The following is a 60,948-nucleotide window of genomic DNA, read 5'->3' as shown; positions in this document are numbered from 1 at the left end:
TATGCGTATTAATAAAGATCATATTTATCATTTCCATGTTGTTGTTTTTTTGCCAACAAGCACTTGTTAAAGTATCTACATTTACATAATAACACCTTAAGATACTAACACCTTAAGATCTTTTTTCCTTTTTTTTTTTTTTTTTTTTTTTGTTCCTTGTTTTTCCTTCACAGTTAGAAAAGCAAGGAATGCTTTCAGCTTTGCTAAGCAACCTTTCCAGACGCCGAGGCTCGCTGTTTCTCTAGCAGAGATGCAGTATCTGGATACACTTCATAACAGACCGTTTTTCGTCTTTTTTTCTAGACTTTTTAAAAGGGGGGTTGGTTTTTGGTTTTTTAAAGAGAAAAAAAAAACAACACCCCTGCATTGAAATAAAGGTGAATGATAATTTCATTATCAGGATAAGACTTTGGATGGGGAAAATGCTGAACAGATTTTGCATCGCTGGAGGGTTTCTGTGCTCTCTCCCAACCGGAGATACTGCAGTCTTTTGGAAAGGATGAAGAGGTAGGAACCTTGAGCTGCTTAGTATCAGGAATGACTGGATTATAGCTTCCAACTAAAGAAAAAACATCAAGAATCATGCATTTTAAAAACAGTTTATTCAACGGCCAAGGACAATGACCCGGCACAATGCAACGGTAGATATAAATATAACCTTATATAAGTGGTTGACCCTCGTCATTATTATTTTTAATAGTTTCATACCTAATATTTTAACCATTTTTTCCCGCAGAATCTACTCTGCGAATTATATTTTTTTTTCTTCCCCCCTCTTCTTTTTTTTTTTTTTCTTTTTCGAGTGTGATTCTGTTTCTCAGTGGTAAACATTAACCAAACTCTTCCCGTGCGACAAGCGGCCAAGAACCGTCCCACCAGCTCTTACCACCGAGGCGTCTCCCTCCCTCGCCGCCCTCCCCGCGGGGAAGCGGCTGCCTCACCAACTCCTGTGCAAGTTCAAGTAAACACATACAACCCGCATAATCCAGAGAAAAATTGCAACTCATCCATGTACCAGATTTCGATGTCTCTTGCAAAAGTTTTCTGGTCCGTTTACGGTTTTTCGATGGTTTATTTTATTTTTTTGTTTGTTTTTAAGCGCTGATTTGTCGGTTGCGTCGTTGGTTTGCATTAATAGCTTCTTTTCTAGACAGTTGAAGTACGCGGAGCTTTTGGTTTTGTTTTGGTTTTTTTGGGTTTGGAATTTCTTTTTTGGTGGTGTTTTGGTTTGGTTTGGGTTTGTTGTTCTCTTTTTTTTTTCCTCTCTCACTTGCTCGGGTTTTGCTTTTAATCATCATCGGGTTTAAATTTATTTTTTTTTCTTTTCCGTTAAACGTCGCTTTGCTTCTGCTTTGCTTTGTCGGCGATGTTTTGTCGGAGGTGGTTTGTGTCAAGTCCGTCAACTGTTGTACTGACAGGCGTTTAGACTAGAGCCGGGGCTTTGCAAACTGCTGTAGCCGAAGCCGGAGTGCTGCTTTGATTTCAGTCTGAGGCTGGCTAAGCTGGAGTTGCAAGTGTCCCGGTAGACGCTGTAGGGCGAGCCCGGTGGCCCGTAGGGACAGGCGGGCGAGGACATGGCCGAGTTGAGCGAGGAGCCGCTGATGTTGTTGATGTTGTTGAGGCCGGAGTTGGCCATGCCCGGCACGGCCGAGTGGCCCATACTGGAGGGCATGTTCATGGAGGAGATGCTGCTGGGCGCCGAGAACATGGACTGCGAGGAGAGGGGGCTCATGGAGTTGAAGAAGGTGAAGCTCTTGGTGGAAAGCGGCGCCGGGGTGAGGCTTTTGGTGGCCCAGTTGTTGTAGGGGTACCCGGCGTACATGTCGTCGTAGGGCTGCATCAGCCCGCTGAACTGCGGCACGTAGCCGTTCTTGCACAGGTCCATCTGCTGGTTCCGCTCCCGCTTTCTCCACTTGGCTCGGCGGTTCTTGAACCAGACCTGCGGAAGGGGACGGGGACGGGGGACGGGACCGACACAGCACGGTCAGTGAGGGACCACCGCCGCCCCTCGCCCCGCCGCCGGCGCGCAGGGGGAGCGCAGGCAGCGTGCAGCCAAGCGCCGGCACCCCCGCGCCCCCCGCCCCGGCCAGCAGCACCGGGGCTGCGAGAGGAGGTGGAGGCCGCCCCCCCCCCCGCCTCCCCAACACCTCTGCGAGCTGCGGGCACGGTTCCGCGGCCGCGCACCGCCTCTCCCCGCAGCCCCCAGCCCGCCCGTCTCGCTCCGCGGGGTGCCTGCGCGCACTGCGGCTCTGCGCGCATCCTGCCGCTGTTCAGCGGGATGTGCGAACCGGGATGCGCGCAGCCACCTCTCCGCGAAAGGTGCTTACGCGGAGGTCCGCGCCATGGCCCTTAGCCCCCCGGTCCCCCCGGCGCCCTCTCCCCGGAGCAAGGCATGGGGCGAAGGCACGGCCCGCTCTGATTGGGGCCGGGTCGCCCCGGCTCCGCCGCGTTTCCGAACGCTAATGCTGTGTAATAAAAGTCCCCTGTTACAGATCATAAAAAAGGGGATTGGATTAGTATGTTTAGGTTTAAAAAAAAAAAATCAATCCTCGCATCGCCCTCGGATAGATGCAGCCTCTGCCTTTATATCTAATGAGAATTTACAGCCCTGACTGGGGAACAGAGAAGCGGGGGCCGCTCCTGGTGTTTGATGGAAAAACCTGACCCAGGGTCTCTATTATTATTATTATTATTTTTAGCCCTCGGAAGGCGTTTGAGCCCCCCGTGATGGAAGCCGGGCAACCCCCAAATTCTTTTTCCGGGTTAAAAAACAGCATCATGCTGGCTACCGGCTGCCCCCGGCCTGCGAGCCTCTCCTGCTGCATCCCCCCCCGCAGCTCGGCCGCTTTTCCCGACCGAGCCGTAGCCCTCGGGCTCCGTGCGGCCCCGGGGCGCTGGCCGGACTGCGCGGTTCCGTGCTCCCGGTACGCGGAGGCTGCGCTCCCCTCCGCACGCACGCCGGAGCCGGGGCGGGGGGTGGGGGTGGGGGGTGGGGGCAGCTCTTCAGGTTTCCCCTACCGGCGCAGAAATGGCGCAACTACATTGAACCCCGGTCTCAAGGATGGAAACTTCGGGGGGTGAATGGATGGCAGGGTCTATTTAAAAAAATAGCAATAATAAAAAGAATCTCGTATAAATAGGAAACGAAAGCCAACATGTTCAAAACCTGTAATATACTCCTCAGAAGGTGCTTCCAGACAGGAATTTCCTGAAAATGAGGGTAATAGTTTTAATTATGGCTCCTAGACATTTTAAAGGAAGGCCCTCATAGCAAATTAAGGTTAGATTTGCAATCTGCAATCTCAGAACATCAAACCAAAACATCTCCACACAGAGGGAGAACGAAATGATGTTAATCGCAACTCATATATTAGTTTTATTTGCTTCCTGAAATATTTCACCAATATCAATGCTCCGGCTTTGTTTTGTTTTAAACTCAATTAAGACAATGCTTTCAGATGCATTTACCCCATTGCAGATGGGTGTTTACTCTTGAAAGGTTTAAAGCAGAACCTCTGTAATCCGCTTTGGTCACTCGCCGTTTAATTGCCAAGAAAAAAAAAAAAAGAAAAAAAAAAAAGAAAAGTGGCTTTTTGGGACGGCGGGGCCGCCTTCCGCCGTTCCCTTTTTCTCCCGGGTTTCTCGCCTCCCCGGCAGCGTGCTCAGCCCGGGGTCCCGGGGGACGGCGGGCTCGGCTGGGGGCCACGCCGGACCCACGCGGGGAGATGTCCCGGGGGAAAACGCAAAGGGGGGGTGGAGAAACCCTGACAGCCCCCGCACAGCGGGTCCATACGGCCCGAGCCGCTTCCGTCCGGCCGTTCATCGCCAGCATCTTTCACTTAAAAATCTCTCCAAGGAGCTGCCGAGACTATATATGTAAATGTATATATATGTGGTGGTATCGGCTCCGAGGCGTGTGAAGACCATGCGCCCTCGCCGCACAAGTATGTGTCTGCGGCGCTTACTGACTTGGGAGGCAACCGCTTCCCAGCCCTCGTCCTCCACTGCCCGTCGGCGGCCTCCGCAAACAGCCGGAGCGCTCCGCCCGCCCGCGGCCGCGGGAGATGCGCGGCCGGGAGGGGCTGGCTCCGAGAGTCCGCACGGGCGGGGGGGTAGGGGGAGGGGGGGGGGGCCTGATCCGCAACCCCGCCGCCGCAAGTGCATCAAGCAGTGGTTTGTCGGGAGATGATCACGGTTGCTGGGATTATCGGGAATAAGCAGAGCAAGGGGAAGGGCCGCTGTTGCTCGGATCGGGGGGTTGCTCTAGCCCCGTACTGGGTTTAGGACGACCCCGGGGGGGTTCTTTCCCCCATCCCCGGGCCTTCCCCAAGCCCCAAACTCTCCGCTGCTCACCCCGCACTTTTGGGGCCCGTCCCCACGCGCGGGGCCGGCGCTCGCACCCGCTGCGGGCCGCATCTTCCCACGGCCGGGAGCTGCATTTCTCCTCTCCGGCCTGCATCCCAAATTTAGTAATTAAAATCAAGCCCGCAGCAGCCGGGCGCTGCTCGCAAACCACCGCAGCGGCTCCCTAAAGGGGCACTTTCCCCGAGCCCTTCCCGCTCCGGAGCAGAGCCCTGCGCCCCCAGCGGGGCTGCGCGCCCCCTTACCCGGACTCGGGGCTCGGTGAGGTTGGTCCAGACGGCGATCTCCTCCCGCATGCTCATGTCGGGGTAGCGGTTCCGCTGGAACGTGGCCTCCAGCTCCTGCAGCTGCTGGCTGGTGAAGTGGGTCCGCTGCCGCCGCTGCTTCTTCTTCTTTGCCGGGTCGTCGGCGGCCCCGTCCTCGTTCTTCTGCTCGCCGCTGCGCTCCTTTTCTGGAGGGTTGGGGGGTTGTTTGGTTTGGTTTTATGTTTGTTTGTTTGGCTGTATTTTCCCCCCCAAACACAGCTACAGGCACACAAAGGCAGGCACGCCGCCCCCGCACCAGCCCTGCCCACCCCGCCGCAGGGACGCGTGGGGGCACCCACGCGGGTCCTGCCGGGTCCTGCACCCGCAACAAGCCTGGCCTTTCCCGGGGGGCTGGGGAAGGAGCACGGAGCCCTGCCCGGGCCCAGGACCCCCGGGGAAGCAGTGGGACCCCCAGGGCAGCCCGGCTGGAAGCGGGCCCGAGGGGCAAGAGCAGTGGTGGGAGTGGGTTCCCCGCAGCACCGCCCGCGCTCCCTTCCCACCGCACCTTTGCGCTCCCTCCGAGCTCAGGCGCGATCTTTGCTCCATTGTCTTTGTTGTGCTGGGCCGCGGCAGGAAACCTTGGAAGGGCAGTGGTGTAAAACCCGGCCGTAATTAATTGCAAAAGGCACCCTCTCTTTTCCTCGCCGCTCCCCTACTTTTTTTTTTTTTTTAAGACTTTTTTTTTCTTTGGGCGTTTTTAGTATTTTAGTGTTTATTTTAACCCGAGGCTGAGCGAAGCCCTCTGCAAAAATCATATCGAAAGAAGCAAAGGAAAAAACCTGGGAGCGTTTTCGCAGCCTGGGTTTGCGCGGACTGGGAGCAGGAATACAGCCCCGGCGGGACGAACCCGGCTCCCTTTTCGTGCCGGCCACCCCGGCCCGGGTTTGGGCAGGATTTGGCCCGGGTTTGGGCAGGATTTGGCCCGGGTGAAGCGCTCGGAAAGGGACTCCAGGCCTGAACGAGCCGTGCTGCCGGCCTGGGCCCGGCGGGAGCGGGAAGGTGCGGCGGGTGCGGGAGGCGGCAGGGCCGGGGGCCGCGACCATCCCCCCGGCCTCTGTCCAGCCGCTGCCGAAAGGGAGCTCCGCGGGGCGTTCTCCCTTGGAGAGGGTCCCCCCTTTTCACTTCTCAGGGTTCTATCCCGGCGGCGGCAGGCCCGGGGGCACGGCTGCAGCCCCGACCTCTGCGAGGTAAGCGGGAGGCTAAAAATAATCGCGGGCTGCACCCGGAGCCCGGCAGGACTCGTCCTTGCAAAGTCACCCCCGAATCGCTCCAAGACGGGGCACCCTCCTAGGAAAAAGCGGAGGGGCGGGCAACTCCAGCGGCTCAGTGTGACCCCCAGAAGGGGCCGATCGCAGCCCGGCCGGGCTCTCTCCTCTGGAAGCGCTTTGCAGAGCAAACAAGGCCTCTGCAGCGCAGACCCCATCGCCACCGCCCCCCCCCCCTCGACCCGGCCGAGTGCGGCCCGGCGCCGGCGGGGAAACAGAAACCAAAATAACCCCTCGCAAGGGCAAATCCCCTCGCTTTCGGTGGGGCAGAGCCCGGGTGGACCGGGCCGGGGGGGAGCCGGGGAGCGATAGCGAAGCAGCCGAAGCGTCCCGGCGGCCCCTCGCTCCGCTCCGGGTTTCACCCCGCCAGGATTTTGTTAAAAATCCGGCCTCCGCGCAGGGATGTGACACCATTTCAAATCATAAGGCACAATTGCTTTAATCGGTTTTTGCATTTTTTTTTCCATTAAAAAAAAAAAAAAAAGTGAAAGGTATTTTTGCAGCTTCTCGGAGGAGAAAAGCAGGCAGATCCTCAGCCTTCCTCCAGCACCGAGGGGTCACACACAGGGGTAGGGCAAAACGGAGCAAATCTGCCTCTCTAATCTCAAATAATCCCCCTCTAATCTCGGAGTCTCTTCCAGACGCCGGTCCCTAACTTTGTTTGCGAATTAGGCTGGGAGGCACAACCCAAACCCTGTTTACCACAGGGTGCCACTTCGGAACTGACTCTTGCCACAGCCACTCTCCAGGTTATAGGACCTGCTAAAACTTCGAAAAGCAACAACATCTATTTAAAAATTTGAAATTAAATAAGAGAGAAACTCCCCCTGCAAGGGTCTCAGCGGAGAACGGGCATCACGCTCCTTCCTGCAGCTTTTGTTCCTTTCTCCCAGCTTCCCTTGTCATTCTAGACATTTTGCTATTTTAATTAAATACAAACTGGGAAACCACAGCTTTCCCTGAAGCCCTGCACACGGTGCTCAGGGTGCGGGGACCCCTTTTTCCAGCGGGGAAAGCGCGTAGCCCCCGCACGAACCCCCTCCACGGCCACGCACATCCCCCCGCGCTCGGCCCCACGCCGCCTCTCCTGCTCCGCGGGGCTTTTCTTTATTTTTTAATTTTTTTTCCTTCCCCCCCCCCGCTCCTTTGACAGAGAGATCTTTTTCCATCTCTGTACCACCCGAGCTGGAAAATAAACCCGGGCAAAAGCTGACATTATTTCAGAAACATCCGGCAAAACCGCACTCCCCGAAGAGTCCCCCTTCCCTTCGACCCCATCAATTAATAACTGTGTATTTTATTAAAAAAATATAGAAAAAAAAAAAAAAAAAAGCGCAGCTCCAGGGCTGGGGCTGGGGAGTCATTGGGGAGCCATGCGTGCCCTCCCGGCGGGCTGTCAGCGCCGGGCACCGGGGGGGCAGCAGCTCCGGGTGGGCCCCTGCCCCCTGATTTTGTTCCCGAGGCTCGCTAGGGATAGAGCCGCCGGGATCACCGGCAGCTCTTGCTCCCCCCCGGCCTCTGTTTGTGGGGGGGGTGCGGGCCAAGCACCACGGAACGCTTCGCGAAGGGAAGGCACGGTGGGGAGGGGGAAGCGGCGCTGGGGGGAGCGGGCCGGGGCCGCGGGGCTGGGGGGGGAGGGTTACCTGGCACCTCCGTGTCGGAGGATTCACTGGCTGAGTTGTCGATCGGGTCTCTGGGTTCCGAGGATCTTTGCAAATGGAAGCTGGAAGCCATGTCATGGGAGGGTTGGGGTCTCAAGCTCTCGGGCAGTCTCTCCAAATTCATTCCACCTTTAAAGGAATCCATGGCAGGGGCGCCGGGCTGCCTGGGGGAGTTTGCAGGTGTTTATTCCACACAGAAAGGAACAAGGAGCTGGTTTTTTTTTTGGTTGTTTTTTTTTTTTTAAAGGAAAAAAAACAACAAAAACAAAAGCAAATCCACTTATTACTAACAGTATTATTTTACGGGTGTCGGAAGAAGAGATCTGGGCAGTGCCTCGAAGCCGCTTGTCTCTGCTCGGGGAGAGGCACGGCAGTCCGGCCGCATAGGCAGGGAAGTGGTAAAGATCCCTTATAGAGAAACGCGAGTTGCGAGTTGGACAGTTTAAAGCTAAAGAGATTAAAGTGACCTGCCCTAGAACAAATGCCTGTAGTTAAACGGGGCTCCTCCCCCTGAAGGTTAAAACCTCCCCGTCTCGCTAATGCATCACTCCATCTAGCGCTCGCCCAGCCCGGCCGCGCGGGCGGACCTGCCTCCGCGCTCCCCGCCGATATGCGCGCCTTGCGCGGCCGCGGCCAGGCCCGCGACCCCCCGGCGGACCCCTGCCCGGCCCCCGCCGCCCGGCTGCGCGTCCTCCGAGGGTGCCCCCCCCGCCTCCTTTCCCTCCCCAGCAGCCTCCCCCTAACTCAGTGAGGTATTAAAAATATTTCAACAACGAATGGAAAGGTGGAAAATCACTCCCAGACGCGCAGGGGGCGGCTCGGAATCCCCTGCCTGCCCCCCAGCACCCCGCCAGTCCGCCCTCCGCCACAGCGTCCTGCTAGCCGGCAGCGCGCAGGTTGCGCCCCCGCGCAGCACGGCATCTCCGCTGGTATCCCCGTACCCAGCCCGGCTGGGCCTCTCGGTCCATGCAGCCTCCGCCCCCATGCCCTGCAGTGGATGCGCAACCTGCGCACCCCTCAGCATCCCTCAGCATCCCTGCGGGGGGCTACGTGGCCCGCCCCGACGTGAAGAGAGTTTCGGTCCCGCAGGGACCACGCTCCCCCCAGCCGGAGGGGATTTCTTTTGGGGACGACGGCCCTGCGGGTTGTGTCTGAACTGGTTTATCGTTTTTTAATATTTTTTTCGTTCCTGGCTGCGCGGTTTGTAGAAAGGCGGCTCGGACCCTGCTCGGCGGCCGGGGTACCGCAGCCAGGGGAACGGCGGCAGTGCGAACGCCCCCATCACATCATCTTTCAGCACACGATTAATAACAAATAATTTTCCTGCCGCAGCCGAACTCGCGGTGACCCTCCGAAAGGGTGTCTGCGGCTCCCTGCCAGCCCAGGGGCCGGAGCAGCCGGCGAGGAGGGGGCAGGAGACATCACTCCCCCACCACCACCTTTCCTGCAGCGGGCACCCGTGCGCCCCGTCCCGGTGCAGTGCCGAAGGCGGGTGGAGCGGGGCCGGTCCCCGGTGATGCCCGTGCAGGCCGGGACACGGCCTTGAGCCTTCCCGGATAACATCTTGGTGTTTGGGGGGTGTGGAGTGTGGAAAAAAAACAAGAGAAGCCTTCAGCTTCGGGGGGCAGGTGGGAACCGGGGGTACCGGTGGGGCAGGAGCGGGGTGCTTGCTGCACCGGAGAAGGGTGTGAGAGGAGAAGGACCCTGGCTGTAACTCTGCCTGCGGAAAGGACCTTCTTTTCTCTTTATTTTCTCGGCTCACTTTAACTGATCCATCCTGACACTCTATTTTGCTTTCAAATCAAGTAAAGATGTGGGAGAGAACTTTTGAACTGGTTTATGGAAAAGTAGAGGGAAGCAATGTTCCAGCCGCACAGGCTTTTTCCTACACCGCTGGGGTGATGCAGCCGGGCCCGCCCCGCGCCCCTCGGAGCGTCCCGCAGGGCCAGGGACTCCCCCTCCCCACCTCCCATGGGCCCAGAAGGGGACATCAGGAGGGGAGAGAGCCAGAGCTCCCAGCCCCAACCCCTGCAGCTCTGATGCCCAGCGCCTTTTTCAGTTTAGGGAATGCACAGGTGGGTGCTGTCAGGGTCAGGTCTCCCTAGCTCTCTCTTTTTCTTTCTTTTCTTTTCTTTTTTTTTTTTCTTATTTCCCCGTTTTGGAGTGGCATGCTGATGTCCATCTGTCTGTCCGCAGCTCCCGGCTGAACTTCGCTCAAGAGTCTACAAATGACAGGGAATTTCGAGCACCCGAGGTGAACCAGGCGGTCTCGGGGCTGCTAAAGATGGACGTGGTTTAAAATGCAAATATTTACCAGGGCCAGGGCCTCTGGGCTTCGAGGGGCTCAGCTGATGCAGAAGACCACGACACGGGAAGGATGGAGACCTCCTCCCGGGGGAGAGGTGGAGGTGGCCTTCCTCCCGAGGAGGAGGAAGGTGACCGGATTGCAAACGTGCACCGTGCCTGAGACCCTTCACAGTCCGTTCATCCGTGTGTCCCCTCCCCCCTTTTTTTCCCCTGTATTTCCGTGGGCCGGGAGCGCGGCAGCCGCGGGGCAGGTCTCCGGGGGACCCCCGCTCGCAGCGGGAGCAGGATGGAGCCCGTGGGCCGTGCTGGAGGGGGCTGCCAGCAGTCCGGCTGCACAGCTCCGGCTATTTAAAACCTACTGCTCACAGCAGCCTCAAACCCGGAGGCGGGATTCTTTTTTCTTTTTCTTGGTTGTTGTTGTTGGTTTGGCTTTTTTTAATGCGCCTAATTTACATGTTTTGTTCTGCTCTATAAAATCTATTTTTTAAGAATTCGTTCTAGGCTCAATTCCTCCCAACCGGGCGCGAGGAAAGGCTCAGCTCCGGGAACCAGCGTGATTCTGCTGCGATAACGCCGGGTCCGGTTGCCTCCCAGGGCAACGGCCCCCCCCGGCTCCTTCTGGGGGGTCCCCGGGGCAGGCACTCCGTGATCCCGGCGTTAAATCGAGAGTAACAGGCCGGCTCTGCCGCCCCCGGGCCCTCGGGGAGGGGAGCAGCGCCCGGCCCCCTCCTGACCTCCCCACGAGTGTCCGTGGCCGGGCCAGGCACTGGCCGCACACCCGCGCTCGGGAGGGCAGCCCCGGCCGGGAGGACAGGTACATATGTCTTCTGTACGTCGCGTCTGTGTCTTACGTGGATTTAAGGGCATCCTCTCGCTTCACGCTTTGGGCAGCGGGTGCAGTCCTATCGCACAGAACCAAATCCACCCTGTTCGTCCCGTTGCTGGTCGCGACAGCACGTGTCGCGACAGCAGAGCACACCCGCAGGGCGGTGGACCCCGGATTTGCGCTTTCTCCTCCCTCCTTCCCACCAGGCCAGCTCCGTTTCGGGATGCCGGGGCCACCTCTCCGCCGGCAACCCCCTCCGCCAGGCGCTACGTCACGGGTCCGTCCTGCATGACGTCATGCTTCGTTTCCCTGACGTCACGGCTTGCCTTTCAGCCAGGCCACGACCCAAGGCGAGCCTTGATGCCCCGGCTCGGAGCCGGCTGCCCTTCCCACGACGTGAAGGCGGCCCGGCGGCCCCACGGGCCGGGCAGGACAGTGGCCCCGGGCCGGGGCTCTGCCCGTCCCCCACCACCTCCGCGGGCTCTGCGAGGGCCGCAGGGGGGTGCGGGATGGGGGGAGAGGCCGCCGCAGGCGAAGGCAGCCGGGACGCGGGGGACCCGGCAAGCCCGCCCCTGGGGAGCCGCGACCCGCGTGGGTGTGGGAAGGGCCTCGGAGAGGCGGAGGGGGGGTCGGGCCGGGGGCCGAGCGGGACACAGCCGATGTGCGGGGGTCACGGGAGGGCTTTGCATGGGAAACCTCCGCACAGCGCCGCCGCTCCGCACCCGCGCAGCCTCTGCATCCCGAGGCTCCCCCCCGGGCTGGGGCTGCAGCAGGGGTCTGTAAAACTCTGGAAGCCCGCAAATAAACCGCTCTGCTTCCTCCCGCTATAAATAACCCGGGAACGAGGGATGGCGCTTATAAATAAATCAGCGCTGGCCACGCCGGTGACAACCCCATGAGGCACAGAATGTGATGCGTCTGAACCAGAGCAGGACACCCACTGCCCCCGATGGGGCGGGCGGACCCCGCGGGATGGGGAGGGGGCCGCAGCCTGTCACCCCCCCGGGTGCCGGGGAAGGGGTCTCTGCTTTCTGAGAGAGGCTCCCATCTCTGACTGCCTGCAGTGGTTGCAGCCAACGCAAAACCACCTGGGCCATATATCAGGTGGTGAGGTTCAGTCTCTGCCAGCTTTTCCTCTTCAGATTTATTAGCGTTGTATAGACTCGGATTCAGTCTATAAATTATTGGGAATTGTTACAAAAACGAAGGCATCTCCTCCCAAGAGCATGTCTGCCCCTGAGGAGAGGGAAGCCCTCTGAAAATCAGAGCTGTGGTGAGGCAACCAAACCCAACCCAACCCAACCCAACTAAACCCAACCCAACCAAACCCAGGCCAAACAAATGCAAGCCCACCCAACCCAGCTCAACCAAGACAAACCAAACCAAACCAAACCAAACCAAACCAAACCAAACCAAGCCAAGCCAAATGAAACCGCAACCAACGCAACCGAACCAAGCCAAGCCAAACCCAAACAAAGCAATCCCAGCCAAACCCAGCCCAAGCCAAGCCAGCCAACCTCCACGCAGCACCCTCTTTGTGGAGACCAGCAGCTGGGACCTGCTGCAGGAAAACAACTTTTAATAACAAAAACCATCCTAAAAGTGCCCAGCGGGCGGTGAAGGGGCATCGCTGGGGTGGGGAGAGCGGCTGGAAGGGTGCAGCTCCCCTCTGCGCAGGGTTGGCAGTGCTCAGGGGCATTTTTAAAGCTTCGATCTATAGAAAATGCCCCCCTGCAAGGGTGGATGAGTGATTTTCGGCCTCCAGTCCCCGCTCCCGGCCTTTGCTGGTGCGTGGCTCTGACCCACGGGGTGCCCACGCGGGTTGGGAAGAAGCGGAGGCCGGGGGTGCACGCAGCACAGCGCGTCGCCCCGGGAGCACGGACCGCCCTGTGTCTGTTGTTGCCGTGTACCGGGTGGTGGGTGGTGTCCGTCGGGGCAGTGTCCCCGGGGTGTCCTTGCCCCAAAACAGCATCGCCCCAAATGCCACCTTACGTGCAAGGTGGAGACCCGAGTGTACACCCCCGCGCAAGGCAGAGCCCAGCACTCTCCGTCCCGGCCGTGCCGGCTCTAAGGGAAAACGGAGCAAACCCCAAGACCATGAAACGAACCCCGGCACCCCCAGACCGTCTGTCGGAGCGGGAGCCGGGTCCCCCCCCTCGGGCCGGGCGGAGCGGGCAGCGGGAAGCGGAGAGGGGGAAGAAACCCAGCCCAAGAGCATGTTAAATCGCTCAGGAGAGGAAGGTGGAAAATTACGCTGGCTTCAAGCCGGCCTGTCCTCTGCGCAGCCAGGAGAGCAATTTTCCTAAGAAGTAGAGCACAACGAAATCAGCTCCTTTTGGATCCGCAGCCTTCGTCCCTCCGCGTGCCGGCCAAGCCTCTGCCTTCCGCGGGCGCGCAGGGCCCCTCCGCGCAGCGCTGCGCCGCGGATGCTCGGCAGGAGGGTTTCCAGCGGCCGCCCCCCGCCCCATCCCGCTGCCCTCGGCCCGGCGCTCCCTGCCCCGCCGCTTCGGCTCTCCCCGCCAGCGAAACCCAAAAGGAGAAAGGGAATTTTCTCGGGTTGTTTGGTCCGTGACAGCCCCCGGGGCACCTGGGGCACCCGGGGCTGCGGATCGGCCACCCCCCCACCCCCCCCGACCCCCCCCATCCCGCCCCAGGCGCCGGCAGCCAGCGGCAGCGCTTGCAAAAACTCGGGATGAAAAAGTTGAAGGCTTAATGTTTTCTGACAGATACAAATGATACCCCAAGGCTTTCTTGAAATGCAGCGACTGACGGCTGGAGAAACGGTTTTCCTATTCGGGTTTCTGCAGCTGGAAGCAGATGGGGAGGGGGCTTCCTCTCGGCCCTTCTCCCCCGACCCTCTGCCCGAAAATAAAACCACCTCCTGGGTGTCCGCCGCCGACCTGGGACAACTCTTTTTCTCCCGAATGCCACAGTCCCACCTTGGCCCAGAGCCGCTTCCTAGCCCTCTCGGCATCCTTCAGACCACAGGCACTGAACTCTGCTCTAAGAAAACACTCATTTACTGGTAGCAGCGGCTTGGGCTTATCTCGGCCGCTCGCAGCCTGATGGGCGCGGGAGGGTGTCAGCGCCCCGCAACGGCACCGCCGGTGGGTGGACAGCTCAGGAATACGGGGGGCTGTTTCCCTAGGTGGGGGGAAGAGACGGGAAAATTACAATATAGTCCCACAATTCCCTCTCTGAGCAGAGGGAACATGCTTTTCCTATTAATTGACGGAGGAAGGGGCACCGCAGTTTGCTAGGCAGCCTGCTCATGTTACTCTGTGCATCTTTAGATCCCGAAATATGTCTCTTGTGGACCAAAAAAGATGCCTCTGAAGCAGGATAATCAAAGGCCCGGGCACTCTGTTGGCATTTGCTGAAGACCCTTCTTCAGCAGAAAAAAGAGACTGCCTTTGGAACCACCGATATTATGTTTCCATGTGGGTTTCCCCCACCTTGTTTCGGGCGAGCAACCTCTTAATTGCTCCAGCGTTTGGATGGGGGAAACACATTTCCCTTAAACAGGACATTTCCTGAAAGGCTGAAGTAGTCTAATAACGCGCTGGGCTCTTTAATGTTCTCAGAACAGCAGCGAATCTCTGCAGAGCCGCATATTTCCTGCTTTAAAATGTAAAATCAGAGAAACAATGAACTTTCTGTGCATTCAGATTCTTCGATATTATTTTATTTATTTTTTCCTTTTTTAATATAAATTTTTCTCTTTTTTCCTCCTTCTTCCCTCCCCTCTTCTATTTTTTTTTTTTTTATTTCCCCCCCAAAGGGAGATTTCGCCCCGCCGCCCGACGGCACCGTGCTGCCCCCGGCGCGGCTCTGCCGCAGCCCCCGCTGGTCCCCGCCGCACCGGGAGCAAACACCGCCGAGATAAAGGCACGGGACGCTTTTCTTCCCAGTTTCATTGTGGGAACAGCCGTATCTTAACGGGCACATCTCGGGGAGGGATAGGAACATACTGCCTTCCAGAGGGCTGTGCTAATCAGCACGCCGGATTAGATATAAAAGTTCAGGGCAAATAAAACGAATTAGTTTTATTAGCACGTTTAGGAGGCGGTCTAACGAAGGAATTCGGCTTTACTAGAGAATGTTTTCTCCTCCCCTTTTGTTATTTGAAAGCAACATCTATCCAAGCTGCTCATCACGGGAGGGAAATAATGCATCGTTCAATCTGCGGTGATTTTCTCGGAGAAAGGCGCTCCTTTCCCTAAACCCCGATAAGAAGGATATATACTTTGGAAAGACACGATTTCATAATAAAACCTGCGTGAACAATAAAACCGACTGTAAAGAACAGGCTGCGGAGCCCGCCAGGTTATTGTTGGGCGGTGGGTTTCGGTGGGAAATATCTGCCGCGGTCCCAGGCGCCTCTAACTCGGCTAAAACTTTCCCAGGGAAACGTTGCCACCGTTCCAGCCGGGATTTCCAGGGACTTTGTCCCTATTTCAGGCAAATGAAGGATTTTGGGGAGGTTCTCCCAGCGAAGTAGCTCTCGGGAAATATTTGGAAATCAGTTTTTAGATCAGCGGCTGGAGTTGGTGCAGGGAATAACGCGGAGAACATGGACCTTGGTTTGTCAAGTGGAGAACATTTATTTTTTTATTGTTATAAAAAAGCAAACGGCGTCTCGGTCCTCGATTCAGGCACAACAGTGTTGGTTTATGTTCAGTTTGTGCCTCAGACTTTGTGTTTGTCTGCAGCGCGGTTGGCAAAATTTGGGGAAAAGGGTCGAAATAATAGAAAACTCGCCTAGTGACTAATTTGTTTTTTTACGTGAAAACTAAAAAAAAAAAATATCTCCGAAAGATACCATCGGTGGGGAGCCCTCACGTGCATTTAAGCGAGGTTAAGACGCAGGGGAAAAAAAAGCCTTTTTCCACCCGCTCCGAGAATTTCATTCCCGCTGCAGGACGCGTTATCCCGAGCGGTGCAGCAAGGCACGCGCAGCGTATGGAGTCCCAAAAGATGGTGCTTATTTTTTAAATCAGAAAAAAAAAAGGTGGAAAAAAATAAATAAAAACAGAGGGGCTATTATTTTTCTGAAACGAGAATTAATCGACGGCCCAGCCTCTGCTCGCCCGCCCCGCTCAGCCCCGGGAGAGGCCGCCTCTCCTCCGCGGCAGCGCAGCCCCCGGAGCTAGCACCGCGGAGGCACCGCGCACCCCCGACCGGCACCACCTGTCCCGTCCCCCCCAGCTCGTCCCGGGGACCCCCCGCCCCGCCGGGGCCGCCCGAGGCTCCGCGCATCGCCGCCGCCCACCGCGCTGCTGCCACCGGCCAGCCCCCACCGAGGGCACCGGGGACCCGGCTGCGAGCCGCGCTTTGCTCCGCGCCGCGGAGCGACCCGAGCAGAAGCGCTGGCTGCTGAAAACTGTGCGGCGCGTTAGGGAAAAAATTAAATATATATATATATATATATACACATATATAAAATTCATAAAATGAGGTAACCCCTCTGGAATTGCATTGCCCAGCGTATTTGTCAGAGCTGACGAAGCGCAGAGGCCCCGAAAGAATTTATACACGGTACAAAGATGTCAAGGACTGCGCGGAGAGCGGAGCGGGCTGCGCGCCGCGCCCCGGCCTCCGCGGGCGCGGAGCCGCCGCCGAGCAGCGGGGGCGGGCGGCGGGCGAGGCCGCGGTGAGGGGCGCTACCCCCCGTCCCGGCTTTGTTTCCCAGCCCCGAAACGCTCCGCACCCCCGCGTCCCAGCCGCTGCCGGGTGGGCCAGGGGAAGGCGAGGGGGGGGACGGGGGGGGCGGGACGGCCCTCGGGACACGCGTGGGGAGACGCGGCGGGCGCGCGTGGGGCGGGACGGCGACGGGGCGCACGCGTGGGGGGCGGGACGGGGCGCACGGGGCCGGCGGTGAGGGACAGGCGGCGACACGCGTAAGGCGGGCGGGGCGCGGCGGGGGGGACACGCGTGGCGCCGTCCCGGGGCAACTTACCGGGCGGTGCGCTCGGCGGCGGCGGGGTGCCGGGCCCGGCGGGCGCTGTGCGCGCCCCGGCCGCCGCTCCAGGGTTTTCTTGGGAGATTTCCCCGTCTCCTCCTGACGTCAGCCCCGTCCCAGGGTGCCGCAGACGGGGGAGGGCCGGGGGCAGGGCCGGCCGCCCCGGGAGCCCGGCGGCGCCGGCTGCCCCGCAGCTCCGTCGTGCCGCCGCGGGCATCCCCGGGCACGGCCCCCCCGCCCGGCCGAGCCTCCTGCCGCCGCCGGCCCTGGCTGCGCGGCCCCGGGCCGGCCCCCGGGGCGGTTTCGCGCTCCCGGTTGCACGGCCCCTGCCCTCTTCATTTCCTCCCGGCTGGTGTTCTTGTCCGAGGGGGCAGGGACAAGGAAGGGCCACTTTCCCCCCCCCCTTCCCTCCCACCCTCCCGCAATCCGCTCCCGGTTCAGGACCGCAGCGCCGAGGTGGGTGCGCAGCGCCGAGCCCCCCGGGGGAGGCAGCAAACAGCGCCCGGGGCTGCCCAGGCTGCAGTCGGGTCTGGGGGCTGCAGGGCTCCGGGGCGGGATGCTTACATGGGTGATACCACCCAGCCGGCCAAACACCCAGCCCCAGGCCCTTTGCCCCATTTCATTTTGTAGGGATGCTTCTGCAGTTTCAAACCCTTCTCATACCTACTCCCCCTTGGAAGGTCTTCTTCCTCCCAAGAGGAAAACATGCAAGTCCTGCAGTGACAGAGAGAAGGCGGCGGCGGGGACATGCCTTCTGCTTTCCTCAGTCGGGTCACACACACATAACACACACACAGAGGCTATAACTGTAGCTGAAAACCAAGGACAACGAATATGGAACGGATCAGAAAGATAAATAGCATAAAATCAGGAACAGTCCAGTCCCACACTTGCCATTTGTTATAGAGAGAAGAAGTAAATGGGATTCACATGTCGAGCATTAGCTGGTTGTTAGTCTGTAAGATAATATTAACTTTAGTGCTTGCCGGTTTACTCCAGTTTTCCAAAGGCAGTTCCAGGAGGCGCCCAGCCTGTAATTTAGGATGGCACATACTGTGTGAAAGAGGCTTTGGCACCGGGGCCTACCAGCACATCAAGGTGATATTAACATAATAAAACGTTTGGAGAGGGAGTAGGAGCTCATAAATTAATGCATTCTACTGTTTTAATGCTAGGAGCTAACAATGCGTTTCCTGTTCGGCTGATGTCCCCGCTGCAGCCTAACAGCTGTTTTAAAGGTGCTGTGAAATTGAAGAGAGGGAAGATGATTGTCTTTAAATCAATGTTTAATGATGTGTTATTAGGAGAAAAGTCTTCCTCCAGCAGATGTTTACATGCTGAGGATGGAGGGGAGCTTCCCAGGCTGCCTGCCTGTGTGAGGAGTGGGGCAGATGTCCCCATGTCCCACCAGTCTTGCAGATGTCCCTGATGTCCCCAGCACCGGGGCACAGCTCGCTCGGCATTGCGAGAGGCTTCGCTCAGGTCTTCAGGTGGGGGCTGAGGAAACTCCTCCAGGATGTAGAATTCCTGCAAGGTTTTCAAGTAATCTGAGTCGTGACTGAGAGCAGGTGGATATGGTGAATGTGAGAACATCCCGCCCGTGTTCAGTCGTAGGTCATGGTCGCCAGGATCCTTCCCCCATGAAGATCAGCTATGGATGCTGGAATATCCTCTGACCCCGTCGTTTCTTTCTGGAGGACCAAGCTCTGAGTGAGCTCCCTTTCAGTGGGGGATCAGGAGAGCTCTGGAGGGACAAACAACTGGTCAAAGACCACATGGCAAAGAGATGGGGCTGGGGCTGACCCGGGGGGCCTTTTGGGCTGTGAGGGCAGATTACTTATGGGCTCCACCCCTCCTAGCCCGGGTGGTGATCCCCGTGGGACGTGTATCATGGGCTGGAAGCCTCGCTGAGCTCTTCACTCATACAGGTCAGTTGGACCCAGACAGCTCTGGCCAGGCACTAACAGCGAGCTCCAGGTACCAGGAAAATAAATGTAACTTTGAGGCAAGATGTAGGAGGGACCTTCGAGATGTGGTGCCTAATATAAGGTGGAAATGGAAGCTGTGAATGTAAATCTTTCTGTAGGTGCCTTGGTCTTGTTGTTTCCTTTGTGCTTGATCCAAAGACGGATTCATTAGTCTTAGCGTCTGTGCTTCAGCTTCCAGTTTAGAAGACAGACATCATAAAGCTTCTCCCCTGGAGAAGATACCGGATGGATTCAGGTGCCAGCAACACCCCAGGGATTGTGCCCAGAGGCACCAAGCAGCATGCAGCATTGCAGGGGGTCAGGAGGGAAGGGCACTTCATCACCTGGTGACCCTCCTGCTGCCAACCAAACCAGCATCAAATCATCTCCAACCCAACCTGGTTTCCAAAAGTATTGTTTCCACAACCAAGCTTGTATTCTGCATGATGGTGGAACAAATCGTTCCTAAACAAACAGAAAAACCCTCTGCAATTGCTTTTTTAAATCGCCACAAACATTCATTAAAAAAAAGTCTTTATTTCCAAATATAGTGAAGAAATGAGTCTCCAAGCTCACCCATTCCTTTATTTGCAGCTTTCCCTGTTAGCACAACCTTGGAAGAGTGTCTAAGAGGCCGCACTGCTTCTTTGGGAGAAACTGGGATATTTGAAACATGACTGGATTGTAACATTTCTAAACTTCCCAGAAGAGGCAAATAGTAAAGGAATAAATGTCTTTCTGTGCACGCACATTTGTTTGGGAGCCAAACAGAAAGAAGAGCTCAGAAAAAAAAATGACAAATTGTTTGGAAAATATTGTCCTTCCCAAGACAGACCTAACCATATGGGGGGAAGGGAGTCAATATGAAATTTTCCCTTTCTAGTCAAGTCCAGCAGCCCTCCCATTCACTCCGCTGGGAGGTTTGTGTGAGTCAGACCTGCAAGTTCATCCATTCAGGGCAATATTTCCAGCACTTCAGTCCCCTCCCTGCTTCGCTCCTATTCCCCACTGGAAGAAGTCCCTCTCTCAGATTCATGGTGAGAGCAGCGGGCTGGGACCCAGAGCTGTCCCTGTCCCTCCTAACCTCACCCACAGCCTGGCATCGCTGGAGATGCACTATGGTGAAGGAAAAGGCAGAGCAGCTTCATCACTTAGAGAACATATCTGGGAGTTTATGCACATCATTGCAAAAAGCAAAAAGCATGCTGGAGCAGGAAAAATTAAGCATGAGGAATAGAGAAGTTCTCTTTCCAGCCCTGCCCAGGCTCCTGGTGTGACTCCAGCAAGTCCTATGAGGTTTATGTGCCTGCAAGCAACTACCCCAACCTTCCCCCAGGGCGTGGGCAGGTTGAGGTAGTAAAACGTGTTAGGCAAATGGAAGAAGCTGTGCAAGAGCAGAGTTTATCAGCATTGTGATCATGCTGGTGAAGGGCTGCTGTAGCTGCACTGGATCGATAATGCTAGACCCGATTTCTTTGTGGACAAAATGAGGGGTGCACTGCTGCCTTGGTGGTTAGGTGGAAGTGCGGAAAATACGTGTCATGGAAGGAAATCCCTTCACTCTTTTAAATCACTGAAATGATCATAATTGTCATCTTTAAGTAATAAACAAACATGATATTTATGCATCCCCCAACTGCTAATGATGACATTTATCCAATGACAAGGAAAGCTGCAGTGGTTATGTACATCAGCAATCAGCAGTGCGGAGTGTGCAAGATGCTTTGGAAGGAGATGTTGGGAAAGAGGTTCCTTTTGTCCGTGTGGTTGTGTTTATTCCCTGGTGACATGCTGCTAACAAGCTGCAAACCAAGGATCACCCACAAAAAACAAAAACAAACAAACAAAGTTTTGTAGAGGGTGGTAATACTTAGTTTAATTCTCTTAGGCCTTTAAAACTAATTAAAGCCCTGTTTGTGACAACCAGAAAGGCCACATTTACTCCAATAAAACTGCTTGTTATTCTTCAAGGATGACATTTGGGATGTTTCCTTATACAATTTAGACATTAATGGGAGTAGATCTCAATCAAGGAAATATTGATTTATTTCTCATCTTCACACCAGCAGGATTTTTGATTCTGCAGCTTGTGGTTAGTTGTTTACTTGCCAGTTAAATCACAACACATTTAACGACTTTCTAGAGATCTGTCTGAAGACTTACTGCCAAAGAACAGGATCTTGGGGATTTGGGCATTAGTGAAAAGTTACTTAAGGTCTAGACATCAATCCAAGTATCCCTACTGCAGTTTATTCCGCGCATTATAGATTTTGGGGGAAAGTGGTAACTGGCACATATAGCTTCAAACTAACACACATCTCGGGTGTTCTCACAAGGTGTTGTTACGTCTGGCTCCAAATACTCTGCCGTGCTGATGTTGTTCACCTGCTCTGTGTCTTAGCTCGTGCACTGCCTGAATGTCACACTGGATCTTAACATGCCATGTATTAGACCTTGGCACCTACTTACACCAGCTTCTTAGGGGGAAAACCCCATACAGATTTGTTTCTTGGTGGGAAACCCCCATATAGATATAATATAGACTCAGATAGGTGAGACTGCCTTCAGCTGAGAAGCATTTAGCTTTGGCCTTAACGAGAACCAGGCACATATTTAATGGCAAATTGGTGCTTGTTCAGGAAGAGTTGGCTGAGGGCAGAGAGGTGTGGTATTCTGGGGGCTTGTTGCTGGGTATGTACTTCGTTCCTTCCTCTTCCCCAGGGATGGGCTTTGGGCCATGGTGAGAGGCAGGAGAGGGGGCTTTGGCCCGGCCACTCATTCCTAATGTTGGACAGTGCTGTGGAGCAAAGCTTTTGTAGAGCCAGGACTGCCTCCTCTCCAGCCCTGGGAGACCTTCTCCATTCTGTATTATTATAACGGTGTCTATTACGATTAATGACTTCCAAAGTTGTTCTAAAACTACTCAAGTGCCTGATGATCCATCTGAAACTCATCTCCATTCTGTGCACAGGTCCCAAGCATTAATCTTGATAGGTGACCATGCTGGCCTGTGGGTGGAAATGAGGTAAATGCACATTATTTGGCAGGAGCTATATATCGGACAGCACTTTCTGGCAGCATGCATAGGGCCTCATACAAATGAAAACTGATGGTTTCATATTTTGTTATGTTTTTCTCACCAGGTACTACCTCCTAATTGCAGGGGCCGATTAAACCAAAGAATGAGTGCTCATCCAGGGGAGGCTGCCATGTGTTAGCTTTGAGCTGTCCCCCACTGTCTCCCAGGGAGTGGGGGCCAGGGGGGTTCCCCTCCTTCTCCCACTTTCTGCCCTGGCTGTGCTCAGCACCTGCACGTCCCACCACCGGTGGGTGAAGCTGGGGTTAAACACAGGATGGCATCGCACTTTTCCAGGGGAATTTGCACTTTCTGTGCAGTTCCAGGGGCATGGGAGGATGCTGCCAGCTCTGCGCTGATTTCTCAACATGCATCTCATTACTCCTGGACCTACCATACAAAGCTGTATTTAGATGATCTCTTTAATTGCCAAACCTATGCCCGAGGTCCACTGAGTTCAGTGAGGCAGAAAGGAGAGGTGGCTTCAGAGGGAGCCTGAGAGCAGCCAGCGGAGCTGACACGACAAAACATTGTTTTATATGCCTTTGTGTGTTTTACAGCAGAGCTAGGCACCGGGCTGAGGATGCTCAAGATGCATTTGGTAGTTGCGCATGTAAAAACCTGCTGGATCATGTTGTTCCCAAAAGCTTTGCACCTCATGAGCTTCCTTGAAGAGCTCTCCTGGGCACCTGCAGTGCTCCTCCTGCTGTCTCGCCCTGGCTTTCCTCAAGGGCCAGAATATATCGTCCTGCCAAAAATGCCCAGACCACCACACTTCTGCTCTCCCAAGACTTCTCTGTGTTTTAGGTCACTGTTTCAGAGCTGGTTGGCCAGCTTTCTGCCCCATTGCAGGTGGCTGCTGCGTGTCTCCACCTCTGGTTTCCCATGACCTGCAGCAAAAGTTCAGAGGCACATATCTCTGAAGACAAAGCAGAACAGAATAAGGATTTTCACCATCATCCCTCTGCCTGCTTTCAAAATCAGCAGGGAATTTTGGTGACATGCACATTTTTTGTGCCTATTTTAACAGTGCCGTCAAAATGGTGATAGACCCTTTGTAGAGACCGGCTTGCCCAAGCCACAGGGCACAGACAAGTTTTTATTCCCTGTTTGTGCAGGGCAAAGCCTGACGGTCCCAGGCTGGAAACCATCAGTGGCAGGAGAGGGAAGGCATTTCTGGCCACTGCGAATATGGAACATGATGTAAATACATTTTCTCTGAAGGCATGAAAGGGCTGAGCTCTCTCCTGCTGAAACATGACTGCGCTAAACTGAAGATGCTCATAGCAATGAAAGCAGGCAAATGAATGAGTTTGAGTGCAAATATTTGGTGTGTAGAAAGCAGATGAATTGTCCATGTGCGTGTATTAAAAACACCTTTAGCATTTTTGCTTTCCCAAAGGGAACATCTATAGAAGAAGACTAACCTGGAACTCTCCCAATGACTGGGCTGACCACAACGTAATCACCAAAACGAGGTATAAGGTGAAAATTAAACACCTGCATGGAAAGTGTTTGCAGAAGAGAAGTCCTCATTTGCCTGTGAGCAAGAGAATTCAAGGCATTCATCCAGCTCAATGAAATACTGTGAGATCCATGGGTGGAAGTGCTAAGTATTACAATTATTATTTACTATATATTAATATTTGTTATTCAGGAGGGTTTGTGTGTGGAGGGAACTTGGAGGATCTGGTCTGGCTCTGTGTGTGCTGGGACTCTCAAGGGATTTTTTTAGTGTCTGCCACAATTATAGATGAAGACTGAGTGAAACCTTGTGGTTTTACTCTACAAAACATTGAATTCGGCAACTGCCCATGTTAAATGAAAAAAAAATCTTTCAGAATGTATTTGAACAGTATTTCAACGGTGTGGCTAGAGTGGAACCTCTTTAAAAAGGGATCACACATGGCTGTAAGAGAAAACTGTAGGCTTACGCTCCTGGTCATAAAATCAAGCAGTGTGCACGAGGGTGTCAGGTATTTTAATCTTCTGTCTCTCCCAGCCTGCAGAGAAACTCCACCTGCACGTCCTGCTCAGAGAAGTGTTTTCGCCTCTGTGTTGTGTGTAGTGGTCAATTTTTTGTGTGAAGTTGTACCTGGCTGGGGCTTTTCTTGCTTCACCTTTTGGTATCTGCAAAGGAGAAGAGCAGATCGCTTTCCCATTGACCCGGGGAAGTTGGATTTTCATGTTTTGAAAGATGATACATCTTTCTGCGTGAACTGCAAAAATTGCCAAAAAACATTTAAGGTGTGTTTGTATAATTGCTTACTGTACGTCTCCAGATTAGCGAGTGCATTTAGATGTTTAGTTTTAAGGACTGGAGTTTATTCTGCTTCATGCTTAAGTAAACACTGGAAGTTTGGATCCTCCATACCGGATAAGACCTCTGGTTCATCAGGTCTGGTGTGCTGCCTCTGGCACTGACTCACATCTGATAGTGGGAGAGGCTGCCGGAGCGCAGCGGTGCGGCCGGGATGGGTGTATGCTGGGATGCGGGGACCGACTGGGCACCACGTGCTCCCATCCTGCCCATCCTGAGCAGCAAACCCTTTGGTTTCACGTCATTACAGCTTCATTAGTTTTAAAACCCCATGAAATGTATGTCTCTGTTTCAAAAGAGCCTCATCATCTCCCATTGATAGTGCCTGCAAAACTGCTGCTGCTGCTCGGTCTTTTCCACGACACGGCCATGCCGGCACTCTGCCATGAGAAACCTCCTGTGGTTTCTGCTCTTGCATACCAGCATGTCCCTGCAGAGCTCCTCCCTGGTGTTGCTGGGGTCCTCAGTCAGGGCTCACACATATAGAAATTGCTGGTATTAAAGCCTGAAGGTGGGAAAAGCATTCCCCAGGTTTACTTCAGCTTTTATAACCACTCCTCCCATCGCTCTAGTGTGGCTGAGCTGAATGAAGTTTGGTTTTTTTGAACTTCAACCCTTATGTGACATACAATAACTCTAAACTGTGTTACAAGCCAAGATTGCAAGGTATAACATGAGGTGAAACAGTATATGGGAAATAAGGATGCATGAAAGATTTTGTACAAAGGCAGTAACCCACTGTACATAAACTGGGTAGTTGCTCAGGGCAAACTTAGGATTTGATGGATTATTATCCTTGGGATCCGATGTTAAAGAGTGTTTATTTATTAGAGCTCCCTAGTCCTCCTCCTCCCACCATGCCCCAGCCTTGGGGCTCCAAAAGACTCAGAAATACCAGTCCTCCCTGACTCCTCCTTGCTTGGGGATCTCTATTTAAGGCTGGAACTCAGATCTGTACCGCTCTCCTGCTGCCTACTGTAAATAGATAGGAGAAACACGGTACAATTGTGAAGGTTTAGCACTTCTGCCCTCAGGAAACATGTGTGTGGTTGCTCTGTCCCCTCGTCCCCTGTGCCCACGTGTCCCAGCCCTGCCACCCCACTGGCACTGCTGCTGCCGGGGGCTCGCACCTGATGCTTTTCACAAGAGCTATGAAAGGTGATATTGTTCCGGTTCTGATACCACCTAATGCTGCTGCTGAGCATTTCCAATCCCCTAATTACAAACGCAATTGCAGCGGGTCAGATCCTATTTGATGGCTGTTCCCAGATGCCCTCCTCTTTGTTGGGTGACTCTGACTCTTCTTCATCAAGGCTGGATGGAAACTTTCCTGTGAAAATGACAGGAAATCCTGTTTTCTAGACAAGTATCGTTTTTGTGGGGTACCAAAGCTTCCTAGTTGTGACTGAAGGAGTACTTTGATGCTGAATGAGGCCAGTGCAGGCCCTCTCATGACAAAAGAAGAAGCAAAAGAACAAGGATATTAGCTGTGAGCTTGCAATGCTCCCATTCTCTTTTTTTTCCAGCATTTCTTTTGGATCAATTTATTTTACTTTTCTCCATTTCATGCTACCTAACTGCAAATTTAAAAGCAGTGCAAAGTTATACAGCTCCACTCTTTTTTTTTTCTCCCCAGTGCGGGTTGTATTTGTTTTGATTGGAATTTGGGAGAAGTGACTGTGCCCTGAAGGCAAGAGGTGGGACCTGCAGAGCAGGGAACATCCCTAATCTGCTGACTGCAGTGACACTCCTGGCAGGGCTGGGAACTGGGAGTCTCTTTTGTCTGACAGAAGAAACATCATGTTAGAAACATGTATTGCTTGATAAGATATTCCTCCTGTAGAGATGGAAAGGAAATTACCTTGGAGGCCAGAGACAGAAATTACATTATCCATTACGCCTGGCAGCACATAGCCCAGGGTTTACTCATGGGTAGTCATAACCATCTAAACTGCTGTGCTGCCATGGCTCCCCTGGAGGGATTATTTAGCAGCCTAACACATTTAATAGTTGGGAAATATTTCCTGATATTCAGCCTAAACTCTTCCTTTCTTAATCTCATCCCATTTCTCTTAGTTATGCCCATGTATAACTGTAAATAATTCCTCTCCCTCCTTGATGTTTACAGCCTCCAAATACTTGTAGGCTGTTATAATGTCCCCTTAGTTGTCTCCTAGCTGAGCGATATCTATTTGGCTCTTTTAACCTCTCCTTAGAACTCAGCCTGCAGTCTCCATCCCAGCTGCCTTACGTGGTCCTCTGCTTTCCTCCAACCCTCTTCCCAGTCCCTTCCCACCATGGTTCTGCCATGAGGGGCTCTGCCCGGGACGCAGCCTTCCCTGCAGAGCTGGGCAGGCAGGGCTGTCCCTGTGAGGTGTCCTCTGGGACACACACCGGTCCCCATGCCCTGGCGAGGCTGGCACCCTCCCCACTTCCAGTCTCCTGCAGCTTCTGAAGATGGAGCCAAGCTTGGACCAAACTGTGTTTTCAACCTGCTTTGCCTTTCTTCTTCCAGATCCTTTCTCAGCTCCTCTCCTTCATCCCAGGGAAAAGGGAGCCTGGAGCCACCTCTTTGCCCCTTCCCTGGGCAGCAGGACTTGCCGAGCTGCTACAGAGGTCCCACCTTGCCTTGGCTTTCATTGTCTCATCTTTTTCTCACCCAGAGGAGAAGTTAAACCCTGTAGGCTATTTGTAGGATTATTAGTGTCAAAGCTGGTGTTGGAGGAGTCCCGGGATTTAGAGAAGCACCTGCCCAGCAGTTCTCTCGCTGGAGCCCTCCCACAGGTCGCCCAGGGGCTTGGCGGCTGCGGGAGGATGCTGTGAGGTGCGGGGGTCCCTCTTCTCCAGCACTCGGCTCCCATCACCCAGCAGCAGCTGTGAAACCCGAAACGCCTCCTTCCAGCCCGGGAGGCCGGCTGCTAATTCCTCCAGTGTAAATTCACACCCGGAGCTGTTTTCTGACAGCGGGCGGAGGGCAGGCGGGGAGGGGGCTGCCTGGCCACTACAAATTAGAGCGTTGAGTGGCGGCTCTCGCAGGGATGCTGTTGCCTTCTCCTGACATGCTGGGCTGCCTCAGGCTGCAGGCTCTTGATACTCATTGCAGTCATCATGGTATTTTCCCCTCGGTGTGCCGCAGTTAATTATTTCTGCGCTGCGTTGCAGCTATCATTTTCCCCTGACCCGCAGCGCCTGCAGCAATGACAGGAGCAAGAGCAAGCAGGTGACTGGGAGCCCTGCACGGTGGGAGCGGGGCAGCTGGCTCCATGCAAGCCCTTTTCCTCCAGGACTGCTGTGCCAGAGCTGGGTCGTAAGTCTTGGTAGTGGGATTTTTGCTTCCTTCTTCTTTGGCACGTGAGGAAGATCCATAGGCAGCATGCTGGTGGTGGGAGGGACATGCTGGAGCAGGTAAGAGGCCCAAGGGCAAGGTTGGATCTTGTGTCACCTACGGATGATGCTGTCTGCCCTCCAGAAAGTGTCTCTGGAGGTGAGACTGTCGTGTCTTGCACGAAGCCAGTGGGGCGCTGGGCTGGGAGGGGAGGCTGAGCCCTGGCTCAGAGCAGCAGTGACCACCTCACGCTCAGCATCGTGCTGGTGATGACTGCAGGGTGATCTTCCTTCTGGAGGCAGAAACCTGCAGGATCAGGCTGTGCTGGAGTCCTCTTGTCCAACCAAACCAACCTGGGAGGACTCTCTACAAACCACCACCTGTACACTGCTAAGAGATGGCTGATGCCTGTGGTTAGCATGCCGGAGAGGATCTTCACTCCAGGAAAATCCATCCCTCCTGCCAGCACCTCCTCTTATGGTGGGTGGCTATAAATATGTAGCTCCCTTGCCAAGGTAGTGTGAGGTGGAGCGGCTGACCTTCAAGCACAGCAGCCAGCTCTCATTTTGGTGGTGGCATCATAGCTCATTGCATTTAAATGTCGGTGTGAACCCCAGAAAAGGCTGGGAAATCGGAAAGCCCCATTTCACCGCTTTCCATCGCTACCCCCTCAAGCCAGGGCAGCTCTCCCTGCAAGCCTGTTCATGCTGAAGCACCCACCGGGGGCTGAGCACAGCATCACGGGCCGGCATCGCTGCCCGCGGAGAGCGCCCTGCCAGGGGCACGAGGTGGGCACGGCTTCACGGGCTGCTACAGCTGGTGGAAGAGATGGCTCGCAGCTGGGCATGGAGCATCGCTCCCTCCCGTATTGCAGCCAGCCTGCAGCAGAAATGCTCGGCATCGTGGACACAGCTCCGCACAGACCAGCCGGTGTTGCAGGCAGGTTGGCTGTCAGGTCAGAAAGCATTTTACCCTTCAAAATACACTTTGAATAGCACAAAACTGGCAGCTCCTTGTAATTATGAAGCTGGGGAGTTATATTGACAGTGTGAGTCATGCTGCCCTGTGCTTTGTGAAGTTGGTTGCCCATGTTACGTACACATGCACTCAAACACATGCCTGGTGTGAAAGGCTGCTGTCACGCTTTCCTTTTCCTGATTTTAGCAAATTAATATTATTAGAAATGCACACAAGTTAAATGTGAGTGATTCACTGGTTTGGGAAGTTCAACTTTGTACGCTGCTGTCTAAATTTGCTGTAAGCCTGCATATTTTAACAAACAGCATGCCCTGACCTTTTTGTTTGCTTGTTTCAGGTTTATAGTTTGTAGTCAGATAATTCAACAGCTATTGACAGCTATTTATTCTCTGTTTTATGTATCTGAACCTGACTAAATTTGGGACTTAATTTGCATTTTTCTCTTTTGTGAGAAAAGTTTTCAATTTATTGTGGGCAGTTTTATTGACATCTGGCAGTTTGTCAAACAGAAAATGGTTTGATGTTGCATGTGTCCTTTTTTTCCAAATGTTTTGCTCAGCTGCATGTTTGCACAGCAGAATACTTTCTGCTGTTCTTCCTTGTACCTATTCTTTCAATAAATACCATTTCACTGTGATCTGACAAGCTCATACTGCTCCAGTCCAACAACTTGCCCATACATATTGTGGTGGTGTATTAAAGAGCTCCCTCATTATTTCAGCGCGGTGTGTATCTCCAGCATTTGTCAAGGCTTGTTCAATTCAAACGTGTTTGTCTTATCACAGGGGAAAAAACCAACCAAACCTTTAGAACTGTCACTGAGGGCAATTAATAACGTTAAAAAAACAAAAAGAAGAATAGTGTACCATAGGGACTGCCTCGCTCTTATGGCACCAATGAGGAAATAAGGTATTGGAGCCAATTGGGGAATGAGCTCTGTGTCCCAGGCTGAATGCATGCCCAAAATGGGGAGCGTCACGTAAGGAGACGGATGATGGCTGGAAGCATCAGGGATGTGGAAGCTGCCGGGTGCCCTTCCACAGGGACCGGCTCTGGTCCAGGCAGGGCTGAGGTCAGCCCTGCCCCTCATCCAGGCAAGTGAATGGCTGAGAAATGTGTGCTTCTCCTCCTTGGTGCCATTTCAGTGCAATGGAATTATTTAATGAGCTTTTAAGTCATTTGCCAGGAAAACTTAAAATCCTAGTGAAAAAACTCCAGCGGTATTCAAAAAATCCCCAAGTGCCACCAGCTCCATGACTATTTTGAAGACTACATTAATTATTTAATAGACTACTCCTTCTTCAAAATCCACACTTTAAGCCAAAAGTAGCTAAAAAGCTGAATTTCATACTTTTTGACCATTTTGTTTTTCACTTTGGCAGATGGAACGGAGACAAGATTTTCAAGTCCTTTACCTACAAACCTTAACACTTGTATCACCGATACTAATTTTATACTGACATAGGCTCATTCCCATCACTGGTGCCTTAGAAATTACACACGTGTCAGTTCTGCTCCAGAAAACTTCCACGGAGCTCTGGTAAGGTGAGGAGGATGTGTCAATCTTCTGCAGTGGTTTTACACCTGCAAAGCCCCCGGATTTTGTTGCTCTCCAGGGTGAGTGCAGACTGTCACTTCTTGCCTCTTTTGCCTCAGGATCCCATCAGTAAAATGGATGTCACTGTATCCTGTTTCAAAATGCTCTGTGGTAGCTGTTGCTGGCGTTACAAGAGTAGTCCCAGGCAGCTCTCATACTGGATTAATTTAATTTTCAGATGATGAAAGTATACAGTTTTTTATTTCTCAGGATATACTTTAATTTCTTACTGTGTTATTCAAAACCCTGCTGTGACCCAAATCTGAGCTGCCCCAGTGAACAATATCGGCTCTGACATCAGCGGATTTGAATACATGTGCAGCGCAATCTGAATAGCAGAAGGTAAGCGAGATGACTTTACCGTTGCTAGAAAAATGCAGGTCACTGGCTTTTGTTTAGCACTTGCTTTTCTCTGGCCATCATGCAGTGCAAACCCAGGAGCTCCCCTTCCATGTGGATCTGAAGCTACTCAGCGTAACTCTGTATTTTGGATCCGCTCTGAGGAACGTGAAGCCAAACTTTGCCTTTGCTTAAATCAGAAGATTGATGAAAATTATAAAGCTTGGCTAGGATGACTTGTTGAGCGTTTGGAAGTGCGGCGTGTGGTTGAACGGCTTTGACCTGCAATCTTTTTGGTGCTTTTTTGCCTGCTGACTTCTGTGGAATTACTTACTCGCACTGCTCTGTGCTGTGCGGGGCTCTCAGGGTCCCTCTGAAGACAATGGGACCCTTTGTTTTCAAGACAGAGTGATCAAGACCCCAGGGAGAGACAGAAGGTCAGCCTGTAAGGACGAGCCTAACTCATGAAGGACAGATTAAAGTGGCTTGAACCAGATATTGCCGTAACGTGGGGCTCAAGCATGTAACGGCTTCTTGTGAGCCTCTCCTTTTCCTTCCTTAGCCTGCAGAGATTCCTGGCAGTGGGATGCAGGGCTGTTTGTACTACTGATGTGGCGCTCCTCTGCTCTTACTAAATGGAGCAGAGCAATTCCCATTGCTCTCAACCTGGATTGTGTTGCCAGCGCTCAATTCTCTTGGAAAGCTTTGGGCTGATCACACACATGCAGCACAGCTCTTTTAAGTGGTTTCCAGCACTCTCCATAGAAAAAAGGGGAAAGGATAATGTTCTTGTGGAGATTTTGGAAAGAATTGAGTATAACCTTGGTGTCCAGGCTGACATTCAAGATCTTCAAGTGTATGTGCTTTGCTGGCCTTTTGTACTGCTCCAAGGCAATGAACCAAGGCAAAGATAATCTAAGGCAGTTAAAGTCCTTGTTTCCAAGTACATCTCCACATACAAGCCCATCTCGTCATCGGTATTTTGCTTATTGCCCTCAGTGTGTGCAGAGAGCTGCATAAAAGCAACACCTGCTTTTCCTCCTTCTCTACCATTTCATTCCATTAGATGCATTCTTTCCTGAGGTGCTCCATGACTGTGTGATTCCAAACCTTGACACACTTGGACTTTACTGGATTCTTTGCCGATGTCCCTGGCAGTGGTCTGCAATCCTTCGCTATGACTGTTAGCAGAGATTCAGTACAACTGAACTCAAAACTTGAGCCTTGAAACTGGTCTTCTTGCCTGAAACCGTGATTCCGTGACTCAAGCAGGCACGGCTGCTGAGGAAGCAGGTCTGGGCTTCTGTAAGGTGAGGCTGCTCCTCGCTTCCCCATGACCACCCTTTGCTGCCCTGGTGAGCCACCAAGTCCACAAGACCCAGGCTAGGTTAAACCAAATGAAGCATGAGAAAGAATGGGGAGGTCCCTGACATTTTTCTGCAGGGTCTTGGGCACAGCTTCCACCCTGCAGTGTTGGGGGACAGTGTTGGATGACTCAACCCTCCCTTTTTTTTACCAGCCGGAAGTTTTTCCACTGTGCCCCATACGTACTGCAGTCCTGGTAGGGAGCGTGGTGGTGGTGACTATTGTATCAGAGCTCACTAAATTTTTCAGGAGTTCTGGGTATCTGGGCTTATGCCCTGAGGACCATTGCTGTCCCTGTTGCTGTTGCTGCTCTTTGGTCCTGTAGTGGCTCTCCTGAATCCTTTTTCCGATTCAGGTCCTCATTTCCCAGAGAAATAAGTTGCAGTTGCTCCTTGCTTCCTCCTGAGTCTCCTGTATGAGTTTTGAACTTTACAGGAAACATGAGCAACTGCCATAAAATCTCAATCTCTTTTCTCCTTGAATAGCATCACATACACAGTAAATTGTACACACTAGATTTTTGCATCTTCAAAGCTGTAAGGTGACTCGCACCTTCTCTTCCTAGATTTTAAGACCAGCTTTACCTTCCTCAGGAGGTTTGGATGTCTGAGGCTGGCAGGCTCTCATGGAGGATGGCCCAGGTTTTGAAGGTGGTGTTCTCAAGTTCAACAGAGCCTCAGGCCAGGCTCTGCTCTGGAGACTTAATTCCCTTTCCCACTAGACCATCTGATTACAAATAACCGTGACTGGATGTTGTATGTCGAAATCCATAATCCCCTGCAAATTGTTTAAAGTCTTGTCCATTGAACTGCAGGCCATTATCAGACAACAATTTATGGGATTCCATGTCTGGAAAATGCAAATATAATGTGTTCTGTGACATGTTTTGGTGTCAGATTCTCTGTATTTCGGGATAATTTTATATAGTTCCAGGCTCATGTGAATAATAGCCCCAATTAAAATGTGATCTTTGCCAAAAAGTATAAATAAATCTATTTTCGACAGCTGAAGTATTTCCTTGTCAAGCTATTTTATTTTTAAGTCCCCATTTTTATTTTACAAGTTATTCTTCTCTACGCTGATCTGTGAGCAGCACACTGCATCACGGGCTCTGCTCTCATTTCTCTCTAAGCAGCAAATGGGGAATAACACTTCCATGTCCAAAAATCCTGACTGCGCTTGTCCTGGATGATGTCAATCAAAAATTGTACAGTTGCACCTTGTTGTGAAAGAGATCTTCAAACTGTTTTTCCTTTTTACTGAGGTTAACTTTGCTGCAGCAGGAATGATGTCTCGTCTGTGCAAAGGGTTGTGGCGCAGATATCCTGAAGCAAGACCTACACAAGCTACAAGCAAGTCAAAGGCAGCAGAGGAACAATGTGGTGTTGCTCCAAATGAGTTACCCTGGGCTCATTAGCAGGACCATTGTGCTTCTGGTACCTGAGCGACAGGCTTTGGGCAGCGTGACATATTTTAGAGAGGCATCAGCTTGCTTGGAGCAAACTCACAGATCTCAAACAAAGTACCTAATTTTTCAGTGGAGGCGTGCTAAAATGCTTAAAATAATGTCTATAGCCATTGGGCTGTACTCAAAGCGGTGTAGATCTTGGGGGTTTACTTGGCAGGGGATTGTGCTAAGTATAAGGATTTATTGCCTGCTTTGCACTTGGATGATATGTTTTATTCTACCAGTAAATAATGAGGGCAGCAGAATTGCAATTTAAATTCTCAGACAAACGTCGTTGTTAACCTCTTCCTAGACGGCTGGTTTTGGAAGAACAACTTACTCCCTTGCTTAGGCAGCTAAACAGAGTGCAATAAATGAACATTTCTAGTCATTTCTGTTTGAAGAGGTAGTGTACATGAACAGTTTCATGAACCTTATTCTCACCTGGAATAAAACACAACTAGAAGGTGAAAATAAAAAAGAAAAGTAGGGTCAAACGTGCTGCAAATGTAAACCCAAGTGGTGCTGCAGTATAATTTAGGACAGCTCTGGTTCAGTGTGATAGAAATTGGAGGGAGTTAAACGTGTGGTGTGCCGACGAAGTTGTGTATGGGGGAAGAGGTGAAGTCCTGCAGGTCGCATCTCTGCAGGGAAATCCCACCACTGCAGAGATGGGATCACTTTCCTCTCCTTGGTCTCCAAACCCATTCTGGCCTTGCTATGACTTATTTTTGCTCGCTGTGGACTCAAGTAATAATTAGCTCTCCATTTGGGTTCCTGCTGGCTGGGGAGGGTATATTTTTAAACAGCGTTAGTGGAAATTTTGATTCAGGGCTTTCTGAAATCCCTGGAACTGAAAGCTTGAAGTTCAGGCTGCTGCATGGTTTCCCTGGACACGTCCCCTTTTTCTGCCTGGAAATTTTATACCACTGGAATTAGGGAATTTTACATATTTATCCAGGATTTCTAGCATCTGGTGCCTGGCTGGAGCAGTAGCCCTGCCTGCCCATCACTGACAGGGACTCCCGGTGCCCCTGTGTGGCTGGGCAGCCCTGGGGCAGTCCAGTTCCTCCGGCATTGCTGGATGGGCTGTGTGTGTCCGGCCACCGCGGCACCCACGCGGTTGACCCAAGGCTTGCCAGGAGCATGTGCCACAAGGCACACAGTTCCCTTGGGGAGCCCCACAGAGGTATGTCAGACAAGTTGCCATCAGATCGCAGCTTGAGCTCAGCTGTCCTGGTGAAAATCAGGAGCGATGTTGCTCTGAGGGATGTAGTTTGTCCGTGGGAAAGTAAGACGAGCATCAGCCATGGGACCGCCTCATACAGCACTGTGACTGAGAGCGTTAATGACATGGCAACGGCCAGGTCTTTTATTCTTGTAACTCATTGTTTGTTGTAAAAGCAAAAAAAGTGCTTTATCCTCAGGTAAATGCTCCAGAAGAAATAATTTCCCCTTTTGCCTGTGGACAGTAGCTCAGTCTGGGGGAGCAGAACTGAATCAATCAATTAGGGATGAGAGGAAAACTGGTTTCAAGAGAACTGATGATAAATTTATGCTGGACTTGGCAGAAGCTTGTGATGCTGAATCCAACCAAAAATTGGCTCCGTGGGTGCCGAGACGTGGAGCTTCCTCAGCTCTTTGGCTCTGTCCTTATGAACTGATTTCAGGTTCATCTGAGAAAATGTGGAGGATTTCCAGTGCCTCCCCCGGCTCCACTCCTCCTGGCACCCATCCCTTTGTCCAGTGGGCATTTCATGGCATGTGACAGAGGAGGTGCTGTGAGCACTGGTGGGCTGGAAAAGGCAAAAATTCTGTTTGTGCAAAAGACAATCTGAAGTCTTCTATTACTGAAGTATTAAAAAAAAAATATATATTTCCCCTTGTTTGCCAGATTTCTTTCATGAATTTTACTCAACACATTTTCAAGTTCTTGCAGAGGCATGAGAAAAACGTTATTTAAATGGATCTAGACATTTCAGTTTATCAAAACTCTGTTCAGCCTGTGAATTTGACAACCATTTCAATAAAGTTTTCATAATATTTTGAAAATGGGAATAGAGAAAAATGAAACTTTTCATCCAACATAAATATCTCCAATAAAACAAGCAAATTTTCCTTATCTGGGTAAAAACCTATTGCTCCATAAGGAGTACTCACTTATCTCTTCTTTCTCCTAGACCTGACTGATTGTCTTTTCTGTGCAGGGTGGTGCTGGGTAAACCCAGTGGCTTTACTGGTCCATAACCAAGGAGTGAGCCAGAATCATCAAGCGATAGAAACCAATGGAAGCCCAACCACCAGCTTACCAATGTCGTGGCTTGCTGTCTGCTGCTTTAATAGCAAACTGGACCGCGCTTTCAGAACCGAATGCCTACAGTTCTTTAATAAAACTTCTTATTTGGAGCATTGTTGCACATTTGAGGCACTTCCTTGCTGAGGAGCTGCCTAAAGCAGGTGGTGAAAAGCCGAAATCTCTGTTGGGAGTCCTCCATTTTGGTTTATCTTTCCTCCAGGTCCAGCACGGGCACTCTTTGATTTGTATCTTGCGTTTTAAAATTTGAACAAACTGGAACAACTGAGATTTACCCTTTTCTCTCAAAGTAGTGTGGAAAATGATTTGAAGGGGCAGTGAAAATTTATGATTTAAGATGATTTATGCTTTGGGCTCAGGGAAAGTAAGAAAAGAGGTAGTTTTTATGTAATTTCAACCTCCAGGAGAGCTTTCTGTGTAACAAATTTATCCCATTCCCATGGTTCCATGGAGGGCCATTCATTAACCTTTTGTGGGAGATGAACAATATTCAGAGTGCTTTGCTAGATATGGGAACTGAAAACTAACACACTGTTGAAGAGTGACAATAGAAATCTATTTAATGAGGTAAATCTGACCAGAGATTAACTTTGTGCAGGATATTTTCTAATAGGAAAGAAGCAGTGGGGTCATTCAGACCCCTTTGAAAATTTATTGCTGTGCTCAGGAATTCCTCGTACATACCAGGACTGGGAATCTGAGTAGCAGGCTGTTGTGGCAAGTAAAAAAATAAATGGTGTTATCTTGATAGCCAGATAACACAGTATCTGCTCACATAAAGTCATTTGGAGAATATTGTTTGTGAAAACCTCTTTGCTTTGGATCCATTCCTTCTCCTTTCCGTTTTCTGATAAAAAATCCTAAACACCAAGCAGTTAAAGGCTGCCATAAAACTGAGAAGAAACACTGACACTGGTGCTTTATCATGCTCCATCTGGGAGGCGAGCCAGCTCTTCCTACTTCAAGTTTATTTCTCCTACTCTGCTTTACCTCAGATAATGTCTCATAAACAGTTAAGAGGGTCATTTGTAAACGTCTCGGAATGGTTATTGCTCTCTTCATAGGCTTTGGATCTTTGTGCTTTCAGCTAGCGAACATCAAGGTAAAAAACAAAACAAATTTCCAAGCCCAGGGCACTGACTATTTGGGAACGCCTCCTGCTCGCAGGGCAGGAAAGTTGCTATTTTTCTCCACCTTGGTTTTTAAATTGTAATTTTCATCCCTCAGATCAGGTGAGACTTGCTAGCTTTCCAAGCTCGGCACACGATTGAACTTCTGCTAAACCAAGGACTAGGATGGATAAACCAAGAGCTTAACTGGAGCATTTCAACAGAATTTGGCCCAAACCAAGCGGGTTACTCAGCAGCAAGGTCTCGGGGAGGGGGGAAAACCAATTTCAACCAAGCTTAGATGCATTCTACCCAAGGTTTTGTCATTCTATTAAGTGAATCAAAACCACTGGTAGGCAGCAAAAGCAGCACACGTTGGGGGGTTAAGAGGACTCCTTCTCCTCATTCGTGCCTTGCTCGTAGGTGCTCCTGGTTTTGGGAGAAGACAGACCCCTGCCTGCAGGTATTACCCGGCATCTTGCAAAATCCAGGTGCCTGTTCCCAGACCAGTAGGCACATGGTTTATCTCAGTGTCCCTATGAAATGTCATGTATTCATCCCCCGACTGCCCGCAGCCCGCAGTACCCGCAGGTGGGAACGGCAGCGGTGCCCGGCAGGCTCTGCCGTGCCTGAGCCGCGGGGAGCCGGGCAGCAGCGTGCGCAGAGGAGCTGGGACCACACAACTGCGCCCAAAGCTGTGATGAGCAGAAATAGCATCCCTGTGCCCTGTCGGGGCGGAGACAGCAGTAAGGGCTCCTTCCCCAGGCCGCTTGGTGAAAAATTGGCCATTTGGCTAATTTCTTGTGTTTGAAGAGGCATAAAAAGACATTTACAATAATCTTTCGTGTTCTCCAAAGGAAAAGAATCCACCTGTGTAATCTTTTAAGTTAAGCTTCCCTCAGGTCTTGTTTAACATTATGAAAATGGCAGCTCATATAATTTTATTACCTGAGCTAAATATGATTCTTTCTCTGTCTTCCAGCTATTTCTCCTAATCCATATCAATAAAACTACTAGGGTATAATGATTTTATAGGCTGCTGATTCTTCATCTTCTTTCTTTTATTACCCCAAATGTATTCTCTTCAAATAAACGAATTAATCTCACAATTAGAAACCCAAAGAAACATTACGCAATGCATGAAGCTACATCAGTCACAAATGTAGAAGCAGAGATGACTAGGTATTTACTCATAATGTCCCAGATCCGAAAGGCTTCCTTGGAAAGCAGCAAAGAGAAGAATCTGCTGAACTGAGGGAGGAAACTGGGGACTTCTGATATGTTTGATCTGGATTGTTTGAGGATGGGCTATTTGGAGAGGTTCTGCTCTCAGCATCGCTGCTCTTCTTTGGCCGTGGGAGAAGGGAAGATAAAATATTCCCCAGAGTTTGTGTATGGAGAGGGTTGGTGGTCTGAAGCTCTGGAGAAGGTTGCATCTGAACTAAGGCGCAAAAAATGAGAAATGTTTATTTACTGCAAATACCAAGGAAAATGTAACTGCTTAGAATAGTGAGATGCAAGTCTGGGGCTTGTAGTCTCTAACCGCATCTCTGACGCTGGCCTTGAGCAAATTTGAAATTTTCTGTGTCTTGACCCTCCCTAAGATAGGAATAATGAGAGATACCAACTTCAGACAACATTAGTGATTACAGCTGATGTTTTTAATGCACCCTGCAGCAATCACTAAGTAACTACTATGCACTGATTTTTTTTTCAGCCCAAGCCCTGCTCACTAAGGGCGAGGTTTGGACTGCTGCAGTCAGTGTGGTGTCACTGCTAAAGTTGGCATGAGTGGATATATCATGGTCTGCATTTTAGTGGGGCAAAATCCCTTCTTGTGCAATACAATATATGTGATTGTAGTCAGGGCATATTAGTTATCCTTACGTACAGGGAAAATAAATGACTGTAAAGCTTGCTAAGTCACACTGTCTGTATTGATTGTCTGTGTCTGCAGAGATTCCAATACTGGATCTCAGTGATTTAAAAACAAAATTAAATGCTCCACCTAATTATAGTTCTGTGCACGTATAGTTGCCTCTGAGTATTTGCAGCTGTCAGGTTCAAATATTTCTAATAACTGTGGCTGTGACATTTGTTCAACAGATGAGGTAAGAATAAAAGATAAAGGGGCAACAGCTTCGTTTGAGGAATGGAAAGAAGATCAGATACATAACTGGATGCCATGGAGCATTGTAACATAAGTTTGAAGGTGGACTTGGATGCACCAGATTTTGCAACTAAAATAAAATAGCAGGTGGTATGGTAGCAACACTGGAAAACAGCACGGAAAAAACACCTCGTGGAGGAAACAGTTGAGAAATATGTGTTACTCCAAGCCCAGACCTGGGAAGGCTGAATGTCAAGGTTTCTCTCAGGAAGAGTTTAAGCTCCTTGAGCAACTTGTGTCATTTCTGTCGTGTTTTCCTGTGGAAGGAGGGTAGAAGTGTACAGATTCTTGCCTTGCTGTAAAATACCTAAGTACCAAACCCTCTGTGCAGATGCATTCGCCTCCAGGCTTCCTTGCAGAACAGCCTGGTGCTTGTGCCTGCTGTACCCTGCACCGTTCCTGCGCTACCCTTCCTTTTTCTGCGCAGGAGTTCACTCTTTCCAAGGTGTGCTGAGGTTTCAGGCCTGGAACACCCTGCCTGTGTCTTGCATAGCTGTCTTTTTTTTTCCCCCTTGCAAATAATTTTTTACACATTTCTGTCCTCAGCTGCTGTAATACGCTGTGCATAAGCCATGAGATAATGACAGAAATATAGTTTTGCAAAGACTTCCACTGAGAATTCCCATCATGACATTGCTGACAGGAGATACCTTAAAAAGAAAGCACTGTAAGGAAAAACACATGTTTGGGGGTTTTTTTGGTGGGGGGAGTGGAGGGAGGAAAGATTAGTAGACTATTCTCAATGTGTACGTCTCAGATCTATGATCTTTGCTGCAGAATCCAACTGTGCAGATCTATCAAGTTCAGCCACGCTGGAGTATGCCACACAGGTGGATGGTTTAATCTTGACAGTTGAGCTTCCAACTGAAAGGAGACAGAAAAAATGAGATGAAAAAACATGCTAAAACCTGTTCGGCTCCCAGCCGGGCTTTGGAGCTGTGCTGCCGGGTAACATTGCTGCTGTAAAACAAAGGCATAGCGATGGGTGGCTCGGTCACGGGCATTGTAATGGCTTTCCTAAAGCAATTGCAAAATAGCCAGGACCCTCCCACCTCACAAAATAAAGGAGATGGGGTGCAGCTCTGCTCTGACGAGGAAGAAACAGTAACGTGGATATGCCCTTGGACAGCTTGGGATTGAATGCAGCTGTGATTCTTGAGCAGAGTTGGGGGAATGATATGATACCCAAAATCTGTGCATTTAGGCTGGCTCTTCAAAGCTGCCCACATTGTGTGTCCACGGAGCTCCCATTTCATTTAAATAAGACAAAACATCCAGTTCTGAACAGAAATAGTTCAGCCAACCCTTGCTCACCCACCGGCTTCACACCCTGCTGCCTCCAACATGCAGCAGGTTGGACGCACGTTGCATTTCTGCTGCAGGCTTCTAGCTGCATGCATAGAGTTAGCATGGCTTGGGTTAAAAAACATTAAAAAAGGGAAATGTTAATGAAATACTTAAGCACATACCTATGACACAATCTGAAACAGGTGGATGTGGAGCGATTGAAGGCCTCACGCTTCACTCAAACCATATGTGAAACTCCTGTTGCCATCCTAGGAGCAATGATCAAGGGCAGGAGATGGCTGTTAGTGAGCATGATTTAAAACTGACTTTGGAAAGAGTAATTTATGCTTTGGAGCCTCCTCAGATGTGTACCCAGTAGGAAATTCTGTAGCTACACCTGTTTCTACATCTTTCGGCTCACCGTGATGCTAATGAGAAACCCAGCTCTCATGGGCACAGTGAGAAACTCTAACAATTACTGAACTCCAGAAAGAAAATGGGTTTCAGTGACAGATTTATCAGCAGGCTTTCCTGTATGACAGATAATTCACGCCAGGAGTTTTGAGAGGCCACTGGGCTGCACTCAGATTTTGATGTGCAAGGGTAGAGACTGCATCCAGCAGCCCAGGTGCTCCAGTGCTCCAGAGCCAGGGACTGCCTGAGCCAAAGCTCCCTTCCACCTCTCTTCCTTTTTGCTTGCACCCACATTTTTTGATCTCTGTCTGCCCTTCATGTTTGTAAAGAGTTTAGACTTGTTGGGATTTCAGATGGCTTCACTCTGTCCGTTGAGGTGTATTCTTCATTCATTTATTCTTGGCACCATGTACAATTGAGGGCCTCTCACTAGGGGGTCGGCATCTATTTAACAAGCCCCTGCCCTGAGCCCTGGCCATTAGTGCTGCTTGTTAATTTAAGTAGAGACAAATCAGCATCCTTAGACTTGGGATGCATGGAAGAGGAGCTACCAGCTCATCAACTCAGTCCCTGACAGTCCCTCTCCAGCTGCAGACTGATGGAGCAGCCTGCAACTGTGTGTCAGCTCTCCGGGGACATCTCTGCCCACCACCTGCAGAGAGAGCCCTAGGAAGTGGCCTTCCTTTGGCACAAGTGAGCCATGGTGCATCCTCTTGGAAACCATGGAATGGTGGCAACTGCTTCTCCAAAGGACAGAAATAAGGCTCAACATTAGAGGACCTACGTCCTCTTCCTAAAATCCCCATGAACTTCCTCCTCCCAGACCTCACCGCCTCCCCAACAAGCTTCCCCAGGCAAGTGCTGGGGCTAACAACAGAGACCCACTTTGAAGGCTGGTGAAGACCTAAGACGTGCATTAGAGATGCCAAAACTGGGGTGGGATCACGGGGCAGTGCCAGCACCCCTGAGCACAGCAATGGGTGCCTGCGCCTATCCGTGCACTGGGAGTTTGGGCTGGGAGTGGTGGGAGCGAGGAAAGCGCTCAGGGAGATTGCAGGGTCAAATGTATTGCTTAAGTACTAGTCATTATAAATTTGTTTGTGAAATACTATTTTACTTTTTTAAAGATAAATATGAAAACAGTAGAAGAGCAATAAGGCTCGGTGTAAACAGCCTTGCATGTTTAAGAAACTCCTGCCATTTTTGGATGTGATTATATGGTGCGAGTATTCTCCCCTCAAAGCCACTTTGAGAGCTCGAGCCCAATCCCAGACTCATCATCCCCCTTCCTCAAATCAGATTCAATGGAGCGACAAGATTTGTGCTTAATTATAGCCGGAGGAGTGATGTTTGGGCTGTGAATCACGTTAGATTTCACACTGATCGGCGAGGGTACATGTGATACCACCTGCAGATTGGGCACAGCTCACAGGCAGCGGCAGCCTTGCAGAGGTGCACGCCGTGGCGAGGAGGCATCCCGCTGCGGCTCAGCCCCGGCAGGTCCCCTGGGCTCAGTGGGAGCCACACCGGGACCAGCCACGTTTATTTTCTGCGTAAAGTGCAGCTTTCCTACGGTGCAGCCTCACTGCTCGCCCTTCCTCTCATCTCTGAAAGCCTTGGGAATTGGAAGACTCCTTTTTCTCTTTGCATAAGCAGGATGTAAATTCAAAGGATTCTGCTGAATATTTTTTAAGATGCATATTTATGTGCAAAACCCTCCCTACCCCTCAGAAACCATTTGGTTAAAAGAGGATAAAGATGATTTACTTACGCCTTAGGGCTGTTGGTATTTAAACACTGCACATTATGTCTATTTACTCTGGTATTTACTAAAAAAGCATACTTAAATTAGCAGTTGTTGCCTCTTCTAAGTGATTTCTGAAGACTTTTACAGCACTTCTTTAAGGGAACAAACTCAGGGATGAACAAACCGCATCATTCTGGCTGCAGGACAGTGAAAGCAAACACCCTTTTCCAGTGGCCGCAGGGTAAGAAAATGATGTCCAGGGATTCCTGAGTGTGGCTGGGTTTGATGAAAAACCCAGCTTTGCAGATTGTGTTGTCGCCATGTGATGCACGCAGCATCGCTGAGATGGTTTTGCTCTGTCACCCAGGTTTGCACACAGGTTCCTGACATCCCATGAGCTCCATAAACAGTACGTAAGGGGCAAAATCCCCAGGACTCCCCCTTTGAGCTTGACAAGGATTTTTTCTGCCCAGGGGTATTAGCAGTAACAACACTGGTGCAGTCGATAACTGGCTGGCTGCACTTAATGACCCGAGGCACGTCAGCTCCTCTCAGCTGGCTCCCAATCCCCAGGAAATGCACCCCGGCTTGATTACTGTCGCCTAAAGAGTCACACATGTACACCGGGAACCTTCTTTTCATTAACTTAACCTGTGCGCAAAGACCTGCTGCAGAAACATATTTTTTCAATCAGATAATGCATTTTCCATTAAATGACTTGGTTTCTACCCATTTTCTCTTCCTTTCCTGCTGTACAGGAGCTATCTGTGTTTAATGCTGTAATGGGATATTACCGTAAAGTTGGCTGTGATCTTCTGAAGTGATGGCAACGGTAATTAAGATGTGTTATCGTTTTCCACTGGATATATTTGTACCACATGGACATGCAACGTGACTCAGAGCAAGCGCTGCTCCTGAAAATTCAAGGCAAGATGTGACAGATGAGACTTTGTAGGAAAAAGTCACTGAAGAAACTCCACGCGAGCAGGAAGCTACGTATTCCATACCTGCCTGCCTGGAGTTCCCCTGCAGATGACTTTGGCAGCGGTTTAAGAAACGAGCACGCACATTTGTTATAAGCATTATGAATGATATATGGCAAATGTTTGCAAAGCAACCGAGAAGAAAAGCTGCTGGGGCAGGGCTTTGGGTTTTCAGACTGCACCAGTGCACCAAGGAGTGTAACCTGAAGATAATATGGCTTTGGGGAGTGCCAGCGGAGTTGAATTAAGCATGAATCAGAAATCTTTGTTCAATAGTGAGGTAAGAAATAGGGAATGATTTCCATTTCAGAAGCCTTCTTTTCCCTCTAAATGAGCATTTTCCAGAGCTGTTAAACCACGGCTGTTCCATGTTCCAGGCTTGCCTTTGGTGGCGGGTGGGAAACTGCATGTGCTCCTTGCTCCAAAGTCAAGAACAAGAACAAAACTTCTCTTTCCCAGACAGAAAAAAAACATCAGCGCCCAGAAACAGGCTGGGGTGACCCCAAGGACCAGCCTCCCTCCTGTGCGGCTCTGCTGGGATGTGAAGGAGGGCGGTGGTGCTGCCCTGCTCCAGGTGCCATTCCCTGGGTCTCTTGGGTGGGTGGTGGGGACAGGAATAGCATTTTGCAGGTGGCAGAACATTCCCCTGGCAAAAATTTGTGCCTCAGTCTTGGTACCCAGCTGCATTTGGGGAAACTGCTGTTGGTTTCCACCTCCCCAAGCCCTGTCCCAAAGTTTGCAGCTTGTCACACTTGGCGTTGCAGCGTGGGAATGACTGACCAAGACCAAAGACGTCTGGAAGGGGCAGTTTCAGGCTGTGCTTAAAGAAAGTATTTTTGTAATCTTCTTTTTCCTTTTTTTTCCTTCTGAGCAAGCACCAGCTCTCCAGGACCACAGAGTGCTTTGGGTTGAAATCCTGGTTTTGTTTTGCTGTGGTTGGAGGATAGAAAAGAGGCAAAGAAGTGTGATGCTCTTCCAGGAAAGGCAACATGCAGGCAGGGTGGCCTGGATGCCGGGGGCTCTGCTACAGCTTCTTTGCCTACACATGGGGCGAGGGAAAGAATATGGTTTAATTTGCTGTTTTCTTTTTAGTTTCACCTAAGAGAGAAGCTCCCTCATTCTGAAAGTGTTTTTTGTTTTGCTAATGTGACTTCAACAGTCTTCTGAAGAAAGTGGTACAAAAGAAATAATGTTTGAAGCAATTTCCTGTGTATAACAAGTTAAATAGCTCGGCAATGAAACGTGAAGTAAATAACTTTGAAGCATAGTTATTCTTTGTTCTTGGTTTCAGTGGTGAATTTCTTAGAGCTCTCATGGCATAGAGATCTTTTTTCAGGAAAAAAACAGTAAAAAAATCCCCCTTGGCATGTTTAATGGAAATCAATCTGAATTGGAATTTCAACTGTTAGTAAATCAATGCCATCCCCACGCTCTCTGTGAATACTTGCTCGTTCCTTAAAGATGATGCTCCTATTTATTAAAAAAAAAAAAAAAAAGGTTGAACAGTGAATTAGACACCACCAGTGCTTTAAAGCAGTCCCAAAGAAGTGTGAGTTCCTGCAACCCGTCTCTGAGAGAACAACCGTTGCTTATGCCAGTCCGCTCATCACCTCCCTCTTACAAGGTCACGCTGTGCGCTGCACCTGTGTCCCTGCTGGTGGCTGCTCTGAGCAGAGGCATAGGTGGAGAAGCTCTCCATGGAGCGTGCACATCCCAGGAAATACCTCTCCTGTGGCCTGAGCCCGCTGAAATCAAACTGCTTGTAAGTGGTCCATGCTGCGCGCTGCGGCTCCACCTCTTTAGCCACAGAGCTTGGCAAGTTGGGCAGTTTTGCCATCAGCATTCTGTCCTGGGAGGTTGGCACTCATCCCTTGCAGCTTCTGCCCAAAGCAATCCATCACTGTGTCAGCAGCAAGCCCTCACTTGCTCCTTTCTACGGATCAGAATCAAAAGAAAGAGACATCCAGGAAAGGAAGGAACAGGTCTACATGTCTCGGTGTCATACACTCAAACGTGTTTTTTTTCAGGGTGCATGACCCCCGGTGAGCACCCACCCCACCCCCACTGTGCAGGGACAGGGACAGGGGTGGCACAGCACCAGGCATGCTGGGCACTGGGCACAGACAGGTCTCTTGAGCTGATTGTACTTTCCCTGGTACCACTGGGTATCACTGGCATGCCAAGGCCCTTGCCAGGTAGAGGAAATGTCATACAATCTATTTGCCATCTAAAAGTTACCTGCTGGTTTGCGTGCATAGGTTACCTGGTGGTTTCTTGCTGCTTTTTATTGCTTTTATATTAATTAATTTTCTGCATCCTACTATGTCACAGCTCTTGCCTTAGTCATGAGCAGGACAGATGCCCAGACTCCAGGCAATAGGCACCAACCCTGGGAATTAGGAATCTGAATGTCCTTGAAGATACCAGCTTTTGCCCAGTCTCATGTAACGTCGAGGATTAGCCAGAGACTTCTTAGAAGCACCATGGGAAGAGGGGTGCTGTGGGACCCAGTGCCAATGATTTCCTTAGGTATTTTTCCTGCTGGAAACATGCAGGGAAAGGACATTTCTAGGCTGTTTGTGCAGATATCCACAGGTCTTGAGCGTGCAATGTTCATCCCTCCATGCTCACACCACAAATCCCTACCTAGCTGCTTGCTGTGTGCAGTTTTGCCGCCGTGGCAGCCTTCCTGTCCCTGCAGACAGCACAAGCCGGGGGAAGCTGCAGGAAGAAAGGGTCTTTCCCCATCTCTGCTCCTGGAAGAGAAGGGCTGCATGCACAGTTAACACTTGCATTATCTGCCCCATATGCAGCCATCTGGTTCTGCTGAAGTATTTGATCTCTCAGCCGGGTTTGATTTATGTGGCAAGAGCAGCGGCATTCCCATCGTAGGAGTCAAGCACGATGGTTAACGTTGCCACTGCTTAAGGGTAAAGCTGGATCCCACCAAGGCTGAGTTTTACATTGCCCCTTATTGGACACATCTGGTGAGAGAAAGGCTCTCCCCTCCCCGCTGGCCCGCTCTGGCTGGGTTCAGGCCAGGCAACGTGAAACCCATTTGCATTTTGCAATGCCTAATGTCTTGGTTTGCGGGAATGCGCTTTCCCGATGATCGAAGTTCGGTAAAATGACACCAATGTGTATTTTTGCACTACAAAAAAACAAAGCAGGGATTTGTAACTTGGCAGAAGGAGGTTTCTGTCCCCTGGTGTGAAGGTGGCAGCAGGGTTGGTGTCCATATGATGAAGAGCAGCACTCCCAAGAGCACACCGGCATTACCAGTCTGCATGTGGGGAATATAACAGTGCCGCATGTTATGTCCTGAGTCATTGTCATGGACATTGATGTTTTTTCTCCTTTTCCTTCACTTCACCAAGGGTGTAAAATACCGTATTCAATGGTTGCATACTTGAATCTCCTCCTTTTGCTTGTTTTTTTCACAATTATGACACTAACATCACATGATATGACGTATCATGACGCATTATCATAGCTTTTTATGCTATTTCCTTTAATACGTGACATTTTGCAGAGCTCATGGATGAAGAGTCATTAGTTTCAGCTAAAAGACCTGGTTGCTGAGGAGATTGTTCCTGCCTAGGAGGCTCCCAAATAAAAACTGAAATATGAAATTAGTCTAATCCAGAGCTCTTTAACTTCATTTCCTAGTGAAGTCCAGCTGACCCTGGTGAGACGCATCAATTTGCATTAAGAGACCATTGCACTGGCACACAGTATTTTGGGATGGGAATTGAGGAGAGACAATTTGGATTGAAATGTCTTAGGAAAGTCAGGAAGGCAAAATATACTGACCCAACCTGGGGGGAGTGCAGCCTTTTGTGGCAGGCAGGGCTGGTAAGCCCTGCAAAAAGTGATTTGTTAAGGTTTGGGTGAGTTTCTGTGATGTAGATACTGGAAGGAATTTTTATGGGATCTGGCCCCGGAATCTAGAGGATTAAATAGCAAAGGAAAAACCAATGTGCTATTCGTAACTGATAGCGCATAGAAATGAAAGTTCTGGTAGCAACTGGAATTTGAGTCACAGTTGCCTGCAGCCAGCCATTCCCAACCATCTGTGCAGCCTGGGAGTCAGGGCTGAAGAAAGAAACTGCAGCAGCCCTGGCTTTCTTCATGGCTTCAGGAAGGATGTCCCATGGTGGGAAAAGGGGACACAGCCCCCAGAGATTTTTTGAAGCCATTAGTCAACGTGGCAAAATTAATCCGTGTGTGCTGAGTTGGAGGTGCCGAAGGGAAGGTCCACAGCGCAGTGTCAAACCCTGCCAGAAAATGCACAGGGCAGGAGACAAATCATGAAAAACTCTCTGCAGCCATGCAGCCCACGCTGCTGCCCCGAGTGCAGCAACACGCTGTGTATCATGTGCTGCCATGTAATGCTGATCTGTGTTTCATCAGCAGGGTTTGTGCTTGTTCCTATTGGAATTAAAGCAAAGTACAGCAGTGTTGTGATGGGACTTCCCGGAGAGAGTAAAGGAGGTAATATGGGCTGGGGGTTTGGGCACAGGGCTTGAAATCAGGCCAGGGTCCAGTGCTGTATCCTGGAAATTCAAGGTGTTTTCTGGGCTCAATCCATAATCTGACTGTGCTCTCTTTCTGTCCTGGGTCATCATGATTTGGAGTGTGGTGGTACTCAGCTAATTTTGCGTTTGGAGGAATTCCTGCAGCCTGAGATGGACGTGCAGAATGATCACCTTTTGCATTTTTGCTACCAAAATGGACCGTTGAACTGGTGTATGGTGCTGTCTCCAGGTCCCACCTACATAAAGAAACTGGAGTGTCAGAAGGAGGGACCAGCCGTACTGCATCCCCTACCCGTGCTGTGCTTGGGCACTGGGAGATTTCACTCAGTGGGGTGAAGTTCATGTAAGCCAGAAATACTGGGATTTGTAAAGCAGAGCCTCTGGGAATTGTAAAGGTGCTTCCAAGATTATCTGACTTGTCTGAGGGTCTTAATTAAATGACTCAGCAAGTGACACACAGTTTTCCAGAATGCTGAAAGCCCTGTGTCCATCACCATGGGGACCAGCGGTCCATGTCTCCAGAGCCACCTGGGATGGAGTGATGCTGCAGCTGATGCAGCCGAGGGGTGCGGGGATGGGCAGCGCTGGTCCCCTTGAGCCTGGGCTGTTCCATCCCAGCCCCACGGCAGCAGCGGCGCAGGGAGCAGCAGACCTGCAGGATGCCTTTCCTGTTGGATATCTTGCATTTTGAGTCAGACCATTGCCCCTGCTGCAGAAGGCAGAGGAGAGGAGGGAAGGAACGCCAGGCCTGCAAATTAGCATCAAAGGGTTGGTGCGAGGTTTATGGGGACATTTACTAGTGTTGTTTTCATTATTTACACCAGCCTTGATTCTAGGAGTTCTCATTAAAAGTGTAATAAATGTAAAAATATTTTACAGTCCAATAAAAGTTCCAAAGCAAAAATAACTTTATATAGTGTGATTTTTTTTTCCTTTTACAAAATACTGTGTGGTATCATCTCGAACCTGCTGATTGCTGATGGGATGAGAGAAGCTCCTCCATTCTGGTGCGGTGTAAGGGGACAGGCTGGGGCTCAGCACTGCTTCCCAGCTGACTAATTTGTCAAGTAATGGGTAACTCTCACTGTCACTGACTTTGATGAGGGCATATTAGGCCAAAAGCAACTTTATTTCCTCCCCCTGGGGAAAAAAGAGAAAAGCAGATCATTTATATTATTGTTTTTAAATTCTTTTTTCTGGTTTAAAAAACATGAAATGTATCCAGAAAGGCAGTGGAAAACATGGGACTGGCAAAGGGAAAAATGCATTAATGCATTAATGTTTTCAAGTTCCTCTATAACATATGTTTACATAAACACACTGTGTGTAGTCAGGACTCGCCTATAGTTTCTGGAAGTATGTTAAACAAGAAGAGTGATATTTGTCAAATCCTGTGTTATGGTTTTGGGATGTGCAATCCTCTGCAGAAGGACAGAACTAAAATGAGGAAACACTTTGGAATGAGCTCAACTTGGAGGTAATCCCAAAATCTTGTGGAATGGGTGGAGACAAAAAAAAATAATGAATTTAACCATTAAATCATCCAGCAACTTGGCATCTGCAGCATTTATCTTCTTGTCCCAAAGATAATAATGTTCCAGAGTCATAATGACATCTAAACATCTTTGATCATAGAGCAGACAAATTGGTCAAAAAACGCTAGATTTGGCTGTCTCACCCTGGTTCTCCTAATAAGTACTGAGTCAGCTTTGCAAACGGGGCGGTTTTCAGAAGTGCGGAATGAACATAGATGTGCTTGACCTAAAAGAAGCTGGAGGTGTTAGTTGCAGTAGCCAATGGACCTCCACTTGCTTGAAAGCAAATTTATGGTTCCTGGTTTTTCGGTTCTGGCGTCTGTAAATGTTGTGAATATTTTTTTCAGACTGACTTTAAAAGCTGCCTTCATAATTTTGCATGAACAACGGCTTTTGCTTAAGCAGGATTTTAGTCCCAATGTTTTAGCACTTCGAAAAGCTAAGCCTGAGCTTGGGGAGAGGGAATGGGGATGAATCTGGCTTCTGCTAGAAGAAGCCTCTGCCTTTTTACCCTGCCCACTTACTGCACTGACCTGCTGCCAGGTCCAGGAGAGCATTAGTAACAAGCCCCAGAGAGAGGCCGTTGTCACAAAGACCATTAACGGCACAACCAGCCCAATGCCAGTTCTGAGATCCAGTTCCAGAATCGAGCGAAGCCAGGCAAAAAGACTGAATCATTTGCATCCCATCTAGCAGGTACGAGCCAAAAGCTCAGGAAGACGGTGCAATTGCACGACAGATTAATCTGGGTTTTTGACCTGAATCTTCCACCGCTGGATTTTTTTGTGTGTGTTTCTGTGACCAGAACAGGGAGTTTCTCTGCAAGTCTCCGCAAAGGGGAGGCATGAGCCAGGCAAAAGTCATGCAATATTTTCTTAGCAGGAAATAAATTTAGATCCTTGCATTTTTATTTTTATTTTTCTAAAATGTTGGAAAGAAATGCGAGGCTTGGAATGGGATGATCGCTGCAAGAAAACATGGCTGGTTTTACTGCTCTTGCTGTTGTGCCCCAAGGCCACAATTAGGGCTGGAATCCCATTGTGCTGGGCATTGTCCAAACGCAGAGGAAGGAACAATCCCGGACTCAGAGGTCTGCAGTATTGATTAATCTTTATTTGTTTGTGCAATTACTAGCTTATTATTAAACACTGTTATTTGTTTTAGAAGGGATATGTTCTCAATTCCAAAATAATGAGCCCAGGTATCAGTCGCAGCATAAGCCATACATTGCATATAGGCAACACGGAAATATTTTCCTTGTTTTCATACGTGCCTCATTGAAGTTTCAGGTTTTCAGGCAATCTTGGGGAGTTACACTCACAGCCCATGAAAGCCCATGTGACCAGGACACAGAATTCCTGGCATCCCCTTGGGAACCTGCATCCTACAGTGACATGCCCCTAAGCCCATGTGAGACAGCAGCGGAGCTAGGACTAATAGTATCCCATATCCCGAGCTGGTTCTCTTGAAATACTACCCTTTGTTTCTGCAAAACCCAGATATGCTGTAAGTATGCCTCTACAAACCATTTTACTGCAAAGTACACTTGATTTAACCTCTAAGACACTGGTAATCTGTATGTCGCTACTTCAGCTGCTGGCTAAAATACCACTTTCTTGCCCACACGTTGATGTTGGCTTTCCCGTTGCAATGCTGTTATCTCTTTTGCTATCTTGTAATTTACAGGAAATTCAAAACTGGACGCAATCAGAACTCATAATTTGAAATGCTAATCCTTGGCCTGTCACTCCAGCTGTAACACATACAGCTTGCTCTATTAAACTTTAATGTCTCCCCTAATAGCCATGTGAGGCTAGAAATCCAGGGATTAGCTTTGATTCCAGTTTAACTACTGATAGGTGCCTGCAGTATTATAAAGGACTCTTTCTCTGCTGAGGAGTGCTGAGCATCTTTACTTTGGCTTTTTTATAAGCTACTGAAAGTTGGTCTAACAAAGATTTTCTCCAGAAAGGACTACTATAAACTGGGTTTAATTTAGCTGAAGAATGGTGTGCTCTGAGGGGCAACGACTTGATTTCTTGCTCTGTGTATTGCAGGCTGCCTGCTGTACATTTGCTGTCTGCTAGGGAAAGAGGTGAATTTTCTTTAGCAGCGACATTCAGGACCATCTGGATTCTGTGAGTGGGTGGAAGACTGGGTATGAAGCAAGTGGATTGTGAAAGATGGTTAAAAACCTGGCCCTGTTGAAACCAAGGGTAACGTTTCCACTGACTTCAGTAGGGCCAAGATTACCCACAATATTTTGGATTGGGCGAATGCTGTTCGCATCGCCCAAACAGATGCTGGCAAGGGAGGCGATTACTGGCTCTGGCTGTGTCTTGCAGTCACGTGAATGCTCTCTCCATGTCATGTTGTTACAAAGACTAAGGAAGGTGTAAGAGCAGAGGTCTGGTGGTGGTCTCCTGTGTCAAAAGTAGGTGGAATTCATAGGCATATAGTCTTCTGCACAGTTAGCACTCCTGAAATATATGTTGGAAATTGTAGAATCATAGAATCATTTAGACTGAAACAGACCTTTAAGATCATCGAGCCCGACCATATACCTAACACTGCCAAGCTCACCACTAAACCATGTCCCTAACCACCACATCTACAAATAGGATGCTTCTGTAATTGTTAGCTTCTGTGGGTGCAACAAGACCTATTTGTATTGTGGATTGGGAACTCTTCATGAAAATACCTTGTTTCTTTTGCAGAGAAAGATCTGGTCATTGCTCTAAGGAATGAGGTTGCAACCTTTCTTCAGCATGGAGATCTTGCCACCATAGTGCATGTCTGTGGTTACTCCAGGGTGTATATTTGCAATCCAGCCATCTGTGCAGCTCCTTGCAAAAACCACCAAGGACAAGTGAGGCAGAAGAAACTGCTCCTGCAGATACATTCAAGTGTGTTGGTGAGCAGAAGAGGACTGGAGGCTCAGCAGATCCCCAGTGTGGCTGGATGTCCATCTTTGGAAGCAGCTTGCAGAGGTTGCATTTCTGTATATGGTCTGTAAAACCCCTGCAGCTGGTTGGGAATGGATTTTTACGAGGATGTTTTAAAATCTGGAACACAGCAATGAGTTGAACCAGGAAGTTTTTGGGTTTTGTTCTGTGTGTTTTTTTTTTTTTTTTTTTGTTTTGTTTTAATGTATTATTTTTTATGCAGCTTGTACTGGGAAAGATCCTCTGGGACCAACGTAACATCTCTTCCAAAGCATGCAAAGCCCAGAAAGCCAGACAGCCTGACAGGGGTGGCACTTCTCTGCCAGATCTCCTGGGTCATAGACTTGCTCTGTGTGGCCTGAGTAGGAAATACAAGTATTGCCTGGCATCGGAGCCCAGGGCTGGAGATACTCTGCATGAGGCAGAGTTTCCCCCAGTGCATCATTCTTTCCTCAGAGTTGTTCAGGGAAAGTTTTTAGTTTTGCCTTGATTTGGAACAGGACCCATTACTGAAGCTTGAGGGTTTTTTTTTTTTTTCTTTTTTTTTCCCAAAACTGAATTCTTGTTGTTCAGCCAATCCTCACCCTCTTGAGGCTACGACAACCCACAGTCAGCTCCAGGTTGGCGTTTTCATACAGGATCTACCTTTTAGCATCTGGATGCTCTACTGTGAAGGAACACCTTGTCTGTGCCTTGTACTCCAAGGCAGGTGATGAGTTCAGAAGGGATCATCATTTTTGGGATGACTCACCGATTTGTTTCAATCACTGACAGATTCTGAGGATGGCTTTTGGCTGTGAAAAATGTTCACCCCTCTGAATCTGGGCTTATTGGCTTCCTAAATATTTTACAAGGGTTCAGTGTAACTTTTTTTTGGGATTGTGTTGAATGGGTATCTGAGTTGCTGGTATGGATAGGTGGAAATTTTTAATGACTGCTGTGTGTGGTTTATAGCTATTTTTTTGCATATTTTCAATAGCCGCAATAGTTACACCCATAAGCTGAAAAAAACCCAACCTCTTTCCCGTCTGCTGGCTTTTCTTGCTGCTCATGTATATTCTTGTTTATTCTGCTGGGCTTCCAAGATGGAAGTTTGTACAAACATTTTAAAGTTTTGAGAAACAACAACCAGAGGCAAAAGAAGAAAAAGAAAAACAAGAAGCAGGGCGATCAGCTCTCAAGTGGGTCTGTGCATCCTTTGCATTATTGTCTGGAGCTTCAAGCTGGCATCAATTTTTATAACTCTTAGGAGATGTGGAAGCTCCTATTTGCTGCTCTGTAAATGAGTGTGACATGTTGTTTCTTTCATGTATATTCTTTGGAATCTGTCCCCTGGCTGCATAGCTCCATGCTTCCTCCAGATTATGTACATATGAAGGAAATCACAGCAGATGCCACCCAAATACGTGTGGGTGATCAGATAACTCAACCTGCTCGACAGCTTTTGAAAATTCTGAGTCAGGTGTTTGCCATCCAAAGACGTTTCCTGAAAAATATAATTTCTGGGGCTTGCACACCCAAACTTGTTTCATCTCCTCTTGTAGTTTTGCTGCAGAGAGACAAGGAGAAGAGGTTCAGGGGAGGGAGATCAGTAAGTGAAAACCACCCTCCAGCTGGCACCAATGGCTGGGAGTCCTCTTGTGAAGAGATGAATTTTATACATCAAGGAAAAGCAAGTGGAGCTTGTTCATCTGGTTTGCCACTTGCAGCTGATCTAGCAGCAACGTTAATTGTAAGAACAGTTAATGCTATTTTGTATAATTCACTGATTTCCATGAGATCTCCATTGGCTATGCTACCTATGCGGGAAGCCAAGTGTGCCAACTACTTTTTGATATTACCTGTAAGTTGAAAAAATAGAAATGGTCTGATTTTCACACTGAATCCCCCCAGTAGATGTTGGCATGAGCCAAGGATGCCGGCTTGGTTATGGTCCGCAGAGGCTCGCTCAGGTTTTAGGGGACTCTCCCCATCTTCCACAGGTTTCACACAGCGGGAAGAACAACCTGGTCTGTCTCCAGCGCGGTGGAGGCCAGGATCGATCGAGCCCACCCCACCAGGCACAGAGGAGCACCCATCACCCGTGTGCTGGTGACTGAGCCTGCAGCCGGTGTCGAGGGCACCGACAGACTCGAGCTGCCAAAACAGCGCAAACAAAATAGCTGTGTGGAGGAGAGCCATGTCCGATGGGTTGCAGCTGTCCTGCTGCCTCCCGGCCGCCCCCGCCCCGCTCCAAATGTAAATCATCACCCTTTTCCCTTTTAACATAACAGTTGTGTCATTTAAAAGCTCAAAGAGCTGAGAAAAAAGTCTACTTGTTTAGAGAAACCATTAAAACAAATTATGAGCATTTAATAAATGGGGAAAACTGTCTGTTTTTCATAACACAGAATTTTTCCTTTGACTATCCAAACAACTGCCCAAAAGGTTACTTGTAGATGGGTGTGTTGGGGGGATGTTTTCAGGGTCAGTTGACACTGGGGTCCTTGCCGAGAGCCTTTGGCCCAAGCCCCTGCTGTAGTGAGCACAGACGGCTGGAGGGCTGGGGCCGGGGTACAGGGCTGTGCTGAGCTCCCTCTGGGACTGGGATGGAACACGGCAGCTTCCCCCAGCCCCACGGTACCCGGCCAGGCTGGCACGTGTTGTCCCCACCCTGGCAGAGGAGGGATGGGAGCGCAGTGCCCACGGACCCCAGGACTGCACTTGGCAGCTCTGCGGGCAGGAGGGTCTGCCTTGCATGCAAATGGCATGTTGGTAAAGCGCCGATGCATCTCTTGAATAAACGGTAGCTTGACGACTGCCTTTGGAGAGCAGTTCAGCGTTTTGAGAAACTGAGGAAGCTTCTGGTGGGAGATTTCTTTTTTCAAAACATTTCCTGATCCCGAGCTCCTTCCTCAGGTTGCGGGAACATTCAGGTTCAGATCTGCAGTGTGTGGGCTGGCCTCTCTCCAGTTGTTTAATAGATGGTTGCTTAGAATAGGATTATCTTGGATGGGCAGAGAACCATCTCTGCAGTGCTGGGGCCGCCTCCGCCCTGGGAGGGGGCAGCAATCAGAACGTGCTGTGAGACGCTGGCTCGCTCTGCCACATTCAGGCTCTGGAGCTGTGATCCGACCTTTAAGAGCTATTAAGCCCTTGGTCCTTAAGGATGATTGATCACCGGCTAAACCTCCTTGTAATGAGCCTCTTTACCTTTAGGACTTACCAAAGTTTGGGAGAAAACCTGTTGTGTGTTGCTGCTTGGTGACTCAGGAGCCTGGAGGTAAATAAGTCCTCAGCTTTTAAGTGCACAACATTTTACTGTGTCACGGGATTGCAGTTTTGCTGGTGTGAAGCCTGCCTTCTGGCTCCCATCCGGCTGCTGCAGGCACGGAGAGCCATGCAGTGCCTGCAGGCATGCTGTGGACCAGCTCCTGAGGGCAGAAGACACTGTCTGAGCCAACCCCCCTGCAAACTGGGAGCTTCAGTGTTGTAGGCTGCTAAGGAAAGGCAAAACCAGGTGGGCTCCGACCAACATAACGCTGCCAAGCTCCTCGCTGCTGCCAGGCTGGCTGTTGCATCCCTGCCACTGTTCATCCATTTCTGATGGTGCCAGGGGTGACCTGCTGAGCACTTGGGGCACTCGTGTCGTACACCCTACGTACAGGCTGGCCAGCTTGCTGGAGGTACCTCAGCTCGCGGCTGGCACCCCTACAGAGTGCTTCCACAGTTTTACTAACGTGCTTGGAGCTGGCACTTTTACAAGGCCGTTGGCTAATGGGAGGACCCTATTTTGTGCTGCTGCCGTGCTGGAATTGGGAAAAGTGGAGGGAAAGACCTTTCTAGGTCAGTCTCCACTTCGGCTTTGGGTTCCAGCAACATGGCAGGGTGCTACCCTGGTGCAGCTTGTTGGAAGAGGGTACGCAAGACTTTGCTGAATCTGTGTAGATACATGAATTTGGAGATCGTGATTTTTAAGGGTCCATATTAAGACTTCTCTGTGGGGTTCATGAGGAACAGGTCCTGTGAAGATGAGGGTGAGAAACCAGCACTCACCCACGAAGGCGCTAACATAGGGGCAATGGCAATGTCATCAGTGGGAGATGGCGCTGGTTAAGCAGATCAGTCAGGAAGAAGCAGGTATGGGAAAGGCCAGGTACCCCGGGTTTGTGCTGAAGGAGGTGGCAGAAGATACAGCCTGAACAGGACTTTGGCATGTACTAACAGAGGGAGGAAAGGAAAGAATAGGAGAAATGTTACAAGGACAAAACAAAAAGGTTTTGAAACAGCCCTCAGTGTGTGGGCAGGAGTGAGATGTTAATCAGTTAACTGCTCAATTACAGGCTTTGTCACGGGCAGATAGAGCAGAGGTGGCTCTGCTCTGCAGAGGTGACAGCTGAGGTCGGGACTCCTCAGAGGCTGCCAACAGACTAAAGCTCTGTTCACAAAATAATAGAGTAAATAATTCTTCTGCCTTGCATCATCCTCCCGTGAGCTGAGCTGATTCTAGCCCAGCCTTCCATGTCCAGCCACCTTGAACAAGGCATTTGGGATAAAGCAGAGCGTGGAGAAAGACAGACTCCAAAGGGTCTCACCTAAAAATAAAAGCAAGTTGAGAGACGGTGATTCCAGGGGACAATGCCCCTTGGGCGAATATTAACGCTCTTAATGAGAGAGGCGCTGTGTCAGACTCTCCGTTTCAGGTCAATAATAAGTATTTTATTACCTCCCTATCATTAAAAAAAGAAGAAAATCCTTTTCTTTCAGCCTTCTGAGTTCTTTAATCTTGGAATCCTCCTCGGTCAGATGTGTGGAGACTTTTCTTTGTGAATCGGGAGCAAATTCTCCAGCTTCTCTCCCACAGGTTTTAATCCCTTCTTTTGTTTCACCATGCGGTTGTGTAAGCAGTTCCCTTGAGAACAGGGCTCCAGGAATATGTAATTAAATCAGAAGTTTGGCACTAATAAGTGATCTTATCACTTTGTTGGGCTTTTTTCAGGTCTTTGTGTGATATTCTTAGGCCGCTCATTTGAAGTAATTTAATTACAAGGTCCCCACAATACAGCCAGGGCCTTGGATGGTTTTTTTTAATGGCATATTATATCATGTGTTATGATGCTTTGTGTACCAGGTGACCTAGGAGGGGCTGACAACCCTTCAGGACCGTCACTGACAAAGCTGACTCTGCAGAGATTGTTTTTGCTATGAGTAATTACCAATGAGAAACTCCTCTTCAAGCCCTAACAAAGGAAGTGATTGAACCCCAGAATAGTTGTTGTCATCAAGCTGGAGCCCATTGGCGACTGTGCCCTGCTGGGGGCAAGAATAAAGGAGAAAGCAAGCCAAATCCTGTGAAAACTCCCATTCCCAGTGAATTTTCCTGTGTCTCACGTGGATCAGAACATTGCGTCTTCTTCTGACGTCTGCGGGCGGTGAAGGCGTGTGGCTTCCGTGACCTCCATGGGGTGGGATGGTTGCCCAACGCAGGTTTCACCATGGGTTGAACCTCTCCATTGTTCAGCTCCAGCGGTGATGAGGTATCAGGGTGCAGCCCTCGCCCTTGAGAAGCCTCAGGGACTGAGTTGACTAGGTGTGAAGTGGTTTAAATACTTCAAGATGAAGATAAGATATGGAGATTAAAAAAAACCTCTCTTAGAAGCTTGTCATCTATTGAAGTGAATTCTAGGTAATGGGATATGTATGCTTAGGATGGAGCTAAAATTGATAGGAAACCAGTGTTTATGAAACTCCCTCCTCTAGAATGTCTTCAAATGACCCAAGCACTTCTCTGTGTCTGTCAGTGCCAAAATAATTTTGAAAACTGACCTGCATCTCCTCCCCAGAGAATGTGCAATATGACCAAGAAGGGGGTGAAACGTGAGTGCGGTGACAGGAAGGCAGGCATTGGCGTGGTGCGGTGGCAGGATTACACTGTGGCACGGCAGCATGTGCAACACGGTGCTTTCAAAACCCCAAAGCATGTTTTGGTTTGTTATTTTAAAGGAAGACTATTCTTGCAACCCTATCTCCACTCTAGCTGCTGCTCCATTCACGGCCACTGGTCTGCTGAGGAGGCGAGAGCTGGACTGCCCCGAGCAGGGGGAGAGCTGGGGGTGCTTAGCTTTCAACCTCAGGTAAGGTCAGCAGCCACCAGTCTTGCAGGGGCAAGACTATGGGCTTCAACCACAGTTCCCCCTGCTAGATAATATTTTCCTAAGTGAAGCCCAGCTGTATTTTCCCCTTTCGTTACTCTTTTGCCCCATAAAACATTGGAGAGCCCTCTGCCTATCTGAAGTTTTAGGCTTTCAAACCTTACGCAACCTGCAATGGAAACTTTTAAACTGATCTGTTTGCTTGAAAAACCTTCAGTCGCTCAGCGAAAACTGCCCCCAGGAAACCCTTCCCCCTCTTTAAACAGCAAATCTGTTTCAAGGGCTTCAGCCATGCCAGCACTATCTCTGGGCATGACAGTCGGTGGAAACCGCTTTGCTTTCCGTTGGCCATGTGACTTGGGGTAAGACCTCTCTGTTGTTTCAGTCCATCAACGAGAACCTGCTGATTGATGCCCTGCAACTGCTTTGGCGCGGTTTGCTGCACACCTGAGCCCGGAGCGGGTTTCGGAGCTCCATCCCCTCGCTGCGCTCAGGCAGAAAGCCCTCCATCTGAGAGGCAGGTGCTAATGAAATACTGACTGAACAGAGATTAGCGTACCCTTACAGTGCCATTTTCAGGTCTCATTTTGTTGCTTTTCTGCCCACTTGGAATGCTGCTCCATTTACTAACTCCTTATTTGCTTTACTTCCAGCTTGCTTACCTATCATCACTAATTACAGAACAAACAATTGCAGTAATACAGTAATGAATAGCAACCTTTTGGATTTTTTTTTTTTTCTGTGTAGGTGCACCTGGTTCAAACATTTAAGATAAATGGGAGTGACTTTCCAACACTCCTCTCCTTTGCCTAGCAGCAGAATTTCTATCAATCCATTCTGGGATGGTATGAGCAGCCAACAGGAGGTTTTGCCAGGTAGGCAGAAGGAAAGGGTGTTCCGAGATCTCCTGTAAACACAGAGTCCAAGGGTTGCTGCTGAGCACCGTCCCCTTCCATTTTTAATTTATTTTCCCCCCTTGACTTTGTGCTGGCATTATTGTGAGCAGTTCTTTGTCCAGATTCTGCTGTCACTGAGTGACATTGGCTTTGGCTGAGCTGAAACCCCTTGCAACAAGCCTTAGCGTGACCCCAAATTCACAATTTCACCATTAAGTCAGAAAAAGGAGAAATTCAGAAGAGAGACTAAAACCTTTCCTGTACCAGTGTGACACAGCACTGGGGTTAGGCACAAGCACAGCTTCATCGATTCCGCTGCTGCTCTGTGTAAATTTACACATCCCCATAAGAGTATCTCTTCAATCTGGATTTGGGATTACAATGGAACAAAACCCAATGTAAATCCACTATTAAGTACATCAGTAAAAACACCTCACAAATGAAGCTTAAGTAAGCTTTAAAATGTACCTGGAAATAGGAAATTATCTATTGTAAGTGAAATAAATGTTGATATAAAGCATTTAATTAAAATGGAATTAGTGTGTCAGTTAATCTGTCTGTATTTCCTCTTGTTGTATGTGGTTGGGCAGAGACATGTCCCTGCCTGGACTGGGAATGGCTCTGACTGGGGACCAGCTTCCATCTCAGACCTGCACAGCCTTTCTGACAGATATTCTGACTAACATGATATGATTCAGGACAGCACTTTTCTTTCAGTGAGTTACCATCATTTTTATTTTTTTAAAACCTCCCCTTCTATTCTAATGACACCCAAGTCCTCGCCCGTCTGATGTTACTAGCATTTCTGAAAAGCAGGTGTACAATTCTGCTACATGCCTACTTACAGGAAGATATGATCTGTGTAATAGAAACAACCCCTGAGTCACCCGCTGAACTGGTTTGATGTTATTTTTGTGTAGTGCTAACCAGTAGTGTACTAGGATAAATCAAGAGTCACTTCTTGAGGATGCAAGCATCCACTACTTGCATGTCTATAATGAATCATCTTCTTTATCTGTTCAAATGGAACATCAAAATTATTGCCAACTCTGGAAATATAAAAATCATATGAATCAGGCCTCTGAAAACTGTGAGTTCGGCTCAAAGGTCTTGAGCTCCTCCTCCAGCAGTGGGAAGAAGGTGTTTCCTGAGCCTTCAGTTTAGAGGTAGGGTAGCTTTTTCTGCAGCTGGCTTGGGTAAAAATATACATTCAGAGAAAGGAAGGTCGAGCTGTTCATCTCTCCATGTTTCTCCAGCAGCTGAGGATTTAAGAAAAACGTGGAATACAGGTGTCACTCCATAGATACACGGCAGCAGCCTGGTGCAGCGCAGAGGCTGGGAATGGGTGAATGCAGCAGTGCATCTTGCAGGTTAACAGATATCAGGCAAATATGATCATCTGTCCTAAAATGGTGGAGACCAGGTGGGGTGAGGTGCGCCACTTGCACAGTGTCCCCTTGGGCTTCTCCTTGCAGAGTCCCTCTGTCTGGGCACCTTGTGCATCTGTTGCCTCTGTCCCAGGACTCCCTGCTTGCTGTCCCAGGGCTCACAAACCCAAGGTGCGAGCAAACACCAGAGCAAAGTCTACAAGAGAAGGTTTCTGCTGCTTTCAGTGTCCCAGGAGTGGGTGAAATGCTCTGTGAGAGGCACCTCGCAGTGCTGGGCTGTGGGGATGCTCCCTCTCTGCAAGGTGGGTGTCCGGCATCTGGACTAAATCACAGAATCACAGAATCATTCAGGTTGGAAAAAAACTTTAAGATCATCAAGTCCAACCATT

The 60,948-nt window shown here is 50.0% G+C and overlaps 1 protein-coding gene across 1 annotated transcript; it reads right to left on the bottom strand.

Annotated features, from left to right (window-relative positions):
- Window positions 1-1,221: 1,221 nt before the first annotated feature.
- Window positions 1,222-56,744, bottom strand: PITX1 (paired like homeodomain 1). Its single transcript, XM_080398643.1, has 3 exons — window positions 7,576-56,744; window positions 4,608-4,813; window positions 1,222-1,939 (listed from the first exon to the last, which is right to left on the bottom strand). The coding sequence occupies exons 1-3, from the start codon at window positions 7,736-7,738 to the stop codon at window positions 1,400-1,402; spliced, it is 909 nt and encodes a 302-aa protein (XP_080254769.1). The 5' UTR covers window positions 7,739-56,744; the 3' UTR covers window positions 1,222-1,399.
- Window positions 56,745-60,948: the final 4,204 nt, after the last annotated feature.

The sequence above is a fragment of the Falco punctatus genome, assembly GCF_963210335.1.
Source record: "Falco punctatus genome assembly, chromosome: 8".
Lineage (NCBI taxonomy): Eukaryota > Metazoa > Chordata > Aves > Falconiformes > Falconidae > Falco > Falco punctatus.
This window is presented reverse-complemented; position numbering and strand designations above follow the sequence as displayed.

Bases quoted from the DNA above. Each gene is read 5' to 3' on its own strand.
- PITX1 (XM_080398643.1), bottom strand. From the start codon at position 7,738: ATGGATTCCTTTAAAGGTGGAATGAATTTGGAGAGACTGCCCGAGAGC. The intron at 4,814-7,575 runs GTAACCCTCCCC...CCAACCCTCCAG, and splicing joins CTCCGACACGGAGGTGCCAG to AAAAGGAGCGCAGCGGCGAG. The intron at 1,940-4,607 runs GTAAGGGGGCGC...CCCCTTCCGCAG, and splicing joins TCACCGAGCCCCGAGTCCGG to GTCTGGTTCAAGAACCGCCG.